This window comes from Choloepus didactylus, chromosome 2 (assembly GCF_015220235.1).
Source record: "Choloepus didactylus isolate mChoDid1 chromosome 2, mChoDid1.pri, whole genome shotgun sequence".
Taxonomy (NCBI): Eukaryota; Metazoa; Chordata; class Mammalia; order Pilosa; family Megalonychidae; genus Choloepus; species Choloepus didactylus.
This window is the reverse complement of record NC_051308.1, coordinates 11,316,663-11,377,610: the sequence shown is the minus strand read 5'-3', so window position 1 is coordinate 11,377,610 and position 60,948 is coordinate 11,316,663. Positions and strand designations below refer to the sequence as shown.

Below are 60,948 nucleotides of genomic sequence, written 5' to 3'. Positions count from 1 at the left end.
TTAGGTGGAGGTTGGATGGCAGGCTCCTTAGAGCAGACTGGAGGTGGGGGGGCTGCTTCCTCTGGGCAGACCACTACAGGTATATCTAACAGTGACTCAGCAGAATCCAGGATTCCAATGTCCTCACTACCATTATTAACAATGCATATGCTCCCATCCCAAGTTTCAGGATCCCATTCTTTTCCAATCATTGCCTTTACTTTAAGAGCAGATACCCTGCGAGGTTGAGATTTTAGTTTATGTTGTAAAGCTGCTACTCAAGCAATGAAACTCTGGGTCTGGTTTTCAGAAATTTCAAGTCTGCAGCCAAAGGAAATAAGATTTTCTTTCAAGACACACATAGAAACCTTTACATCTGTCATACAGTGACTTAATTTCAAATTTGAAACCTTTAGCTCGTCCCTTTCTAACTTTATCCAGCATATCTAAGAGCAACCAGCCAACATCACTATACTTCTTAACTCCGCAAAACTCTGTGAAGGTGTTGAAAACACTCACCCAGAGCCTTGCTTCATACAAGAGTATGGTTAGGAGAAGCAAATGGTGCTATTTTGCACATCTCCAATGCCAAATCTTGCCATGGACTGTCAGTGCCATTTTGATTACTGGAAATGGAGTCATTAGTGCCTTTGAATCTAATCAGAGTAGAAAACAAATTGTGAAGTTTGATTTTCAGAAACTTAAATCCCCCAGAGTGTTCCTGTGCCACATAAGTACCAAAACCCAGGGGCAATAGCCTCTCCAAGAACAGCAACCAGATGCATCCACCTTCCCCATAATGTCGACACCCCTTCTCCATATGAACAAGTTAGGGTGGTCACTGCCCAGATATCCCTGAAGACTGAGAAAGTGATCAAACGAGAGAGACGGGGTAGCAACTGACAAGGTAGGATTTAACAAAGGATTACAAATAACAAATCTTTATATAAATGCATATATATATTAGTTTCTAGAATACCAGAATAGCTAGAAGGAAATAACTGACATGGTACAACTGTAATACATAACATGCTTTGAAATTTGCCCTATAGCTACTTGTTAGGCCAAACTTTGAAACTTATCACATTTTTGTATACACGTTATATTTCACAATAAAAATGAAAAAAAAAAAACTATTATATTAACCTAAAAAAAAGGACACAAAGTAAAAAGGGAGGAATTATGAGTACCAAATAAAACAAATATTCAAATAAGACAAAGGTACAAGCACTTCCATTAAATTTAGCAATAGGGAGGTCACTGAGACCTTATAATGGTAGCTTCATTGTCCTGGTTGGAGAAGAAACCAGACTGAAACTAAATATTCATTCTCCCCTTCATTCTTATTATTAAGAACCCTGAATTATAGCTGGGAACATGGATAACTAAATAAAGACTGTATCACCCATCTTTCCCTTGTATCCAGCCCTTTCCATTTCTCAATAATAAGGCTTTTCCTAGATAATAATGACTATGTATTAATATAGTTTAGGAGCAAAATATTTTAACATTAAATATAGATTAGTTTATATTAATAAATTATATAATTAATTTTATAATTTATTATATACTATATATAAATTAATTATATATTAATTAATATAGATTAGGAGCAAAGTATTTTAATGTTAAAGTTCCAACCTAGTTTAACACTTAGTGGCTTGATCTCAGATCTCTCAATGTTCCTGTTTGCTTCCCTGTCAACTAATTTATTGCTAAGTAGCACCTGCCTCAGATTAATCAAAGCAACTCAAATTTTAGTTAGTAAACTAGTTACATTATCTCAAATTCTGGTAAATGTGATTACTTCTCCAGATCAGCATTAATAAATTTTTAATTAAAAAAAATGATCCCCAAGTTGTACCTCCAGGCATAATCTTTCAGGACTAATATGTAACAGCTACATTAACATCTCCACTTGGATGCTCTACAGACCTTTCAAACTTAACTGTCCAAAACAGAATTTTTGACTTTTCTTCCCAAACTCATCCTTTTTCTAATCCTACCCATCTCCACCATCCAAAGGGTACCACCTTCTACCTAGTAGCTCAAGGAAAAAACTTCAGTGTTGCCCTTGATTCCTTGTTTTCCCCTCCCTCCATATCCAAATCATGACTCAGCTATCAAAACACATCCCAAATCCATTCACTTTCTCCATTTTCACTGCTATTCTAGTTACAGCCACTGGCATCTCTCATTTGGAGTAACAGCAATAGTATCCTCAATGGCCCTTTTTTGTATCTTAAGAAATCCTTCCCAGATATATTACAGCTCCTATATATTTTTTCTAAGCATCTTACAAATATGTCTTTCACATTTAGATCTTTATTCCCTCTGGAAATTACTGTTGTGAATGTGTGAAGAAGGAATCTAACTTTGTATTTATTCCTCATGGATACCACACATCTCAGCACCATTTACTGACTAGTTTATGTTTTCTCCCAGCCTTATAACACCACTTAGTGACTTACTAAGCTCCCATATGTACGTAGGTGTGTTTCAGGCTCCCTCTTCTGTTCAGTTGGTCTACTTACTATCCAAGAAGCAATGCCATACTATCGTAATTATTATAGCTTTATATTAAGCTTTGATATTTGGTAGGGAGAGACTTTATTTTTCTACTTCAAAATTGACATATTTTTGCTCTTTTGCTTTTCCATAGGAATTTTAGGTTTAAGTTTTAGCCTATCAAGTTCCATGAAAAACAGTGATTTTAACTGGAATTGCATTAAATTTTTAAAATTGGTGAAAACTGACAGTTTTAAGATATTGAGTCTTTCCATCCTCTTCCCATCCAACCTTTAGTTTTATATATTCCTAGATACCTTTAGTTTTGACTGCTGTTATGAATTATATCTTTTTCTGTTATTAAAATCACTAGTTATTGCTGGTGTACAGAGCTACAGAAGTTATTTCTGCATTCAGCAACTTCCCTGAATTGAAGGCCATTTCTGACATCCTCTAGCCAAAGAAGCTCTTCTCATTACTTTGTAACACAGTACCACCTGATACCTTCTTGTTAACTGATTTGTTTGGTGTCTCTCTTCCCCCACTAAAAGTAGTTACTTGTTTACCATTGTATCCACAGCGTCTAGAATATTTAATGCACATGAGGTGCACAAAAATATTTGTTGAATAAACGAATGGAGGTTTTAAATCTAGATGATTCAGAGAAACACAGACTTTTCAAGTGAGAGTGAGAGATGAGAACCAGTTCAATTTGAGAGGCTGAAAATTTAGACTGCTCACAGTATATTAAAAATGCAGGCGTAAGACCAGCTCCTGGAGCTCAATATTGGCTGTTCAATACAATGGAATTGATGAGATGATCAAGGAAGTGAATGTATATAAGAAGAAAAAGCAAATTTTAAAAAGAGCAAGTGATGATATGGAAACCAACGGGAGAAAAAAGATTTGAGGGCTAGAAAGAGAAGAAACGGAAAAGCTAGGTTCCTAAAAGATCCTAAACGATCTTACGAGCTTAACTGGGGGAAGCATAATTTAACCTAAGGCAGAAAGCAAGAACCTCTTACCTCAGCTGGTAAAAAGAAAACCATTAGAGCGCTCAGACACAGATGATAATTCGGGGAAGGAATTAATTTTAGAACCTTCTGGCGTCTTTCACCTTAAAATTACCGTTATCGAGTTCAAGCTATTCCATCACTGGGGTCAGAGAGTGAGGAAGACGCTGTAGTACGGAAGACTCAGATATGAATGATAAAATTGTCTCCTCCTCCTTGTCAACATCTTTTCCTGACTTCTGAGTCCGGGCTTATGATACCGGCAGGTGTTTTTAGTCCGGACCTCGGAAGGGAACCAGAGAAGGGCAGCTAGTGGGAGAGAAGAGCCAGGTTCCCGAGGTCCGGAGAGAGGCGCTCGCGCCCTGCGGCCGATGACTGCCGTCTGTCTGGACCCGCACACTGGGTCTGCTCCCGGCCTCTGCCCTCCGTGCCCGCCCCCACAAGCTCAGGCCCATCCTCCTCCTACCTGCCGGAACGCGGACTCTGCCCGCCCCCAACCGCTCACTCGGGCATCCAGTCCGTGAGGTGAGGAGGGAAGGCGCGGAACCCACCTTCTCCGCGGGTCCCAGCCACCACCCTCCTCCCTGGCCGCGGGTAGCACGTGACTCCGCCTCCGCCCTATGGGCCAGGTCTTCGCGCTGCCTCCCGCCAGAGCGCTCCGCCCACAAGAGCGTGGTGACGTGACACGTTGCTGGCGCAGTCGCACTCGGTCACCGGGGTTCGGCTGAGTCTGTGGGCAGAGGTACGTAACGGGCCTGGGAATTCGAGGGTAGAGTGGAGTCCGTGGGAGACGGAGGGTTCCGAAAAATGAAAGGAGTTGGGGAAAAGACTCAGGAATCTGCTCTCCACGTCCTGGGTTACTGGGCGGGTCCCCACCCTCTCTGAGTCTTTTCTGACAAGTTCGGACCGCCTTCACTGAGGACTGTCTTGTAGTGTTACAGATTTTGGGGGCATGCAGTGCTGTGTGCCCAGGTGAAGAACTTCACGGGTTTAATTGGCATACGCTGGAGGTTTCCTTCAAGTGCAAATCCTTGAGGGACATGAGTTGGTGAAAGGCCTGGCTTGTACCTTTTGTACGTTTTTTTGTTTTTTTTTTTTTCTGGCCTGGAGCTACTGCTTAGTCTTTTCGCTAGCTGTGAAATGAGATGGCTGGACTTATTATTATAAAGTTTTTAAGGCACCTGTCAGAATTACCATTCTGTAATTCCTGCCTTCCAGGATTTTAGCTGTTATACTCCTGGATGGGAAAGGAAATCTTTCAAATAATGGACATGTTTTAAACCTGGGTTGGGCACACTGTTGTGGGGTTATGCCTATTGCTTTCATTAAGATTAATTGACATCGGGTAGAAATTTGTTTGCAAGTAAAATTTATGCATTATTGAACCCAGAGACTCGTTTTAATCTTGTTAAAAGATCAGAATGTCTGTATGTCTTAATGTTAGCCCTATATCTTTCATGGACTTAAGTGTAGACATTAAATATTTGAAATGAGGCAGATCCTCAAAGTATATTCAAATTGATGTTTTGTTTTTTTTTTTAATTTTGTCACCTTATCCCTTTTATTAGCATTCTTAAGGTCATCTGCACCTTCTGAGTGGGAAAAGATGGTCAACGTCTTGAAAGGAGTGCTTATAGAATGGTTAGTAATTTTGATACTTTGTGAGTTTTAAATCTACCTTTTGAATTTTGATTTACATATATACCTCCTCTAAAATCCTGTTTTTTTTCCTGTAATTTCCAAATGAAATCAAATCTTTCCTGACTTCCTCAACTTCTGTTTTCTTACTTATATAACAAGTGGGGCAGATTTTGTTACTACATTCCTGGTACCAGATTCCAATGAGTCTGTTAAATTAATATAATTGGGATTCTTTCCAACAGTTTTTAGTTGCAGGCAGTTTATTTGTTAGATTAATACTGTGTGGAGAAACAGCCCTTGTAAATCCTTCAAATCATTAGGGGTTGACTAGAATTTTAGGGACTGCAATAATTCAGGAACTTGCCTAAATCTATTTCATTACAAACTACCGTCTTTTAAAGAGAGAGTAAGAAAGAAAAACAGAGCCACTTGAAGAAGGTCTCTTGAACTCCTTTACACATATCCCAAAGAAGAAACTAGAAACCATAATGGGCAGGGTTGAATTTCTGCAAACTAATCTAACATATAGGGCTTAGTTTTAACATGGGTTCATCTAGTTGTAATTCCTGAACTGTTAGATCAGTCTCCACTTGCCTATTTGGCCCACCAGGAATTCTGTCTCATCTGGGAACACTGCCTTGTGGACCCTCCCACTGTCTGAAATACTACTTTCTATGTTTTTGGGCCCCAAGATGATATCATCTTATGCTTGGCGAAATTGCCTCTCTGAGGTGAGCAATAACATGGAGCAATTCAAGGAACTCCAGGTAAATAGTTTGGTATCTTTGGAGCTTAGATTTTTGTCAATCTGTTTAGAGGGTCAGAATGATAAAATTGAGGCTGGAAAGATTGGTGGGGCCGATTCATGGGGGTTGTGGGGGGAAGCCTAGTATTCCATGCCTTTAAATTACTGAAGGGTTTAAAACGCAGGAGTTAACCTGATTAAATTTCCTGCCTTGTGGAGAAGATTAGAGAGGTTGTTAGACTAGAGTCAAGGAAACCAGTAAGGACTGCTATTGCAGTCTTTCAGGTAACAAGTGGTAGTGGCCTGAGCTAAGATGGTGCTTGACTAAACCCTAACTAGATCCCCCCTTTTCTTTGGTGATTTATGTGGCTAGCCTACAACTTTTCCCACTTCAAGAAATTGATAAGAGAAAAAAATCTATGGTTATACATCAGCAGCTGTGACGTCGTAGGTTAATAAAACTTAAAAACAATTAAATGGCATGATTTTTCCTGATCCACAGGGCTTTTCAGTATATTTCATGCATTCAACAAATATTTTAGTTCCAACTATTTATGAAGGCCCACTGTAATCCAGTTTGGCCTCATTTCAGCTAATAGCATCTTCACAGATTCCAGTTGGAAATTAGATCACATTCACAAGTCCAGGAGTTAGGACTTGAACATATCTTTTGGGGAGTGACATAATTCAATCCTTTTCAAGGAGTTTCTGCTTTCATGAAAGCTACATTGCAGTGGTGGAGGACAAACAGTACATAAGGCAATGGGAAAATCAGATAGCAAAAAGTATTATGAAAGGAATTAAAATAGAGAAGACTCATCAGGGAAGGTATCTCTGAAGATGTGATGATAAATTAGGATCTGAATGAAAAGAAAAAGAGAACCATGTACAAATTTGGGGAAAAGCATTTGAGACAAAAGCTGCTAACCTAGAGGTCCTGAGACGAGAAGTGATTTGAATGTTTGCCGATGGAAAGGCCAGTAGCGATGGAGCCCAATTGGCAGGGAAAGATATGAGGCAGAAAGGTGGCAGGCACTGTGTAACATAGGACTTCATAAACCAGGGTTGTTGGGATTTTCTGAAAGGAAGCCATTAGAGGGTTTCAATGATTGGAACAATATAATCTTATTTATATTTTTAAATGATCATTTTGGCTCTATAGAGACTAAGTAGTAGGGACAAAGAGTGAAAGCAAAAAGCCTGAAAACTAGGTGAGAGATGAGGATATCTTGGATTAGGGTAGTGGTCATGGGTATGGAGAAGTGAATGTACATGGGCTGTTTTAGAATCAGATACAGTAAATGTGGCAGGAATTAGAGAAACAGAAACCAAAGATTAGCTAAACTTCTAGCTTGAGCCATTGGGTGTATGAAGGTACTGATAACAGTGATGATGACAAGGCTGGAGGAGGAGAAAGACAAAACCCTAGAACACATCTGACATTTAAAGCAGCATAGTCCAAAAGAATTATAATATGATCCACATATGTAGTCTTAAATTTTCTACTAGCCACGTTAAAAAATTAAAATGAAAGAGATGAAAGTAAGAATATATTTTATTTAACCCAATATATCCAAAATATTCTTTCAACATGTACTAATTCTTCAAACTCTTACTAAGACTTCAAAATTGTACTGAGGCTTTTTTCATTTTAAGTTTTCAAAACCCAATATGTATTTGCACTTCACAATCATCTTGGTTCAAACTTGTCACATTTCAAGTGCTCATGTGTCTAGTGGCTACCTTATGGATAGTTCAGATTGAGAGTTTGGGTAGAAATTACACCAATAAAGGAAATTAAGAAGGAAAATAGTCTATGAGGGAGGAGGGAAGCTAAGAGAAGAAGTGTTTCGTGAAGGTGAGTCAATTTGTTACAAGTGGCAGTGAGAGATGGAATAACATGAAGACATACTGGACGTCATTGATTTTTTTTCCTAGAGAATGATCCATTTACACTTGAGAAGAATGTATATTCTGTTTTTAGATGAAGTGTTCTATATTTATATCTGTTAGGTCTAGTAAGTTTATAGTATTGTTCAAGTCCTCAGTTTCCTTATTGGTCTTCCATCTAGTTATCCTATCCATTATTGAAAGTAGATTAATTAATTTATATAGAACTGTTTTTCCCCCTTCAAATCTCAGTGTTTGCTTCATATATTTTGGGGCTCTGTTAAGTGTATGTATGTTTACAAATGCTATAGTGTCTTGATGCCTCAACCCTTTTATTAATATATATAGTGTCCTCCCTTTTAACATTTTTTGACTTAATGGCTACTTTGTCTGATATTAGTATAACCACCCCAGCTCTCTTTGGGCTTCTATTTGCATGGAATATTTTTTCTGTCCTTTCATTTTCAACCTACTTATGTCTGAATTTAAGGCAAGTCTCTTGTAAGCAGCATATAGTTGGGTCAAGTTTTTTTATCCATTCTGCCAATCTCTGCCTTTTGCCTGGAGAGTTTAACCCATTTACATTTAAAGTAACTACTGATAATGCAGGACTTCTCACATTTTGCTCTTTGGTTTTGTAAGTCTTAATACCATTATTGTCCTGCAGTTCTTCCACTGAAAGGTCATTGATTTTTGATAAGAGCTTTGTGTTAGTTTTAAAGGGCTACTGTGTCAGATATTACAAATTGGTTGGCTTAAACAACAGGAATTTGTTGTCTCAAATTTTTCAAAGCTATAAGTCCAACATCAAGGTGTTGCAAAGCCATGCTTTCTCCTGGAGTTTGGTGGTTCCAGTAGTAGCTTGCTGGCAATCTTGGCATTCTTTGGTGTGGAGATGCAGCTCTGCTTCTATCACATGACGGTCTCTCTCTCCTTTGGTTTCTTTTCACTGACTTCATCCAAATTTCCTCTGCTTATAAGGGCTTCAGCCATATTGGATTAAGACCCACACTGATTCAATTTGGCCTTATCCAGATAAGATCTTCAAAGACCTGTGAATGAGTTCATATCCATAGGACCTGGGGTTAGGACTTGAACATGTCTTTGTGGGGAACATGATTCAGTCTGCCACAAACTGATACAATGGAGTAGTGGAGTAGATGCCAGGTTGCAGTACTTGGAAAAGAGGAAGGGAGATGAGGAAGATAAACACAGGGACACAGTCTAGACAACTCTGAAAATTGCTGTGATAATGAGCAAAGGGGTTGAGAAATGGGTTGGTAGCTGAAAAGGGATATGGTAAGGGGCTTAGGTTCTTGTTATTTGTGTTGGTTTAATGTGAGAGACTAGAATATATGTTGATGAGACTAAACCACTACGAGGAGAGAGGTGTTCACTTGAGAATGCAAAGGGGATGAGAGTCAGAGCACAGTAGAAGAATTGATGGGAGGTAAAATGGTTCTTCCATTCTAAACTTGTAAGAGGAGCAAAGATAGATACAGACAAAGAAGATCTGGTGTTGCTGAGGTAAGAGAATTCCTGTCCAAATGCTTCTGTTTCCTAAGTGCAATGATAGGATTTCATCAGCTGAGAGTGAGAAGGATGGAAGTCTCCTTGAGTTCAATAATGCTTTGCCTGATAATATTTATGTTGTGGTTGTGAAACAAGCAGCAAAATACAAACTATAATTTCAGGGAAAAAAATAGAAAAATATCTAAGTAGAAAGCTGTATTCTCTCTTATGTGGTAGGACTATGGGCAAATATTTTCTTTTTGCTTTCTGTATCTTCCAAATTTTCTATAATGACTATGTATTGCTTTTATTAGAAAGGTATTAATAAACTTTTTAAAAAAATTCCTTTCCTGGAATTTAGAAGATTAGAGAACTAAATGCAAGAACTTAACCTGCAAATATTTCTTTTAAGCAGAAACAATTTTTTTTAACAAGAAACATTGAATTTAGAGAAATATTTTAAGATTGAAGTCTTAAGATTATTTAAAAGGAAAAAGCATATTCATTTTAGATTGCTTGCTCTTGATATCAGAGGACTTTCTGAATCACAAGACACATTCAATAAAAATGTATTCATTTCAGAACAAATTTGGTTTCCTGTTAGAACTAATATTCTTTGTCCATAAGTAAGTTTTCTATTTAGGAACATGCAGTCATTTAAGTGCCACCTTCATTATTTTGGCCAGATTTACTGTTTTTTGTTTTGTTGTTTTTGTTTTTTTCCATATCCATGAACTGTCTATACTGTGATTTTCTTAATATTTTACTGTAAAAGAATTTTTAATTGACTCATTTTTTTCCTTACATTTATTTTAAAAGGAAACTGAAGTACTACCATAAATAGGAACTCGATATTAATTGCCACAAATAGAAGGTAACCCAAAAATAAATACAGTAAACCAGAAAAGAGTTCCTACCATCTTTCAAATTTCTACCATCTATTGTTCTTCTAAGTCTTAAGATAGCTCTCTCTTGGTCGAAACTATGGTACCATTTTATTCATGTTTATGTATTCCAAATTATCTTCTGATGTTGGAGTATGGATTCTCCCTACGTTTTGGGAAACTCCAGGTTAATGTTATTAATAGATGAGATTCAGAAGCTGCACCCAGTGAGTTTGCACATTTGCCAGGTTGAAACTGTGCAAAAACTGCTGTTTGTTGTAATGGTTGGAAATAGGAAAGTAGCAGCTAAATAAATTTATAATTATAATTCATTTAATTCTTTAATCATGTGATCCACGTTAGACTATTAAAAAATATTATCTGTGCTTTAAGTCCTCAAGAATTTTTTTGTTCCTGTCAAAAATGTCCCTTTCTCCTGAAACTTATTTTTTTTTTTTGCCCACTAACTGAATGAGTCTGTATCCAACCAAGAAGGTGAGGTCACAGGAATGAAATGGCTGATCTGGAGAGGCAGGTCCTTCTAATTCCAATCTTCTGCGATCCCAGAAATTCTAAACACACAGTTCTGTTGTCTTTTGAAAAGGATTTTCTAGGTTTGAGGTATTAATTTGAGTGTTTTTCTTATTAATTTGTCATAATTAATATAAATATTTCCTGGCTGTTTTTTTAATGTTATTTTTTAAATTTAAAAGACAGATGTATACACATACACAGAGAAGAGAAATTGAGTGCGTGAGTCAGCCAGCTATTACTTTCTCTCTTTTGTTTTGTCCAATTCTCCTAAATTTAATCTTCATACCTGGATTTAATAAATATTCTCTTCTTTCTTCTTTTTGTTTTGTTTTGTTTTTTGTTTTTGTTTTGTTTTTTTGCTAAGAAACTAAACAATTGTCTAACCACACTTATTCCCTCCTTTAATGATATATGATACCTCCTTTATCATATGATTTTACTCCCCTTGTTACTCTCTCCAGCACAGCATCCTAAATCCATTTTTTTCTTTGTCGTTGTTGCCCATTCTAGAATAACCTTGGAATAACTTAGTGTATTTACAAAATAATTTTTGGAATGATGGCTGGAATTGCAGTAAGCCTGTATTTTAATTTGAAGCAAAAATGATGGCTGGGTTGCATCTTAAATTGCAAAACTCGAGGGTATCTCATTAGAATCTCTGCAGTGGGCTTTTGATTTAGCCTTATGGACAAAGAGTACAGATTTGTAAGCAGGTCTTGGGTATAAATTTTCTTTAATGGTTGGGTGAGATTTCTGCCAAGTTTGCTATTCTTTTATCATACCTCTGAATTCTGTCTGGGATCTAATGACCCTCTGTCCTCTATCACCTTGTTATTCAGTGTAGTCCATAGACTAACAGCAATAGCATAATCTGGGAACTTGGTAGAAATGCAGAATCTCAGATCTCCTGCCACATTTGCTAAGTGAGAATTATGTATACAGAAGATCTTGTTAAGATGGAGTTAAAGTTTGAGAAGCACTGTTAATCAGCTCAAGTTTGATGGTCAGTTCCGTTATGGGGAATTGTTTTGCACCAGAACTACTTAAATTTTATTTTGTAGATGGGTATAATCCTTGCAAAATTATTTAATTTTTCCCTTCAAGCTGAATTCTGGATATAGCCTGTACAATTTTTCAAAAGAGTAACTGTCTTCCTAAAAATACAAATATTCCAAAAAGACTCCAGGCCTAAGAAACCACATAGATTCACAAAGGGCATGGCCATACCCAATTGATACTTCATGATTAGGTTCAGTTGATGTTAGGATTGTAACTGGGAAAGTCCTGCAGTTTCCCTCATGTCTGCATGTACTGTCCAAGAAAAGATTGTTACTAATATGGTATCATTATAAGACTGTTTATTACTTCATAATATCCATGGATTGTATGTAGCATTTAGGTGTATTGTAGTACATATTTTCATAGGTCTGGAGTTTATAGGCAGTCCACTCAAGAATCTCCTAAAATTGCTTCCACTGTCCCAGTGTTTCTTCAAATTCCAGTCACTTTGCCATTCAAGGTAATCGGTGGCATCTTACATAGTACTGTTCTGGAGATCCAGTCCAGGCAGCCAGCAAACTACTTTTCAAACATGTATGGCCCAATTGAAGAAAGGAGACTTTTAATGTGACACTTGTCTTAGGCTGGCTTAACTAACTGCCCTGTTTAAACTCCATGTTCCTTTTAACTGATGTTGAGTCTGCAGTAAAGAGATTATAATGGTGGCCACTTAGGCCCAGCTAACAATAAATTGAAAAATCAAGGTACTTAATATAATAAGATTCTTTCCTCCTGAGGTTTATCAAATACCAAAATATAAGTCCAAATCAAAATTTTTAGGTTGATAAATTCATATTTTCATGTCAAAATAAGGCTGGTGAGCTCTCACTTCCTTCACCGTCATGGTGTGTGTGACTCCTAGCCTTGCAGTGTCTTCTCACAAGACTTAGAATCAAGCAGTTCCTGGCCAAGAATCACAAACAGTACCTTCCCGTTCCCTAGTGGATTCAAATGAAAACTGGCAGTAAAATCAGAGGAGACATTGGAGAAGAACCAAGCTGTCTCTAGGGAATGGAACATGCGATGGCACACGTATTTATGCGTACCAAGGTGACTAGCATCTTGCCAAGGTGAAAAAGTCACTCCTTCTGAACTCTCTTTATATGAGACTTTTTGTTTGAAAAATAATATTAAGGTTGGTTGAAACTTCCTCTTTGTTGAGATCTACCACCATCAACTGCCAGGCTCACGCCAATCATTTTCCCAAATCTAGCCAACCACAGCAATTACCAAAGCAAGGAACATACGCCCAACGTGTGTGTGTGTGTGTGTGTGTGTCCACTTCCAGTTGCTAGAGCAGACCCTTTGTGACAGTTACCGCGGTTGGTTTGGCAAGTGCTTCAGCAAGGGAGATTTGTTGCAGAGGTGCAGATTCCAGCTACTTTACAGCACATTGCTGAAATAGGTATAAGTAGGCCAGCCTTATCCTTAAAGAAAAAAAAAAGCTACAGGTTTGGCTTCTAAACATATATTGTATAGGAGAAGCAAGTAAGAAGAACTAAGGTAAAACCAGTTTATTGTTACATTCTTTCAGCACATTTATAAATCTTTTGTCGGTCTTTGCTTCTTAGTAGGCCATGTTCACTGAAGTTTCCCAGCACCCAGAACAGTGACTGACATATATATATAGAAGAAGCTTAGTAAATAGTCACTGACAGAATGAATTGTTAACAGAATTGAGTCTCAGCCTCAATTTTGTGATCTCAGCCTAAATCCCAGGTTTTTAAAGTCCTTTAGAACCTCTCTCATAGCACAATGAGAATCAGGGTAGATGAGAATAAGTTCTTGATAAATTGAATTCCATATTCGGTATACACTAGACCTCCTTTTTGACAAGTTGTATCAAAGTAGCTTTTAAATGAAGTGGCTGTTGTCATCCAATTGTAGCTTTTAAAAAACAGGCACCCACCAAGTTGCCAAAGTGGATTTTACAATCATGATGCAAGTGCAGTCTTAAGAAGCAGCTGATGTAGAAAACAGTTTTGTGATAGGTTTTTATTTTTTAACATCAGAATTCCATTTCTTGAACTTTATCTTAAGGCAATGAACAGAACTGCCGATAAAGATATATGTACCTGCATATTTTAATAAAACCTGTGTTGATTATGGCATATTTTTATCATAAAATAATGTAGTTGTTAAAATATTTGAAGACATTTTAAGTGATACGGGACAATGATATTGTACAATACAATGTTAAATGATAAAAGCTGAATGCCATTAATAGAGAACACTTACTGAGTGTTTACTATGTGACAGATACTGTACCAACTACTTGGTAATATTCATTTGGTTCTCACAGTAACCCTATGAGGTAATTTTATTATTATTATTAAAGAAGCTTTCCTTGAAGGTTTTTAGTTCCAGGCTACCTGTTACTCTTCTGCAGCTCTCCTCTCAAATTGTTAGTGATTTTAGTGTCCTCTGTGGTGTCGTACCTGTCGGGATATCCAGTTTCAGATCCTGTTGCGGAAAGCAATTAAACTTAGTCAAACCAATTTTTATGGTTTCATTAAGTTCTGGACTTTGTGCCATCAGTTTTTCTTCACCAGTAGTTATCTGATCAAGAAAGGTGTTACACTGGTTCTCATTAGCTGCTTTTTGTCCACTTAATTTTTCAGTAGTTTCTGAACCTGAAGCCTCACAACTTTGATTTATAACCTTCAATAAGTTCTGAATTTCCTCTTTTATTTAAGGAAGGTATTCACTGCTCAGAAACAAAGTGTGCTTGTGTTCAGAGCCTCACATTTCTGTTCAGTCTCTTGAGATATTATTTCAGTCTTGTTATTGAGTTTATTATAGTGTTTTATAGACTCTTCAACCAATTTTGTACCTTCTTGGTTAAAATGCCTGAGTTCTTGTGACAAGTCATCAGAATCAGCAAAAAATTTTGTGCTGTGAGAAGTTGTTTTGTTGATTATATCCTTAGATTTCTGCTCTATGTTTTTTTGGACACTACTGAGTCGTTTCTGGATGTTTTCACACTTTTCCTTTAAAGCACAAAATCTTTCTGCCCAAAGACTGATGAACTGGCAAATTTCACGCGAATGGGTTTGCTTCATTGTCTTCAAGTCTTCCATTAAGTTTTCACATCAGCCAGGGAAGAAACTCTATTTTCTTATAGTTGGTGTAGATTGTTACAGTGTCCTGAGAAAGCCATCCATTTCCTTTTTCTGATGTTCTGTCTTACTAGCCACTGTCAGTAAAGTCTTGAAAATATGCTTTATTTGACTGTTGATTTTCAGCATAGATACCACATTAGGGGATAAAATGTCTCCATTGAACTTAAAAGGTCAGTCTTAAGTACATCAATCAATTTCTGAAGTGCAGTTTTACTTTCAGTCGCTAATGATTATTCTTTTAATGTCATATTGGAAATCCCAGAAACATGAGTAGACACATTTTCTGGAATAGATGTGAGAGAGCCAAGTGCTATTGTAGTAATGGTGTCTAAAGCAGAGACATTGGAAGACAGCAGATTACCAAACAAGGTCTTGTGAACTTCTAGCATGGCCTTTTGTTTTGAGCTGCCATTCTTAATTAATTGTTCCACATTATTAAACAGACTATTCAGGTTTTTGCCAAAAATTTCCTGAGCTTCTGCATTATGTTCATCAATTGCCTTCTTACAATCCAGTTTGGAAGGAAGTTCAGGTACATCTTTTGTAGTTTCTTCAGCTGTGTTAAGTAAACTGCTGGCGGCATCATGAAGTTTCTCCTTAGTATTTTCCAAAGCTGACATGATATATTCTTTCACAAGTTGTGATTTAGTTTCTTACAAATTTTTTTGCGTGTTTTCAGGTTCCTGTGCCTTATTTTGCAGGTCACATTTACATTGGTCAAGTTCATTTTTATTATCTATGAACAACTCTGTAACCCTACTTGGCTCCTCCTCAATGGCACCAATTTTTTCAATGAATTCTACAGTTTGTTCTTCTTGAACAGTTAGTTGTCCATCCATGGTTCTAAAAGTTTCTTCAGAAATGTATATGCCATTTTTCTCTCAGGCTACAGCAAGATCTCATTTCAGGTGCTCTATCTCTTCTGTATACTCCTTAATAAGAGCTTTTTTTGGTGAGTTTCTAATTAACTTCAGGCTTATTTAATATGTTCTTTGCTCTATGAGCATGTTCCAAAGTACTCAGTTTCCTTAAGACAGAGAGATGCAAGAGTAATTGTTGCAATTATAGATGTCCTTATATGTCCCCCAAGTGAATCCTGAAGGATTCTAGTTAGTTTAGATTCTCGACAAGGAACATGAAGTGTTCTTTCTACAAGAGCAGTAATAACCCTTCCCAAAGTTAACAGAGATTGATTCATATCCCCAGCTTCCTGAGCTCTCTTGCCACCTGCTCGAGAACGGCCAATGTTTTTCCTTCTGGCAAGATCATCCAAGTTTAACTTTCCAATTTTAACAAGCTCCTCTCCATCAGTAGTAGTTTTTTTCATATGTATTGTAACAGAGAAAACTGAGTGGGAATGACTAGAGTATGCATTCATCAGAGTTGCTGCAGTTGTCCTTTTGCTGCCCCCTTCTCCAGAATTTGATAGACTGCATCCTTCTTGTGGACTGTAATTTCTTCTAAATCTTTATCACTCCCTTCTTGTTGTGGGGATCATCAAACATCTGGAGTCTGTCGGAAACATCAGTAGATGGATTAAGGAGATGAAAAAGTTCTTCGTTATAGACTTCCAACAGAGACATTTTGACTGAAAATTCATTATCATTATCAGTAAGCTTCTCAAAAATTTGATGAAGGGTACGTGGAATTATTACCAGCCAAGGGATCCTCCTCCCAGGTAAACTCTTCATTAGGTGATCTTTCACCTTCCATTGTAAAGGTTTTTCCAGTGCCAGTTTGACCATATGCAAAGATAGTGCAATTATAGCCCATAATAACTTCATCCAGAATTGAGCATACAGCACTTCAGTAAACATGTATTTGTTTAGCGAGTGCACCAAAAACTTGCGTCTCACCACACTTGGACGTTCTTCCCCTTCTCCTCTTTCTTCTTCATGGAAGAATTCTGTTGGGACACCATGACGTTCCATGCCAAAAAATCAAGTACTGATCACAGGCTCCAGCCCGGCAGGGAGCAGAAGGGACAAGGCAGCTAGGGCCTAGGCACAGCTGGAATGCACACCTCCCCTGCTGGTTTCTGGCTCAACCTGGGAGAACCGAGGCATGAAACTAGGCTCCTCCGCTTTCCATTCTGAACTCTTGTCATAAGTTTTAAGACCGAGAAGTATGAGTACTCCAGCTTCACTCTTTTTTTTTCAAAAGGGCCTTAGCTATTCGGGGTCCCTTACCCTTTTATATAAATTTGATAATTGGCTTTTTCCATTTCTGCGAAGAAAGTTGTTGGAATTTTTTTTTTTAATATCTTCATTTTATTGATATATATTCACATTGTTGGAATTTTTATTGGGATCGCATTGACTCTATAAATTGCTTTGGGTAGTAATGACTTCTTAATGATATTTAGTCATCCAATCCATGAACAGGGAATATCCTTATTTAGGTCTTCTTTACTTTCTGTTACAATGTTTTGTGGTTTTCTGTGTACAAGTCCTTTACATCCTTTGGTTAGATTTATTCCTAGATTTTTGGTTCCTGTAGTTGCTATTGTGAATGGAATTCTTTTCTTGATTTCCTCCTCAGAAGCATTATTGATTTTGGGGTGTAGATCTTGTACCCTGCCACTTTGCTGAATTCATTTATTAGCTCTAGGAGTTTTGTTGTGTTGTTTGTTTTCTTTTTCTTTTTCCTTTTTTTTTTTTTCAGAGTTTTCTGTATACAGGATCATATCTGCAAAGAAGTAAAGTTTTACTTCTTCCTTCCAATTTGGATGCCTTTTATTTCTTTTTCTTGCTGAATTGCTCTGGCAAGAACTTCTAGTACAATGTTGAACAACAGTGATGACAGTGACCATCCTTGTCTTCTTCCTGTTCTTAGAGGGAAAGCTTTCAGTCTTTCACCATGAAGTAGGATGTTAACTGTGGGCTTTTCATATATGCTGTTAGTTATGTTGAAGAAGTTTCCTTCTATTCCTAATGTTCTAAGTGTGCTGTATTATGTCAGATGCCTTTTCTGCATCAATTGAGATGATCGTGTTGTTTTTTTCTTTTCCTTCATTCTGTTAATGTGGTGTATTACCTTAATTGATTTTCTTATGTTGAACCACCCTTGCATACCAGAGATCAATCCCATTTGATTGTGGTTTATAATTCTTTTAATATGCTGTTGGATTGATTTGCTAGTATTTTGTTGAGGATTTTTGCATTTATCTTCATAAGAGATATTGGTCTGTAGTTTTCTTTTCTTGGGATATCTTTATCTGGCTTTGGTATGAGGATGATGTTGACCTGGTAGAATGAATTAAGAAGTGTTTCCTCCTCTTCAATTTTTTGGAAGAGTTTGAGCAGAATTGGAGTTAATTCTTGGAATGTTTGGTAGAATTCCACTGTGAAGCCAGTTGGTCCTGGGCTTTTCTTTGTTGGGAGGTTTTTGATTTCTGCTTCAATCTCTTCTAATTGGTTTGTTGAGATCTTCTATTTCTTCTTGAGTCAACTTAGGCAGTTTTTCTGTTTCTAAGTGTTCATCTAGGTTATCTAATTTATCAGTATACAGTTGTTCATATTATCCTCTTATAGTCCTTTTTATTTCAGCAGCATTGGTAGTAATGTCCCCCTGTTCATTTCTGATGCTTGTTATTTGTATCCTCTCTCTTTTTCTTTGTCTCTTTACCTAAAGGTCTGTTGATTTTATTGATCTTCTCAAGGAACCAACTTTTGGTTTTGTTGGTTCTCTCTACTGTTTTCTTGTTTTCTATTTCATTTATCTCTGCTCCAATCTTTGTTATTTCCTTCCTTCTGTATTTTAGGTTTAGTTTGCTTTTCTTTTTCTAGTTCTTCCAGTTTTGATGTTAGGTCCCTGATTTGAAGTCTTTCTTCTTTTTTGATGTAAGCATTTAGATCTATAAATTTCCCTCTCAGCATTGCCTTCACTGCATCCCGTAAGTTTTGATATGTTGTATTTTCATTTTCATTCACCTCAAGATATTTCCTAATTTCACTTCTGATTTCCTCTTTAGGCCATTGGTTGTTTAAGAGTATGTTATTTAATTTCCAATATTTGTGAATTTTTCCATTTCTCCCTCTGTTATTGATTACAGGCTTCATTACATTGTGGTCAGAGAATATACATTATAAGATTCAAATATTTTTGAATTTATTGCATCTTGTTTTGTGATCCAACATTTAGTCAATCCTGGAGAATGATCATGACCACTTGAGAAGAATGCATATTCTGTTTTCATTGGGTGTAATGTTCTATATATGTCTGTTAGATCTAGTTGATTTAGTTTATCATTCAAGTCCTTTACTTCCTTATTGATCTTTTGACTTGAATTTCTGTCCATTATGAAAATTAGTGTATTAAAGTCTCCTGCTATTAATGTAGAACTGTCGGTTTCTCCTTTCAAATCTGTCAGTATTTGCTTCATCTATTTTGGGGCTCTACTATTAGGTGCATATATTTATAATTATTACAGCTTCCTGTTGAATTGTCCCCTTTATCAGTATATAATGACTGTCTTTGTCCCTTGTAACTGTTTTTGACTTAAAGTCTGTTTTATCTGATGTTAGTATAGCCATCCCAGCTCTCTTCTGGTTACTACTTGCATGGTATATATTTTTTTCCATCCTTTCACCCTCAGCTTACTTGTATTTTGGATTTAAAGTGAGTCTCTTGCAGACAGCATATAGTTGCATCATGCTTCTTTATCCATTCTGCCAGTCTCAGTCTTTAGACTAGAGAGCTTAATCCATTTACATTTAAAGTCACTACTGATAATACAGCACTTTCTTCTGCCATTTTGCTAATTAGCATTTGTAAGTCTGATACCTTTTTTGTCCCTCACTTCTGTTAAAACCTACATTTATATTAATTTGTGTTTGTGTGTGTGTGTGGTTGTGAGAAGGCACACATTGAGTGTCTTGTCACTTCCATCTGGATATATTTTTTCATCTATTTTCTTTATGGTTACCATGAGGTTAAAATTTAACATCTTAAATATGTAACAATCTTATTTGCTTTGATACCAACTGAATGTCAATAGCATGCACATGTACTTCTCCATCCCCCCATGTTTTATTTTGTACTTCTTACCACTTATTTATATCTTCGTGCATTGTATTTCCAAAAATATAGATTTATCATTCCTTTTTATGCTTTTGCATTTTGGCACCTGTAGGAAGTAAGAAGTGGAGTTACATACCAAACAATGTAATACAATTATATTGACATTTATAATTACCTAAGTGGTTCTCTTTACACAGTTCTTTATTTCTTTATGCTGCTTTGAACCACTGTCTAGTGTCCTTTCCTTTTAGTCTGAAGAACTCCCTTCGGCATTGCTTCTAGGGCAGGTCTAATGGTGATGTACTCCCTCAGCTTTTGTTTCTCTGAGAATGTCAGGATCTCTCCCTCATTTTTGAAAGAGAGTCTCACCAGATATAAAATCCTTGGCTGGCATTTTCTTTTTTCCCTTCAGCACTATAATTATTTTAAACCTGCCTTCTTACTTCCATGGTTTCTGGTGAGAAATTGGCACTCCATCTAATTGGGACACTCTTTGTACTTAACACGTTGCTTTTCTCTTGCAGCTTTCAGAACTGTTTCCTTGTCCTTTGCATTTTTTTTTTTCATTTTTATTGAGATTGTTCAGATACCGTACAATTATCCAAAGATCCAAAGTGTACAATCACTTGCCCCTGGGTACCCTCATACAGCTGTGCATCCATCACACTTAATTTTTGTTCAATTTTTAGAAACTTTTCATTACTCCAGACAAGAAATAAAGTGAAAGATGAAAAAAGAAAAAAAGAAAAGGAAACTGTAATCCTCCACTATCGCTAACCAACCCCCCTTAATTGTTGACTCGTAGTATTGATATAGTACATTTGTTACTGTTTATGAAAAAATGTTGAAATACTACTAACTGTAGTATATAGTTTGTAATAGGTATATAGTTCTTCCCTATATGCCCCTCTATTATTAACTTCTAATTGTATTGTCATACATTTGTTCTGGTTCATGGAAGTGATTTCTAGTATTTGTACAGTTGATCATGGACATTGCCCACCATAGGATACAGTTTTATACATTCCCATCTTCTGACCTCCAACTTTCCTTCTGGTGACATATATGACTCTGAGCTTCCCCTTTCCACCTCATTCACACACCATTTGGCGCTGTTAGTTATTCTCACATCTTGCTACCAACACCCCTGTTCATTTCCAAACATGTGAGTTCATCCTAATTCAACATTCTCCTCATATTAAGCAACCACTCCCCATTCTTAAGCCTCGTCCTATATCTTGGTACCTTATATTTCATGTCTATGAGTTTACATATTATAATTCGTTCCTGTCAGTGAGACCCTGTAATAATTGTCCTAATGTGTCTGGCTTATTTCACTCAGTATATTGCCCTCGAGGTTTTGTCATCAACCCATTTTTTTTTTAATATGGTTTTGTTCACTCACCATACATTCCATCCCAAGTAAATAATCGATGGTTTTCTGCATGGTCATACATTTATGTGTTCACCACCTTCACCACTATCTATATAAGAGCATCTACATTTCTTCCACAAGGCAGAAGGGAGAGTCAAAGAAGGTAGAGAGGCAAAAGAAAGAGGGAAAAAAAATGGCAGCTAGGAAGCAGCAAAAGGAAAAATAACCTTAAATCAAAGTAGAATAAAGAATCAGACAATACCACCAATGTCAAGTGTCTAACATGCCTCCCCTATCCCCCCCTCTTATCTGCATTCACCTTGGTATATCACCTTTGTTACATTAAAGGAAGCATAATACAATGATTCTATTAGTTAGTCTCTAGTTTATGCTGATTGCATCCCTCCCCCAATGCCTCCCCATTTTTAACACCTTGCAAGGTTGACATTTGCTTGTTCTCCCTCATAAAAGAACATATTTGTACATTTTATCACAATTGTTGAATACTCTAGATTTCACCAAGTTACACAGTCCCAGCCTTTATCTTTCCTCCTTTCTTGTGGTGTCTCACATGCTCCCCACCTTCCTCTCCCAACCGTATTCATAGTTACCTTTGTTCAGTGTACTTACATTGTTGTGCTACCATCTCCCAAAATTGTGTTCCAAACCACGCACTCTTGTCTTCTATCACCCTGTAGTGCTCCCTTTAGTATTTCCTGTAGCACAGGTGTCTTGTTCACAAAGTCTCTCATTGTCTGTTTGTCAGAAAATATTTTGAGCTCTCCCTCCTGTTTGAAGGACAGCTTTGCTGGATACAGGATTCTTGGTCGGCGGTTTTTCTCTTTCAGTATCTTAAATATATCACACCCCTTCCTTCTTGCCTCCGTGGTTTCTGCTGAGAGATCCGCACATAGTCTTATGAAGCTTCCTTTGTATGTAATGGATTGCTTTTCTCTTGCTGCTTTCAGGATTCTCTCTTTGTCTTTGACATTTCATAATCTGATTATTAAGTGTCTTGGCGTAGGCCTGTTTATATCTCTTCTGTTTGGAGTATGCTGCGCTTCTTGGATCTGTAATTTTATGTCTTTCATAAGAGATGGGAAATTTTCATTAATTATTTCCTCTATTATTGCTTCTGCCCCCTTTCCCTTCACTTCTCCTTCTGGGACACCAATGATATGTACATTATTGTACTTTGTTTCATCCTTGAGTTCCCGGAGACGTTGCTCATATTTTGTCATTCTTTTCTCCATCTGCTCCTTTGCGTGTAGGCTTTCAGGTGTTTTGTTCTCCAGTTCCTGGGTGTTTTCTTCTGCCTCTTGAGATCTGCTGTTGTATGTTTCCATTGTGTCTTTCATCTCTTGTGTTGTGCCTTTCATTTCCATAGATTCTTCTAGTTGTTTTTTTGAACTTTTGATTTCTGCCATATACATGTCCAGTGCTTCCTTTACAGCCTCTATCTCTTTTGCAATATCTTCTCTAAACTTTTTGAATTGATTTAGCATTAGTTGTTTAAATTCCTGTATCTCAGTTGAAGTGTATGTTTGTTCCTTTGACTGGGCCATAACTTTGCTTTTCTTAGTGTAGGTTGTAATTTTCTGTTGTCTAGGCATGGTTTCCTTGGTTATCCAAATCAGGTTTTCCCAGACCAGAACAGGCTCAGGTCCCAGAGGGAAGAAATATTCAGTATCTGGTTTCCCTGAGGGTGTGTCTTAGAAAATTGCTCCACCCATTGATGCCTCAGGTCACTGTGCTTTTCTGCCCAGCAGGTGACGCCTGTCAGCCTATAATTCTTGACTGGTGTGAGGAGGTATGGCCGTGTTCCCCCAGGCTCTGGGGTCTGGTTCTGAATGGAAAGGGCCCCACCCCTTTCTTCCTAGAGAAGACAGAGCCCCCAGGTGGAGGTCATTAGCATTTCAATGGTCCCACTCTCTGCTTGTGCTGTCTCCACCCTTCCCCAAGTCACAGCCCTAGAAACTGAAAATGACTGGGGCTTTCTCCACTGAGCCAAAAAAGAAACAGTCCCCTTCAGACCCAGTCCAAGGCGACCCTCCGGCTCCCCCAGGTCAGTCGTCACCCAAAGCCTCTGTCTGTTTTTGGGGATGCATACCTGTAGTGAGCAGTTCACACTCGCTACTTAAAACCCCAGTTGGAGCTCAGCTGAGCTATATTCACTTGCTGGGAGAGAGCTTCTCTCTGGCACCACGAGGCTTTGCAGCTCGGGCAATGGGGGAGGGGGTCTCATGACTTGGATCCTCAGGTTTTACTTACAGATTTTATGCTGTGTTCTCAGGCATTCCTCCCAATTCAGGTTGGTGTATGATGAGTGGATGGTCTCGTTTGTCCCCCCGCAGTTATTCTGGATTATTTACTAGTTGTTTCTGGTTTTTTGTAGTTGTTCCAGGGGGACTACTTAGCTTCCACTCCTCTCTATGCCGCCATCTTGCCCGAGTCTGTCCTTTGCATTTGATAGTGTGATCAGTATATGGCAGAGTGTATTTTTCTTCATGTTTATCCTGTTTGGTGTCCTCTGAGCTTCTTGGATTTGCATATTCACATCTTTTGCTAAGTTGGGAAGTTCTCTGTCATTATTTCTTTGAATATTCTTTCTGTCCCTTTCTTCCTCTTGGACTCCCATAATGAATGTATTGGTGCGCTTGGTAGTATCCCATAGCTGTCATAGGCTATTTTTGCTTTTAATATTTCTCTTTTCTTTTTGCTCCTCATCCTGACTTATTGCAAGTGTCTTGTCTTCAAGTTCACTGATTCTTCTGCCAGCTACATTTGTTCTTGAAACCCTCCTTGGAATTTTTCTTTTCAGTTATTGTGGTCAACTCCATTAGTTCTGTGTTCCAGTTTGCTAATGCTGCCATTTGCAAAATACCAGAACAGATTGGCTTTTATAAAGGGGGTTTATTTGGTTGCAGAGTTATAGCCCTAAGGCCATAAAAGTGTCCAAAACAGAGGCATCAACAGTAGGTTGCCTTCACTGAAGCACACCATTGGCATCCAGAGAACCTCTGTTAGCTGGGAAAGCATGGACCCATGGCTGGCTTCTGCTCCAGGGTTCTGGTTTCAAGATGGCTTTCTCCCAGGACGTTTCTCTCTCAGCGTCTAGGAGTGTTCTCTTACTTTCTTCCAGGCAAATTCTGGACTAGCAAAAGTCTACTTCCAGTGGCCATCTCCAAAATGACTCTCTTGGCTGTAGCACCAACTTCTGTCTATGAACTTTTTTATAGAACTCCAGTGATTCAATTAAGACCACCCTGTATGGGTGGGGTAACACCTCCATGGAAACACTCAACCAAAGAATTCCAACCTAATCAACACTAATAGATGAGCTCCTACACGATTGCATCAAAGAACATGGCATTTTGGGGGACATAATACATCCAAACCAGCACATTTTGTTTGGTTCCTTTTTAAAATTTCTGTCTCTTTATTTAGATTCTCATTTTGTTCATTCATTGTTTTCCTGATATCCTTTTGTTCTTTGTACTTTCTTTCATCTCCTTGAGCATTTTTTAAGATCATTGTTTTAAAAGCTTTATTTGGTATGTCCTTATTCTTGTCTTTGTTGGTGTTTTCTGTATTTTTATCCTCTCCCTTTGGATAGGCTATCATTTCCTGTTTCTTTGTCTTGTATTCTTTTGTTACACTCTTTACATTTGAATATTTTAAAATGTAAACTCTGGAATTTACTCCCTGGGATATCTGTTTCTTGGTTTCATAACCAGCTTGTATTCAAATAGAGATTTTTTTATGCTTCAGCCCTCCTATCAGGAAGGTCTGCCCAAGGCAAATGCAACATGCAGGGTTTTCCCTGTCTTTCTGGGCTTCTGTCTTGCCCTCAGCTTTTGCTTGTTGTTTTGGGGTTTCCCTGTTTGCAGGAATTTGGCTGTCCCCTCTATTACCCAGGAGACAGACCTCTCACTCTCAGGTATTTGATACTGGCAAGCCTTTATCCCAGACTATCCAACTCTATAGCTTTTTACACACCTTTTGTTGTCTCACCTGCTGCTTTTGCCTAGATGGCAAATTCTGGGAGGGGCGTCATCCCAGAGAGGACTTTTCCAAGTCAGACTTCCCCAGCCAAAGCAGGGCCAGGGACCCACAAAGAGGGTGCTGCCCATCTCCAAAGTGACCTTGGGAAGGGATTAGGAAGGGCTCTACAATATTTTCCAATGGCTCCCCAAAGCTGAGCTTTCCTGGCCTGCCCAGGAGCTACAGCCCTTCAGCTAACTGTCCCCTGCAGCCCTGAGGAGACTCTGTGTCTTTAAATCTCCACCGCCTCCACCCCTGTTTGGAGAACAGTGGAAACCATAGCAACCCTCAGAGCTGAAAACCGCAATCCAAATTCGTAATCAAAAGCTGTGATTAGCAATTGACCATGCCTACCTCCATTTTGGGGATGAGGATTTTTGCGTCCCTTTCTGTCACCAGTAGCTAGGGACTGGATCCCATGGTGACCTTCCAAGAGAGTGGGGTATGGGTGCCAGTAGCCTCCCCACAGAGAGAGTAATTTACTGTTCTTTACCATACTATCAGCGTCTTCCTCCTGTTCTTCTCTGTATGTTGGGCAGTATTCTGGCCTCTGGAGTTTCAAAATAGTTGTTTCAGACAGTTACACCTGTTTCATAGTTGCTTTGGTGGGAGGGCTGAGTCCTGGAGCTTCCTCTTCTGCCATCTTCTCCAGAAGTCTTCACAATTGCTCTCCTAAATACATTTTTAACTCTCTTGCCCTTCTGTCAGTCACATCAGCCGAATGTCATTAAATCCATCTCTCCACCTGCTCTGTATCTTTACCTCCACAACCCTAAATGGCTGGAGGAAAACATGCAAGCATACTGACTGATCTTATTGAAATTCATGGCTGTTAAATTCATGTGGACCCTTAATGCAAGCCGGCAGACCTGCTGTGTTTCCCTATCCATTCATTCTCCCACTTTCCTAGAAAAGTTGTCATATTTCATTAAATCTCATTAAGATAAAAATCTATCAATATTTTATATACCTCTAAGAAAAATCACTCCCAGTTATACTATAGCGTGCCATTAATTGTAAGACTCATCCCAATTTCAGAGATGTTAAAATGTAGGGGGAAAAATGTGCTTCTTTGAATAGATAAAATATGATAGTTCATACCTTCATCTTCTCTTACCCCAGACAACTTCCTTGTTCTCACCTTCAGCTTAAGGCTGCCTGTTTCACTGAGAAAATAGAAGCAATCAGAAGACAGCATCCACAAGTCTGTGAACATGTGCTCATATACTCCACTTTCCCGTAGTCACTATGGACTCCTATCTAAAGCTCACCTCTCCACTTGCAGTCTAGACCCCTTCCCCTCTTGCTGATTTAAAGAAACTTCTTCAGCAGTTTTCCTCTTTTTCCCCTTCTTTATCAACTTCTCGTTTCCCTCTTGGTCTTCTCACTCAACATATTAGCATGCTATAATTTCCCCCTTCTGGGGGAAGAAACTCTTTGATTCCCACATCTCCTTCCAGCTTCCACTTTATTTTTCTGCTCTTCTTTATAGCAGACTTCTCAAAAGACTCTCTGTATTCAGTTTCTCTAATTTCTTTCCTCCCTTTCTCTCTTTTTTAAAAAAATGCAATTTTATTGAGATCTACTTAAGCACCATATAATCCATCCGAAGTATAAATCTGTAATAGCACACAGTACCTTTCTCTCTTAAACACACTCAATTCAGGCTTCCTCAACCCTGTGACTTTACCAAAACTGTTCAAGGTCCAGTAGCTTTCTGAATGCAGTGGTCAATTTTTAGTCCTTATCTTACTGTACCTATTAGCAGCATTTGGCACAGTTGATCATTCCTTCTTCCTGAATATTGTTTGTTCACTTATATTCTAGGCCTCTACAGGTTTTCTTCCCCATTCAGTAGTCACTTCAGAATCTTCTTTGCTGAATTCTTTTCTTTCCTTCTCTCCCTGAGTTTTTAATGTTGGAGCGTCCAAAGCTCCGTCCCTGTACTCTTCTCCACACATCTATTCATTCCCTTGTTAATTTAATATAATGTTATGGCTTTAAATACTGTCTACTCATTGATTAGTGACTGAAGTTTAGTTTTCGCCCTGGACCTCAGTGCTAAACTCCAGAATTTTTCTACTCATCCATCCATAAACTAGACAAAAGTGGAGTGTGGTCCTTATGGCCCACATAAGCATATATGAAAAACCCACAGCCAGCATAGTACTCAATGGTGAGAGACTGAAAGCCTTCCCTCTAAGATCAGGAACAAGACAAGGATGCCCGCTGTCGCCACTGTTGTTCAACATTGTGCTGGAAGTGCTAGCCAGGGCAATCCGGCAAGACAAAGAAATAAAAGGCATCCAAATTGGAAAAGAAGTAAAACTGTCATTGTTTGCAGATGATATGATCTTATATCTGGAAAACCCTGAGAAATCGACAATACAGCTACTAGAGCTAATAAACAAATTTAGCAAAGTAGCGGGATACAAGATTAATGCACATAAGTCAGTAATGTTTCTATATGCTAGAAATGAACAAACTGAAGAGACACTCAAGAAAAAGATACCATTTTCAATAGCAACTAAAAAAATCAAGTACCTAGGAATAAACTTAACCAAAGACGTAAAAGACCTATACAAAGAAAACTACATAACTCAACTAAAAGATAAAGATAAGGGGACCTTAAAAGATGGAAAAATATTCCATGTTCATGGATAGGAAGGCTAAATGTCATTAAGATGTCAATTCTACCCAAACTCATCTACAGATTCAATGCAATCCCAATCAAAATTCCAACAACCCACTTTGCAGACTTGGAAAAGCTAGTTATCAAATTTATTTGGAAAGGGAAGATGCCTCGAATTGCTAAAGACACTCTAAAAAAGAAAAACGAAGTGGGAGGATTTACACTCCCTGACTTTGAAGCTTATTATAAAGCCACGGTTGTCAAAACAGCATGGTACTGGCACAAAGATAGACATATAGATCAATGGAATCGAATTGAGAATTCGGAGACAGACCCTCAGATCTATGGCCGACTAATCTTTGATAAGGCCCCCAAAGTCACTGAACTGAGTCAGAATGGTCTTTTCAACAAATGGGGCTGGGAGAGTTGGATATCCATATCCAAAAGAATGAAAGAGGACCCCTACCTCACACCCTTCACAAAAATTAACTCAAAATGGATGAAAGATCTCAAAAAAAAAGAAAGTACCATAAAACTCCTAGAAGATAATGTAGGAAAACATCTTCAAGACCTTGTATTAGGCGGCCACTTCCTAGACTTTACACCCAAAGCACAAGCAACAAAAGAAAAAATAGATAAATGGGAACTTCTCAAGCTTAGAAGTTTCTGCACCTCAAAGGAATTTCTCAAAAAGGTAAAGAGGCAGCCAACTCAATGGGAAAAAATTTTTGGAAACCATGTATCTGACAAAAGACTGATATCTTGCATATATAAAGAAATCCTACAACTCAATGACAATAGTACAGACAGCCCAATTATAAAATGAGCAAAAGATATGACAAGACAGTTCTCTGAAGAGGAAATACAAATGGCCAAGAAACACATGAAAACATGTTCAGCTTCACTAGCTATTAGAGAGATGCAAATTAAGACCACAGTGAGATACCATCTCACACCGATTAGAATGGCTGCCATTAAACAAACAGGAAACTACAAATGCTGGAGGGGATGTGGAGAAATTGGAACTCTTAATTCATTGTTGGTGGGACTGTATAATGGTTCAGCCACTCTGGAAGTCAGTCTGGCAGTTCCTTAGAAAACTAGATATAGAGTTACCATTCGATCCAGCGATTGCACTTCTCGGTATATACCCGGAAGATCGGAAAGCAGTGACATGAACAGATATCTGCACGCCAATGTTCATAGCAGCATTATTCACAATTGCCAAGAGATGGAAACAACCCAAATGTCCTTCAACAGATGAGTGGATAAATAAAATGTGGTATATACACACGATGGAATACTACACAGCAGTAAGAAGGAACGATCTCGTGAAACATATGACAACATGGATGAACCTTGAAGACATAATGCTGAGCGAAATAAGCCAGGCACAAAAAGAGAAATATTATATGCTACCACTAATGTGAACTTTGAAAAATGTAAAACAAATGGTTTATAATGTAGAATGTAGGGGAACTAGCAATAGAGAGCAATTAAGGAAGGGGGAACAATAATCCAAAAAGAATGGATAAGCTATTTAACGTTCTAGGGATGCCCAGGAATGACTATGGTCTGTTAATTTCTGATGGATATAGTAGGAACAAGTTCACAGAAATGTTGCTATATTAGGTAACTTTCTTGGGGTAAAGTAGGAACAGGTTGGAAGTAAAGCAGTTAGGTTAGTTGTCTTTTTCTTACTCCCTTGTTATGGTCTCTTTGAAATGTTCTTTTATTGTATTTTTTTTTCATACAGTTGATTTAAAGAAAAAAAAAAATCGAGGAAAAAAATATGTAGAGCCTCCTTGAGGAGCCGGTGGAGAATGCAGGGGTATTGGCCTACCCCACCTCCATGGTTGCTAACATGACCACAGACATAGGGGACTGGTGGTTTGATGGGTTGAGCCCTCTACCATAGGTTTTACCCTTTGGAAGACGGTTGCTGCAAAGGAGAGGCTAGGCCTCCCTATATTTGTGCCTAAGAGCCTCCTCCCGAATGCCTCTTTGTTGCTCAGATGTGGCCCTCTCTCTCTAGCTAAGCCAACTTGAAAGGTAAAATCACTGCCCTCCCCCTTACATGGGATCAGACACCCAGGGGAGTGAATCTCCCTGGTAACATGGAATATGACTCCCGGGGAGGAATGTAGACCTGGCATCGTGGGACGGAGAACATCTTCTTGACCAAAAGGGGGATGTGAAAGGAAATGAAATAAGCTTCAGTGGCAGAGAGATTCCAAAAGGAGCTGAGAGGTCACTCTGGTGGGCACTCTTAGGCACAATTTAGACAACCCTTTTTAGGTCCCAAAGAATTGGGGTAGCTGGTGGTGGATACCTGAAACTATCAAACTGCAACCCAGAACCCATGAATCTCGAAGACAATTGTATAAAAATGTAGCTTATGAGGGGTGACAATGGGATTGGGAAAGCCATAAGGACCACACTCCACTTTGTCTAGTTTATGGATGGATGAGTAGAAAAATAGGGGAAGGAAACAAACAGACAAAGGTACCCAGTGTTCTTTTTTACTTCAATTGCTCTTTTTCACTCTAATTATTATTCTTGTTATTTTTGTGTGTGTGCTAATGAAGGTGTCAGGGATTGATTTAGGTGATGAATGTACAACTATGTAATGGTACTGTGAACAATCGAAAGTACGAGTTGTTTTGTATGACTGCGTGGTATGTGAATATATCTCAATAAAATGAAGATTAAAAAATAAATAAATAAATAAACTCCAGAATTGTATATCCTGCCGCCTATTCATCTTCACTTAGTTGCCTAACAGGCATCTCAAATATAACATGCCTAAAACTAAACTTTTTTTTTTTTAAAAAGACAGCTACGTAGAAACAATTTTTTCAATAAAACAAAACAAAACAAAATTCCTCATTGGTCCTTTCTGGCCATATTACAAATCACCAAAAATAACTGGCCTCCAACTTAATGGGCTTGGCAATGCCATTGCATTCATCAGTACTTCAAATATTTAGAAGCCGCTATCTTGTTACCCCATTTATAATTGTTTTTGCACCTAACCTTTTAGTCATTCAGAGACGTGGGTATATTTTCCTCCTGAAATTTGTAAAACTGAACACTTGATTTTACCTGCAAAATTGTTCTTTCCACATTCCGCCTCATTTCAGTGAAAGTCACCTCCATCCTCAGACAAGAAATCTTGATTCCGCCTTTCCAAAGCTCATATCTAGATTGAGCAAATCATTCTGGCTTTACATTGAACGTATATCTAGAGTCAACCACTTATCATCATCTGCACTGTTACCACCTGTTCCAGTTTGTTAGCTCTGCCATTATGCAAAATATCAGAAATGTATTGGCTTTTATGAAGGGGATTTATTAGGTTACAAATTTATAGTTCTTAGGCCATAAAAGTTTCCATACTGAGGCATCAACAAGAGTATTCCTTCACTAAAGAAAGGCTGATGGCATCAGAACAGCTCTGTCAGCTGGGAAGGCACGTGGCTGGTGTCTGCTGGTCCTTTGTCTCCCGGTTTCTGGTTTCAAAACAGCTTTCTCCAAAATGTCTCAGCTTCTGTTTCAGCTTCTCTCAGCTCTCTGCTTGGTTCTCCTGGGGTGTTTCTCTCTAAGCATCTGGGAGTCCTCTCTTAACTTCTCCAGGGCAAACTCTGGGCTTCATCTCTTAGCTTAGCATCTCCAAATGTCTGGGTCTGTGTCACCTCTTAGCTTCTCCTGGGGGCAAACTGGATTATTAATGTGTTTCTCAGCTTCTCTCTGCTCCTTGTTTCCGTGAGCTCTCTTAAAGGACTCCAGTGATCCAATTAAGACCCACCCAGAATGAGCAGGGTCACATCTCCATGGAAATAATTTAATCAGAGGTCTCATCCACAGTTGGCTGAGTCACATCTCCATGGAAACACTCAATCAGATGGTTCCACCCTAATCAAAAGGCTAGTAAGTCAGCCCCCACAAGATTTTATTAAAGATACATATTGGCTTTTGTTGGGGGCATAATTGATTCAAACCAGCACACCACCTATATCCAAATCATCATCATCTCTTGCCTGGATTAGTGAAACAGCCTTCTGATTGGATTCTGTGTTTCCACCCTTACCTCTCCTCTGCCCTCCCTCCCTGCCCATCTTTTCTCAACTCAGCAGCCAGTATGACCTTTATATTTTAAATTTAAGTTATCCATAAGTTACATCATGTCACTCAGAGTAAGACCATAGTACCTAAAATCTTCCAAGGCTCTCCGTGATCTGGATGAGTTCATGACTTTCTGGCTGGTCTCCTACTACTTCCCCCTTTCAGTCTCCCCACTCTACCCACACTGTCCTTCTTGCTCTTTGATCTGCCTGGAATGCTTTCCCCCAAATACTCCACGAGGTTTGCTCACTCTTCTTTGGTCTGTTTGTTCAGATGTTACCTTTTCAGTAAGGCCATCTCTGACCTTCCTATTTAAAACTGCAAAATCTGTCATCTTAGTCATTTCTTATCCTATTTCCCTGGTGGTTTGTTTTTTGTTTGTCGTAGCACTTACCACTAGAATGTAAGCTCCATAACAACAAGGATTCCTATGTATTGTTTGTTCACTGCTGATTCCCCAGGTGTATAATAGGATCACAATAAATATCTATGGAGTCAGTAAATAAAACTTAAAATAGCAAATATACTACTCATGAACAAATCAATTCCCCACGTGAGTATGGTCTTCTAATACTGCTACCGTAAAACTGAACTACATTTTGCTGAACCTAAGTGGATAAATGTAACCTAAGTTACCGAACCTAAGTGTGAGATTTAGAAACTCAATTCAGAATCTGTGACAATTCTGACATGGGCCTGTCTATTTATTTACATCATTATACAACACATTAAATTGTTAATAAAACCATTTTAATGGTAAGTTGTAGAAACTAGTTAAGAAAATCATCTCTTCAGTCAGGCTTGATTTTATTTCATAGTTAACATATCATTAATCATACTCTTTGCTACTGAAATAAATCCTGCTTCATTTATACCCCTGTTTGTACTTAAAACTTATTTTTATTGTTTTCTGTAAATTACACTGGACTTTTTTGCATTAAAGGTTATCTTTATAATTGATGTTGATATTTCTCAGTATACTAAAAAATTGTCTGAGATTCAATTTTCTGTAAGAATTGAATCTGTGTACTACAAGACATTTTTATATTCATCTTTTGCTAAACACATTATTGTATATTAGATCAAAAGAGAGTCCACTGTGATTTGGGGTTTTTATGAAAGAGACATATTTCTGTAAATTTGTACTACCTACCAAGAAATTGTATCCCTCTTTCCTTTGTAAGGAAAAAGTAAAAATCAGAAATAAAGAGAATTGAATTTGGATCTCTTCTTTGACCTCATATTCTTAAAGAGGTAGTGCTAGATTTTCTTCAAAGATTCTGAATGACAGTTTAGACTCATTTTAAGGAAGGAAAAATATTTGAGGATCTACTGCAAACCAGACCCTGTCCTTGGCGTTTATCTTCAACTTCCATAACAGTTCTGTTAATATAGGCTCACTATTATAGTTGAGAACAGAGGCTCTAGTGGATTAAGAACTTGGTGAAGGTCACAAAACTAGGTCATGAAGCTGGGATTGCAGTCAGATTGGTCTCTTGCTATACACTCTATTTTATTAAATTGACTATTTAGCTGGGTTTTGTAAGTTAATTTATCACTGGCAAGATAATGAATAGCTATTGTTTTTGTAAATCATGGGCAAGTAAGGAAATTTCATTTTTTAAATCTATTAAGGAGCCTGTGATTTTAGGCCCTATTAACTTCAAAGCTTTGAGCATTCCTTTATTTTTTCACTTGTCAGTGGCGTATTTTTTTTAAATCTTTTCATTGGCCTCTTTCTCCCAAATTCACGCTGACAGTTCTAAAATGAAGCCCTATCTATAATTTGTTAACACTTGAGGGAGAGAGAGGGTAAGGAATTGAATAGCAGCTCAGAACTTTTTAAATTATCCTAAAAATTCTACATGCTCAAATTTAATTGCTCATGGTATAATTTGACAAGGCATCTTATAATCATATCTTTATCTCCACAGCGATCCTGCCATGAAGCAGTTCCTGCTCTACTTGGATGAGTCCAATGCTCTAGGGAAGAAGTTCATCATTCAAGACATTGACGACACTCACGTCTTCGTAATAGCAGAGTTAGTTAATGTCCTCCAGGAGCGAGTAGGTGAATTAATGGACCAAAACGCCTTTTCTCTTACCCAGAAGTGAAAATATTAGATAGTGACCACTTAGGAATTATGAGGAACAAATGTGAAACAGACTGTCACCATTTGGTATCTTATGTGACTGATCACACCTAGAGAATTGCTTAAGAGCATGCTGCTGGAGAGACTGTAATATCATTTGATCTGAAAAAAGCCCCTGAACCAATTTTGTTGTTTTGTTTTTTAAGTACATGTACCCTAAAGTTAAAAAAAAAAGGGGGGGGTGCTTAAACAGTGGCTTTTATTACCTTTTATTAAAATATAAAGTGTTTTTCATACATTTTTCATACCAATTTAATATAACAAGCATATAATGGAATATGCTTCTAAATTGTCATTCTTTCCTAGGTATTTATTTTGCTTGTTTCTGTTAACAATTCTGGATTTTTGTAGTGGGGGGTGGGGGTGGGGGAGCTATTTTGTTTCAATCAGATTTCATGGAGTTTTGATAAATATTCCAAGAAAGGACCTTTGATAACATTTATAACTCGTGAATAATATTTGCATAGCAGCCAGGTCTATTGCTGAAGAAGATGGGGAAGAGAAGCATGTAACATTAGTATAAACTACAGTTTGCATTTCCCTCAAAATAAAATTTTTAAAAAGGTCAGAGGGTCCGAAACAACTGCACAGGAAAGCTGAATGCTGCCTCACATCTTTAGTTTTCCCCTGTTCAAACTTCCCATCAGGGCAAGCATTCTTTCATTAAGAAATCAGTTTTATGTGTGCCTTATTCTCCATGAGAATCCCTATTTAAACTTATTTTAAAAAGAAAGATAGAACCAGAAAGAAGCAAAATCATTTATATGGGAAATAATATATTAGGTTAAAATATATTGTGTATGATTCCGTGATTGATAGGAGTCAGAAATAAATGACATTATAGGGATTTTACCTTTCTTCTAGAAGATAGTGGCAGTGGGATGGGTTCCTATGATGGAAGTTTTCCCAAAGGAAAGAGAACTTCCATGACATATGTGGAATCATCAAAACTGATTTGCTTACCTCTTTATGGTATGTTTATTCAAAGCACCAGAGTACCATTTTTACTTGCTTATACATGTATTACTGAAGCAAGCAATTATTATAGTTAGGTGTTTTTATCACAATTCCCATGTAACTCAATCCATACAATTTTTAAAAAATTATTGTGTTTTTTTTTTAATTAGAAAAGTTGTAGGTTTAGAGAAAAGTCATGTAAAAAATGTTTCTATATACCCCCCATTATTGAGACTTAGCGTTTGTATAGTACCTTTGTTAACAATTGTTGCAACAATATTACAATGTTACTTTTAACTATAGACTGTAGTTTGCATTAGTTGTATTTTTCCCCATATACCATCCTAATATTAACACCTTATAATAAGGATGTACATTTGTTCTAGTTTATGTAAGAACATTCTTATATTTGTACAGTTAACCACAGTCATCATCCACAACAGGAGTCATTATGTTATACAGTCCCATGTTTTATCCTCTAGCTTTCCTTCTAGTGGCATACACAACCCTAAACTTACCCTTTCAACCATAATCACACCTATAATTCAGTGCTATTAGTTACCCTTACAGTAATGTGCTACCATTACCTCTGTCCATTTGCAAACATTTACAATAAACCTTCTCAAACCTTCAATTCAGTACAAATTAAGCATCAGCTCCCCAGTCTCTACCCTCTTTTTAGTTCCTTTTAACCTATACTCTAGATTTTAGCTCCAAGAGTTCGTATTAGTGAGACCATACAATATATGTCCTTTTGTGTCTGGCTTATTTCACTCAACATAATGTCTTCCAAGTTCATCTGTATTGTTGCATACATCAGGACTTCATTCCTTCTTACTGCTGAATATTCCCTCATGTATATACCACAGTTTGTTTATCCATTCATCAGCTGATGGACACTTGGGTTGTTTCCATCTTTTGGCAATTGTGAATAATGCTGCTATGAACATCGATGTCTGTTCATGTCCTTGCTTTCAGTTCTTCTGAGTATATACCTAGTAGCAGGATTGCTGGATCACATGGCAGTTCTCTTAGCTTCCTGAGAAACCATTTTGCCAAACTGTCTTCCACAGTGGCTGCACATTCTACATACCCACCAGCGGTGAATGAGTGTTCCTATTTGTCCAAATCCTCTCCAACACCTGTAGTTTTGTTTGTGTGTGTGTGTGTGTGTGTGTGTGTGTGTGTGTGTGTGTGTGTTTAATATTGGCCATTCATGTAGGTGTGAAATATCTCATTATGGCTTTGATTTACATTTCCCAAATAGCTAGTGGTTTTGAGCATCTTTTATTTGCTTTTCAGGCGTTCGTATTTCTTCTTTGGAGAAGTGATGATTCTGGTCTTTTGCCCAGTTTTTAATTGGGTTGTTTTTTTATTGTTGAGTTGTAGGATTTCTTTATATATTCTGGATATTAAACTCTTGTCGGATATGTGTTTTCCGAATATTTTCTCTCATTGAGTCAGCTGCCTTTTCACTTAACAAAATCATTTGAAGCACAGAAGTATTCAATTTTGAGGAGGTTTCATTTATGTTTCCTTTTTTGTTGCTTGTGCTTTGGGTGTAAGGTCTAAGAAACCACCTCCTATCACCAGATCTTGTAGATGCTTCCCTATTTCTTCTAGAAGTTTTGTGGTCCTAGCTCTTACATTTGGGTCTTTGATCCATTTTGAGTTAATTTTTGTATAGGGGAAAGAGAGGGTTCCTCTTTCATTCTTTTGGCTTGGCTGTACTGTTGTCCCAGCACCATTTATTGAAGAGACTGTTCCATCCCACTTGACTGGCTTTGGCAGCCTTGTCAAAAATCAAGTGGCCATAAACGTGAGAGTCTGTTTCTGAACTTGCAATTCAATTCCATTGATCAATAGACCTATTTTTATGCCAGTACCTTGATCCGTACAACTTTGATCCCCATAATGCACACAATTTTGATGGGTAACTGGAACACCTGGTATAAAAATCCAGTACTAAAACTTGGTAAATGGGAGATAAGTTTCTTCAGATTGTCCAGCTGTATAGGAAAGCGATAGAATCTTGTATTTCAGACATGTATGCCTCATGCATTTGTCACCTAATTCCTTTTATATTAATATGAAGCCTAAAGAAATTTTTCCTTAGAATCCCAGAGTTTAAAAGGTATGGGGAAAAAAAGTGTATTAGACAGTGACTACAAAGAGTGTTATGTGAAGGAAAATCTTTATTTCCTAGCCTCTTATTTTTAAAAAATTGTGCTGAGGCAAATGTTAATATCTTTCTTTGGAGACTGCATTAGGGAAGATGGACAGTGTGGCTGCAAGTCCACTTACAGCTCTTAGTTGACTTGTCCAGCTATAAGATAACAGAAAATATCTAAGTGATACCAGGAATGACCACAATTAAAATTTTGGTGCCAATCATCAAACCTTTTTCTAAGAACACTGTTCCAGTTTGCTAATGCTGCCGTTTTGCAAAACACCAGAAATGGATTGGCTTTTATAAAGGGGGTTTATTTGGTTACAAAGTTACAGTCTTAGTGCCATAAAATGTCCAAGGTAAGGCATCAACAATAGGGTACCTTCACTGGAGAAAGGCCATTGGCATCTGGAAAACCTCTGTTGTCTGGGAAGGCACATGGCTAGCATCTGCTGATCCTGGGTTGCATTTCAAAATGGCTTTCTCCAAAATGTCAGCTTTAGGTTTCAACGGCTATCTTCAAAATGTCAGCTAAGCTGTAGCTCTGAGTGCCTTCTGTTTGTGAGCTCATTATAAGACTCCAGTGAAGTAATCAAGACCCATGCTGAAATGGGCGGGGCCACACCTCCATGGAATCGTTCAGAGGTCACACCCTAACCAAAGGTGTCACTCACAGTTTGATGGGTCACATTTCAAGGAAACAACCTAATCCCAATATCCCACAAGATTGGATTAAAAAATCATGCCTTTTTCTTGGGGGACATAGTATATCCAAAGTGGCACAAACACAGAAACAGTCCTCTGCTCCCCATTCTAATAAGATCATACTGCTTTAACAGTTTTTTATGATCTTTTATTTATTAAAATCATGAAGCAGGATTTCTATTTCAGAAGAAGGTTTTCCTTCTTATTTCTTGAACATGTTAGAATTACATGAGGAGCTTTTTAAAAATACTGATGTCTGACCTCAGCTCCCAGATATTCAGATATAATTGTTCTAGGATGGAAACCCAAGCATCATCATTTTCAAAAGATACCCCTGGTGATTTTATTGTGCAGTCAGAGCTGAGAACCAGGCCAAGTATGTCCAATAGAGGCTCGGGGTGGGAGGTTTTGTTTTTGGGTTTTTTTTTTGCTTTTTTGTAGTCTAATCTACCAGCACAGCTGTTTCCTTTTACTGCCAAGAAAATGCTGAGCATACCCAGTGAGAAACCAGCATTTGTTAAAATCCACTAATTAGATAACTGACTCCCTAAGAAGCTGTAGAATCTTACTTATTGCTGGTAGTTACCTTTGGTTAGTTTGAAGAAAGTAATGGCAGCACTCTTAATTGTTTAGGGGTTTTTTGCCTTTAACATAAATTCACTGTAGGATTTTTTTAATCATTTGCTTATTTATTATTTACCATGTGGTGGAATTTATTTTTTTTTACTAGGATGTCAATACTTTTCAAACTAGTATTGCTTCTAATTCATTGTTTGTCTGTCTTTATTTTATTACTCACCTAAGCATACACTGGATAAAGGGGGTTTCAGTTACCAGGTTTTTACAATCACATGGTCATAAGATAAAAGCTATATAGAAATATAATCATCAGTGATCAAGGCTACTGGGTTATAGTTCAACAATTTCAATTATTTCCTTCTGGCTATTCTAATACACTAGAAACTAAAAAGATATATCTATATAATGATTCAGTCAGTCATAATCATTTGTTAAATCCTAACTTCTCCATTTACAATTCCTCCTTCTCATTTGATCATTCTCAGTCATCAGGGATATCTGGGCAGTGACCATTCTAACTTCTTCATGCTGAAAAAGCTTGTTGGCATTATGGGGTAGAGGAATGCAACCTGTTGTGATGTTGGAGAGATTGGTACCTCTGGGTTTCAGGGCTAGTCTAGCATAGGAATAATCTGGAGGCTTTATTTTTCTGAAAAAATAAACTTACTAAGAAAAACTTTTATAGAGTCTTAGATAGAGCCCAGGGTACTCTTTCGTGTTTTCCGGAATATTGTTGGTTGAGGCTTGACTGTGGCAATTTGCAATATCTGTCTGAAGCTTGCATAAGAATAACCTCCAGAATGACCTCTCGACTCTATTTGAAATCTCTTAGCCACTGAAACTTTGTCTTGTTTTGTTTCTTTTCCCCCTTTTGGTCAAGAAGGCATTCTCAATCCCACGATGCCAGGGTCAGGCTCATCCATGGGAGTCGAGCCCCACGTTGTCAGAGAGACTTACACCCCTGAAAGTCATGTCCCATGGAGTAGGGAGGGTAGTGAGTTTATTTGCAGAGTTTGGGTTAGAGAGAGTGAGGAAGGTGGTGGAATTTTTTCACGTGATAAACTATTAAGCCATGTCAATATATACTTTCTCAGGCAGGATATTTCTGAGGGGGATGCCTAATATTCAATATTGTCTTGTTTACATAGCTGTGATAGGTACTCTGTCTCCTCAAAAGTCTCAATAACAGCTGCACTTACACAAGGCCTTTGGACATATATGCTTTATATTTTGTTAAATCAAGAAGAGAAGTTGAGTTTAACACCCCCCAAAAAACATGGCAGAGCAGAGGCAGGACTGTGAAAGATGCATAAACAAAATTAATTTGTGATATGAGGAATTCAAAGAAATCTTTATGAAGGTTTTGAAATTCCCATAGGACATGAAATGGGGGAGCTATGTTTTATGCTAATCTTATAAAACACATTAAATCACTTGGTGTTTGCAAATACAATTTATAATTAATGCATCTTAGAAATTTTAGTAGAAGCTACCTATCGAAGTAAACATTCAATGCATATTTAAGGCTTTACTATAGCTATACTTTGGTGATTGGTCTGAAAGCTTCTCTGAAAATTTTCCAATTAAAATTATTATGGATGTAATCTAGGCAGATATGCTATTGAGGTCTCCTTCCTCTATGTCGATGCTTCCCGATCTTTAAAGTGCTTGTGAATCCTCCTGAAATCTTGTTAAAGGGCAGATTCTGTCTGAGTAGGTCTGAGCTGGGGCCCAGGATTCTACGTTTCTAACAAGCTCCAGGTGGCATCGATGCTGCTGTTTGGCAGGTCACACCTTGAGTAGCAAAACTCTGTCACACAATTGAGGACCCATGATGGGGGGATTTCTCTTAGTTCCTAGCATGAGCAAAGCTGTATTCCTCCTAAACAATTTTATTTTCTTGATTTGTTTTTTAATCTTGTGGACACTGCTAGAGAACTGATTAGTCAACTGCCCCCAGCAACTACACAGACCCTATGATACATGTCAGTATGTTAATTTAGCCTTGGCTTCTAATTTCATATCCTTATTTTTCCTTCACTCCAAATTCCTCATTATTTTGATTCTTAGTATAAAAGCATTCAGGTAAATATAAATATACTGAATCATATAACATCTATGTCAATCAGATTGAACAATGTTATTCATATTTGATTCTGATTTAAAAAAAAAAAAAATACGTAATTGAAATCCTTTTGTCCTCTTCCCCAATCCTGGTCCCCTTCTTACTCTCCTGCCTTTGGAGACATTGATGACGTGACATTGATATGTGATCATCCATGATGTTTACTTGTATTACATAATATGCTGACCCTGGGGGCAACCAAACCATTTTAGGCTACTCACTTTGGCCTGAAGAGTTGCTGCCACTGCCACCACCGCAGCCATGGCTTGTCAGTCTCAGGGCATCCAGCAGCTGCTGCAGGCCGAGAAGTGCACTATTGAAAAGGTCTCTGAGGCTTGCAAACAAAAAGGACCAAGGCTGAAGCAGGCCAAAGAAGCAGCTCAGGCTGAAACTGAACAGTACCTCCTGCAAAGGAATAAAGAGTTCAAGGCCAAGGAAGCTGTGACTCGAGGATTCCATGGCAGTTGCAGCACTGAAGTGGAGAAGGAGAGCCAGGAGAAGATGACCATCTTCCAGATCTACTTCCAGTGGAACAGGGAGGAAGTCCTGGATAACCTCTTGGCCTTTGTCTACGACATCCAGCCAGAAATCCATGAAAACTACCTCATAAATGGATAGGGGAGGAGCACCTGTTCGTGGATTGGCATTTTAGATGCCCTCACATGGAGTGTGAAGCTTTAGCAGAGCTACAATTATGTTCTTGTGGAAGGGTATTAAATTATTTCTGTATGTTGTATAGTAGGTCCTTTCACTTTTTTTGAGAGTAGCACACCTAGCTGCTTTGTACGGATTTACAGCTTATCCAAAGATTCCATCTTTTAATCTCATATTTCTGATAAATTTGATGGGTATATGTTATCTTACTCTATGTCACTTAGCTCAAGCTACATGTATGGCAATATTGATTTTTCTTTCTTAGATCTAGTACCAAAAAACACTTATTTGAAGAAAGAAAGGGGTTAAATATTTTATTTCCCTAAGGCTTTCTTAAAGGTCAGGGGCTTTACCTATGAAAAAGTAGTAAATAGTCATTTGTAACCTATGTGAAGCAGCAGCCAGCCTTCAAGTAGTCCTTTCTGGCAAAGACTTAGAGCAATAAGTACTAGAATAATTTGTTTGGGCAGCTTTTAGTTTCTCTTAAGAAGAATTAACTAGACAGAATTCAAGAACTTGTTACATTGCTTGTTATTGCTTAATTTACTGATAATCACTTAAAAGTCAAGACTTTGCCAAAAAAAAGTATCCGTAAAATATAGATACTGTTGTTTTGTGTTTTTTACACATAAAAGATACATAGATGGCATTATGCTGTAAACTATCATTATACAGTTATTCCCATACTATTTTTTTTAGATCTGACCCTATTGATCCATGTATTTTCAGTTCATTCATATAGCTTTTAATTTACTGTTAAATCATATGAACACCTCAAATTTTAATTATCTGTTCTTTTTTAATGGACATTTAGGTTGTTTCCAAATTTTACTGTTACAAGCAATGCTACAGTGGGTATCTTTGTTTCCTGCTGCACATGTGCAAGTGTTTTCTTTAAATTACTTCCCAGAAATGGAATTACTGGGTCATAGGTTAGGCACATTTTCAACTTCAAGAAATCTTGCCAGATTTCTCTCCAAAGTGGTTGAATCAATAAACACTGCACCAGCAATTGGTCAAAGTTTCTATTTCTCCACATCCTTGCCCATACTTTTATTTTTTACTAATCTGGTGGGTTTGAAGTAAAATTAATCTCAACTATTTTTTTAATCTTTTTTTAATTTATTTTTGGAAGCTGTTTCAGTTTTGTGTGTGTGTGAGTTTGTGATAATTATACATACTATTTTTAAAGGGAAGTATATAGTATTTCTGCTTCCTTGTTATTTTTATAGGTTGATCTTTAGCCTAATCATCATTCTAATCTAATCCCCTGGAAAAATATTGTTTGTAACAACCAAATTGCAAATGAGTTGTTATACAAAGACAGTGTATATTCATAAAAAGGAGACTTCCTGCAATAAGCTAGATTTTCCTCCTCTAGTCTAAATTCTACTAAAAATAATAAACCATTTTGAGCTGTTTTGTACATAAGCATAGGTTAAGAGGTTTATGTGCTGCCAAAGTTGATCAATAAGATGCTAAAGATAGATTTCTTACTGGCTGAATTTTTAAAATAAATGTTTTATTGAAGTATAACACACTGAGAAAAATACGCAAGTCATAAATGTACAGATTTCTGAATTACCATAAACTGAACACACCTGTATAACCAGCACTCAGATCAAGAAATAAAATCACCACCATCCCAGAAGCCCTTTCATGCCTCTTCCCATCACTACCCACCCAAGGGTAACTATTCTGACTTCAAACAGCATAGATTATTTATGCCTGTTTTTGAACTTTCTATAAATGGAATCATGCAGTATGTACTCTTGTGTCTGGCTTCTAGTGCTCAGCATATTTGTGAGGTTCATCCATGCATTGCATGAAGTTAGTTTGTTCATTCTCATTGCTGCATGGCATTCCGCTACATGCCTGTACCACATGACGTATTTTGGTTGATAAATTAATCCTAATAATAAATAAATACCCATTCATTAAACCTCAATCTGAAACTGAAAAATACACAATAAATTACTGTTCTAATAAAAAAAACTACCACTATGATGTAGTCATACTAATGCATTATTTCTCCAGTGACAGAAGTTATACAACCATTGTATTTCTTTGAGAGAATACATGGAAGTATATGATCTATTTGCAAAATATACTGGCATTACATCACTATTCTATGATTTTTATAGTAGTTTTTTCAATTCATTTAGTCCTTCACTTATTCATTCAGAAAATAATTCAGTGCCTACCATGCCCTAAATGTGGAGGATAGATATAACTGTAAAAATGGTGGGTGAGGCACCTGTGCCCGTTAGGAATGCTTTTGACTTCAAATAACAGAACCCCAACTAAGTCACTTAAACGGTAAAGAAGTTTGATTGTCCCACCTAACAAGAAATCTGTAGGCTGAGAGTTCCAGCAAAGCCAACCCTCATCTACTCTGCTATCCTAATCATTGGCTTTTAATCCTTGGCCTTATGACCTTATGGTCACAAGATGGTGACTGCTGCTCCAAGGATTACATGCTCACAACAGCAGCCCAAACAAGAAAAGGAATGTCTGCAGAGAAAATAAGGAAAAACTTCCTCCTGGTGTAGCTGTCTCTTTTTTTCAGAGAGAAAAATCTTTCCCAGATTCTCTCTACAAGACCATCCATAGGTCACTCGTGATCCGATAATAGGATGAGAAGGGTACTTCACCTCTGCGGTCTTCTTCCCGAAAGCTCGTAACCCCAGTCTCATCATGAGAAGACATCAGACAAACCCAAATCAAGGGAACTTCTACAAAACAACTGACCAGTACTCTTCAAACCTGCCAAGATCGTGAAAAACAAGGCAAGGCCTAGAAACAGTCACAGATCAGAAGAGACTAAGGAGACAAGACAACTAAATGTGAAGTGTACCTAGATGGAATCTGGGAATAAGAAAAGGATGTTAGGTAAAAATTAAGAAAATCTGCATAATGTCTGGAGTTCAGTGATAATTATTTACTAATCCCGGTTTTTCAATTATGATAAACATACCCTGGTAATATAACAATGTGGGGGTGGATGAACCAAGATTGACAAAATGTTGATGAATGTCGAAACTGGGTGATAGGTAAATGGAGTTCATTACACTGTCCTGTCTACTTTTGTACATCCTGAAGATTTCCATTAAAAGTTCGTAAAGGTGAATATTTTGCTCTAGTACATATGTTTAGTACATAATATGTCAATATAATATGTATTAGATAGTACATAATGTTTCAATAAATAATATAGAGCATAACTGTGAATTTTGTTATCAAGAATACTGTGTTCGAATACCAGTTTTGCCATTTGATAGTTTGTGATTTGGGGCAAATTATTAAACTTTTCTACTTCTTGGTTTCTTTAGCTGTAAAATGCAGATAATAATTATAATAATACCTACTTTTATAAGGTGTTTTTTTTTCATTCTTTTTCATAGATGAATTTTCCATTGTATGTATACACCACATTATTTAATTTTTTTTCATTTTTCTTTTTTTTTTTTTTTTTTACTTTTTATTTTGAAGTCATTTCAAACTTATAGGTCATGGCAAAATTGATACAAAACGCATCAGAGAACTCCAACCTACCTCTGCCCCCAGAATACCTAGATCCACCAGTTTTAAGATTTTGCCACATTTGCCATGTCATTGTTATATCCATCTGAACATCTGAGAGGAGGTTGTATACATCATGCTTCTTGAACATATAATACTGCCATGTACATTTCCTAGGAAAACGGATATTTATTCACTTATGTAACCATCTTAAATACACCTATCAAGTTCAAGAAATTTCCAGTAATCTCCTTTTGAGCCTTTTCTCCATTATTACATCTTGTCCAGTATCATGTCTTGCATTTAATAATTATCTCTTTAGTTCTTTTTGTTGTTAAATTGTGAAAACACATATACAATATGCACTTTCCCATCTCAGCCACTCCCAAGCATATCATTCAGTGGGGGTTTATCACATTCACAATGTTGCAGCACGCTCACCACCATCCATTACCAGAACTTTCTATCACCCCAAAAAAGAAACCCTGCATCTATTATGCATTAACTCCATACTCCCCCTGGTACCCATCCCTGATAATCTGTACTCCATTTTCTGACTCTATGAGTTTGCAAATCCTAGCTATTTCATATAAGGGGAATCATACATTTGTCTCTTTGCATCTGACTTATTGCACTCAACATTGTCTTTGAAATTCATCCATGTACCAGAACTTCATTCCCTTTCAATGCTGAATAATATTCCATTGTGTGTATATACATTCCATTGTATGTATAAATATACCATGTTTTGTTTATTCATCTGCTTATGGACATTTGGGTTGCTTCCACCTTTTGGCTATTGTGAATAATGTTGCTATGAATATTGGTGTGCAAATAACTGTTGGAGTCCCTGCTTTCAGTTCTTATAGGTGTATTTCTATGAGTGGAACTGCTGCGTCATATGGTAGTTCTACATTTAACTTTTTGAGGAACTGCCAGACTTATCCACAGAGCTGCACAATTTTACATTCCTACAAACAATTCAGGATGGTTCCTATTTCTCTGCACTCTCACTGGCACATGTGGTTTTCCATTTAATAATAGTCATTCTAGTGGGTGTGAGGTGACATCTCATCATAGTTTTGATTTGCTTATCCCTAATGGCTAATGATGTTGAGCTTTTTCATGTGCTTATTGGCCATTTGTATCCCTTCTTTGGAGGAATATGTATTCAAGACCTTTTTCTAATTTTCACTTTTTATTTTATTTCATTTTTTAATGCAATTTTATTGAGATATATTCACACACCATACAGACCATCCAAAGTATTCAGTCACTGGCTCACAGTGTCATCACATAGTTGTGCATACATCTCCAGGATCAATTTTAGAACATACTCACTACTTACAAGGTTGTTTTAAGGATTAAATAAGATAAAGCCCATAACAGATTGTTACAGTAAGCATTGATTGTTGATAGTAAGCACTGAAAAATTTTAAAGTTGCCTTACCAACATATTAATTTCATCTCCTTTAATTCTAATCAACAGAAGAACACTTGAGTTAGATTAAGTAACAAAAGAGGAATTTATTATCAATGTGTGTCTCATGAAACCCAAGGACAAGGATGCAGCTAAATCTGACATACAAGTTGAAACCAGAAACCTTCAGGCCCCTCTCCAGCTCTTGACCTGCTTACTCTGGACACTAATCTACTTCCTCCTTCTTTTCCATGGAGGATAAACTTTCTCTGCTTCCCACTCTTCAAGAGGAAACATGGTGTTCTAAAGTTTATGTCTTTCTCTTCAATATTTCTGCTAGACTGATCCTGACATCTTAGTCCCAATTCCTCATTTCCTGGGGAGGGTCTATTGACTTATCCAGCTGTGGCCAGAAAGTTTTATTGTATAAGCATAACTAGAGTAACCATGTGGAGGAGTGGGCAGCCAATATATGAGCTAGCCACTAAAACCACTTAATTTCCCATCAAGTACTGTGAAAATTAGCATATCTTAACCAAATTCTCTCTATAAAAATATCAGAATGCATTACAATGGTCAAATTAGTAATGTTCATGATTTTTTGTTCATTTAATTGTTAATTCATTCAGCAAATATTTATTGCACAGATACCTTATAAAGTCCATTATAAAGAAAACATGTTCTCACAACTTATTTTAAAACTTTGTATTTAATATAGTAATGTTCTCACATTTTACAAGTGGTAAAATCTGATGAGGGGTTCTCACTCTTCCTCTCTTAAATTGTTATTTTGGTTTATATCATCAGAATTTGAACTTCTAAAATGAAAATAAAAGATTGGCAGAAGTTGAAGAGGAGCAGTTTTCAGTGATAATCAGGCAGAATTGGTACAGCCCAAAATATTAAGTACAGCAAAATAGACAGGCATAGGATTGCAATTCCAATGAAGCGAACTGGTCCCATTTTCTATGTTGTATTCTTAGGAGGGATTAATGCGGAGGGAGAAATGTAAGGAAGGAGTAATGTGGAAAACCTGACTTCTTTGCAGATCTGAATATTTCCATTTTCTTGATCAAAACCCAATTTGGGTTCAGTTAGGTACTTAATAAAGCTCATGAGGAAAAACAAAGTTATTCTGTTTGCTGATTCTTTTTCCCCACACCACCAAATACTACAGTGTGTTATTTACTCACATACTACTACTATTTGGGAAGAATAAAGCAGCTTAACACACTAATTCCTCAAACAGAAAGTATGCTTTATTTCTTTTAATATTCTGACGGCTGATCTTACATCACCAAGTGGCAAAGCCCTATAGAAGGGCTTCCAAACATCCAAGAAATTACCCAGTTAATGTTATTTCAAACCAAATAAGCCTCAGGGACAAGGAGTGCCTGGGCTTCCTCTCTCTTGCAGTCTCCAGGGGAGCAGCCATTCCTATGAAACCTCAGCGCTCTCAAACCCCCAAACTTCATGACCTCAATCTGATGAACAGAGTGCTTTCCTTTTCTCTTCCCCTCCACCCCTTCCTCTTTTGTGAAGCCAGGACCTTCAGAATCACCACAGCAGAGACCTCTTCTTTCTTAGAAAGTCTGATTTTAGTAGCTGCTAGATCAGAGTCTTCTACGATGCTACCACATGAGCCCACAATCCACTGTGAGAAGCAAGGGGGCCCCACTAAAGGAAGTATCCTCATCTAGTAAACGGGTTCCTTTGGGGAGCCCCCAAATCCTCCTCTACTGCTGCCATAGGGGTCTGGAAGGCTCTAGAACCCAGCAGCTTGGGCATCACTTGGGGGTCCATGCCAAACTTAGTGAATCAGAATCTGCATTAGAATGTATTCCCCAGATGATTCATATTAGGCACATTAAAGTTGGAGAGCAACTGCCAGTAAAGGAGACACTTTGGGATCTTGAAAGCTGATTTGAGGAGTCATGGGAATGGTAGATCAATGGGTCAGTCAGGGTCTCCCCAGCACTCATTACAGGGCTTTTATTCAACTTACTGCTTTGCAAACATGTGACCTGAAACTCTCCCTTCTGCCTTACTCCAATTCTGGGACGAACTCTGGGGATTAAAGAGAAGTGATAAGGATGTTTTGCTATTTGGGGAAGCTTTATTATGTCACCCAGTCTAGGGAGGGGCAAAATAAAGCCAGGTTCATTGCTGCACAAGAAATAGGGTCAAAGTTATGTTAAAAGAAATGCAAATTCCAACATGGTCCGCTTCACAGTTGGGAAGCGCAGAGCTACCACTATACGCCGCCTCTGTGCAACTTAGAAAAAGGTACTAGGTACCTAACTTTGCTACTTACTGGTCAGTGCCTTCCGGGGAAGAAAAGGGTGCTGTTTCTTCCACGGGGTTCCGGCCTCCAGCCACCCTGATAGCAGGATGCCCTTGTGTGCCAACCACATGGTGGCCTGGAAACCTGTAGCACAGAAAAGAACAGTGGCGACCTCTTGTGACCAGATGACAGGTGTGATGACTTTGGCCTGCCAGTTTCCCTCAGGCTGTCAGTTAAGCACACTGCTGTGCTCATCTCACACCACATTGTGACTAAACTTAACCTGTGTTAGCACCTAGTCATTAGATGTCCACTTTTTACTTAAAAATTTTAATTTCTCCTTTTAAAAGCAATGTAATCATAATACAGACAAAAATACAAAAAAAAATTAAAATAAAAGCACAATCTCACCACCACCTTTTGGTGTATTTCCCTTCAAGTCTTCTCTGATGTGCTCTGTAGCTCTGTAGACAACCCTGGTCCAGTGAAATATTCCAGTCCGCGCCTCCAGGAAAGATGCACCACGTTCTAGAAACTGGTGTCAAAACTGGACTTCAACACCTCGGTACCTTGATAGGGGCTCTGCCACCTCGATTCCACCCTTTCTCCATGCCTTTGTCTTCCCATTGTTGCTGCTCTTTAAATTTACTGATAAGCTTAGTCAACAATTTAGACTCCTCTCCTGATTTGTGACATCCTCCCACACTTCCTCCCTGCCTCTTGCTGGTTGCCAGCCTGCCTTCTCCCAACCAAGCCCAGTGCCTCTTTGAGCAACTGACCTGGGGAGAGCTCCCACTGGGCTCAATCCAGAACCTGGTTCACCGTGAACTCTTCTTTCACCAGCTGGTCAAGTCCAGAAATCTAGACTCCATTTTCTTCCTGCCTCAAGCCCAGAGGATGGAATTTGTGTCCTTTTCCCCTATAGATATATCATCTCCCTTGATTTCTGTCTGCCTTGACCCTATGCCTTAAGTCATTTCAGTGGCAAAGACCTCAGATGACCGGCAAGGACCTCAGATGAGCAACAGTGTTCACAGTAAGTGCCCAAGCCTTCCTTTCTGTTTTTGCCCATTCTGCCTTCACTGGAGCCACTGATCTTCTTAAGATTTTACTGTGCCTTTTTGAACTTAGCAATTGTACCTGGTTTCTCTGGCTTCTGACTTTCAGCTCCCCTTGCAGGATTTTGACTTGGACCCAAGTAACTGAAGTTAATTTGCCTGCCACAGATAATCCCAGAGGCAGACCTACTCTTAGCTAGGTCCTGCAGCAACCCTAAGGGAACCATTATAATCAGAGTATGCATGCGATTGTGTAGTATATGGTGTTAAAAGCAATTTTCCATGTTGCCAAAAATTTCCTTAAAAAGCACAAATTGTAATGTGGCAATGTATCTTCATATCATGCCATGATTTACTTTGACCATTTCCCTATTCCTAGAATTAGGTTGTTTTCCATATTTTGAGTACCCAAGTAATATAATGATGAGCATCTTTTACAAAAATTTTTGGATTATTTCCTTAGGAAAGATTCCTACAAGTAGAATTACTAGATTAAAGAATATTGATATCTTTATGATTCTTGGTATATGTTTCTAAAGTTGCTTTCCAAAATGATAGTATCAACTGAAAATGCCACCAGCAATGTCTAGGCTTACTGGTTTCACAGCACACTGACAAGAATGTCTTCATTTCATCATTCAACGAACAGATGCTGTACAAGGGTCTGTAGAGATGAAAACAAAATTCTTGCTGCCAAGGGAACTCAAATTCCAGTGAGTGAAAGGGATGGCAACATAATAAATGTCATAATATAAATATTTTAAAGGTGCTATATGAGGAAGACGGGAATTTCTAATTCTGCCTGAAGTTTCACAGAGGAGGTGACATGCCACTGATGCTTGAAAGATGAGTAGAAGTTCATCAGGTGACAGGATAGGGGAGGGATTTCAAGCAGAAACAACGACATGGACAAAACCAATGGAGGTGTGCAAGTGTGTCATGTTCAAAGTACTGCAAGCAGTTAGTAAATCTAGAGGACAGGTGTGTTGGGGAGAGTGGCAGGAGGGAGGATCCTGTAGAACCTTGTATTTTTATGACAAAATGTCTGAATTTAATCCTGTAGTCAATTGGGAGCCACAAAATAATTTCAGCAAGATAACTTTATGATTTGCCTTCATTATTTTTGGTATAGATTCTGATATAGAATATATACAGATTTGCTTCAGATATGTATTTAGAATGGTGAAAAAAGCCATTAGCAAGCATAGGAAGAATGGACCAGAGTGGGAGTAGACTGGAGATAGAAGAGCTGGTTAAGAAGTTGTCTTAACAGAGCAGGTGAAAAATAAGGGGATCTCAACTATTGAGTTGCAGTGGAAATGGGAAAGAGGCTGAGTTGACAGAAGTTGATAAGTGATTATATTTTGGAGATGAGAGATTATATTTGGTTAATCCATTCATCAAGCAAGCAAGAGAAGAAAGGTTAGGGAGTGTGCTGGTTTGAATATATTATGTCCCCCAGAAAAAGCAATATTCTTTGATGCAGTCTTGTGGGGCAGACATATTAGTGAGGATTAACTGGGAACATTTGGATTAGGTTGTTTGCATGGTAATGTGCCCCACCCAACTGTAGGTGATAACTCTGATGAGATATTTCCATGGAGGCGTGGCCCCACACATTCAGGATGGGCCTTGATCAGTGGAGCCATATAAATGAGCTGAGGGGCAGAGGGAACTCAGTGCAGTTGTGAGTGATGTTTTGAAGAGGAGCAAGCTTGCTAGAGAGGAACATCCTGGGAGAAAGCCATTTTGAAACCAGAACTTTGGAGCAGACACCAGCCACGTGCCTTCCCAGCTAACAGAGGTTTTCCGGACACCATTGGCCATCCTCCAGTGAAGGTAACTGATTGTTGATGACTTACATTGGACATTTTGTGGCCTTAAGACTGTAACTTTGTAACCAAATAAACTCCCTTTTATAAAAGCCAATCCGTTTCTGGTGTTTTGCATTCCGGCAGCATTAGCAAACTAGAACAGGGAGGAAGATGAGTTTCATTCTGGAATATAAAAGTTAAATTCATGCAGGTGGAGAAATCCAGTGGCATTAAGAAAAAAGTGGGGGAGTAATACAAATTTGGAAGTTAGCAATATGTGTTTGGAAAGTAGCTATAGTTTTGACTCTTCCTTCTTATAAATGATCTGGGCATGTCCTTTGCCTATGTATCTTTTGGGGTTGTTATGGTTCTGCCAAAATGCAATATACCAGAAATGGATTGGCTTTTTCAATGGGGATTTATTAGGTTGCAAATTTTAAATTCGAAGGCCATGAAAATGTCCAAATTAAGGCATCCAGAGTAAGATACCTTCTCTGAGGAAAGGCCACTGGCATCTGGGGCTCCTCTGTCACATGGGAAGGCACATGGCAAAGTCTGCTCATCCTCTCCCAGGTTTAGCTTCTGGTTTTCGTGAATTTCTCCAAAATGTCTCTGGACTTCTGTCTCTAAGCATCTCTAGGCTTCTGTCTTAGCTTCTCTCTTAGCTTCTCCTGGGGGCAAACTCTGGATTACTTAGCTTCTCTCACTTCTGTGGGTCCTCCTTAGTTCTCTTGGGGGCAAACTCTGGATTGCATATCTTAGCTTCTCTCCAAAATGTCTCCCTCAGCTTCTCTGAGCACTATCTCTCCATGTGAGCTCTCTTAAAGGACTCCAATAAAGGATTAAGACCGACCTTGAATGGACAGGGCCACATCTCCACGGAAACAACCTAATCAAAAGATCCCACCCAAAATAGGACTGCCCCCACAAGATTGGATTAAAAGAACATAGTCTTTTCTGGGGTACATGATAGATTCAAACCAGCACAAGGGTCTTAAAATTTTTCTTATAAATTTGGGTGTGCTTGTTGTATATTATTGTCTCTTGTATAGATCAAAAATTAAACCTTTAATTTCTATTTTAATCCCTTCATCTTAAGGGAAAATAAAGAATTAATGTTGTCTCTGGGGACAATAAACTATGTGAGCTACAAATATGAAGACAAGAATAGGAAATAAGTATGAAATTTTGTAAGCAAAGAAAGTAGGAGAGATGAAGATTTATTGTACACATTTTACGTATAGCCACAAAAGAGAACAGAGCCCACTTAGAGTGGCATCAGTACACAGCATGGAACCACTGGTGATCTCAGCAAGTTGGATCTTGAATCATGTGTTCTGTATCAAGGGGCAGCATATGATGAAGACAGAAGTTTAGAGAGAAGTCAAAGTCCTAGGCAATAACAAAGAAAATACAACTTGCTCCTCTGACCTCATTCCTGCTCTCATGGTATCCTCAAGTCCACATAGCAGTGTTGCAAGGAACTTTGCTTCACCTTTCTTTTTCGGCTTGGATGCATACTCTTACTCTTCTAAGAGGCTCTAATGATATGGAAGGATTGGACTCTAAAGAAGTAGGACCAAGGACCTATCATGTAAGATTCCTTTACGGGCAAAGATTGAGTCTATCTTTATGCCAAATTTAGTGTTCATATGTATATATATATATTCAAAATTCAATTTTCTTATTTTGAAATAATTTCAAATTTACAAAGGGAACTCCATTATATCCCCCACCTAGACATCCAGGTCTACCAGCTTTTGGCATTTTGCCACATTTGCCATATCATTCTATCAATCAATCTATCTATCTAATCATCTATATATATATCTATTTTTCTACCTATTTTCTAAACCTTTGAAAGTAGGCTGTATACATTTTGCTCCCTGAATACTTAATACTTCCATGTTTATCAAAGTAAAAATTTAACAATGTATATCTCATAAACTTTTCAAACAAAATTTCAAGATTAAAAAATATTTTGAACTTCCACTTCCAGTTAGTAAAACCTACAAGAAAACTTTACTCTCATGACAAGAATAAGCTATAATAAGCTACAAAATCAGTGTTTTTTAAACTCATCAGAGAGCTGAGGTCACGAAGAAACCTATATGAAATAAATTCCAGAGCGTGATGAGTCCCTTCTAGGACAGAACAGATCCACGGCGACTTTCATTCTTGGCATAGTGGCAAGAGGAGGAGGAATCTGTCACAGATGGACATATAAAGAAATCAGTCTAGCTTTTAATAAACTTTTAATGGCCATATGTGAGCTGGCATGATGGATTGAACCCTGCCATCTCTTTTCCATAGACCTTCCCTACTAAAGTGTGCAAGGGTTGTAGGCTGGAAGCTGGGGGCAGGCAGGAAACCTGAGAATAATTACCTTGAAGCCTTCTTGGCTTTCACCTAGAGCATTTTGGTAACCCTCCAATGACTTGGGGAGGATCAGGAAAGCACAAAGAAATCCTCGTGATAGACTCCTGGCCTTTACTAAGTACACTTCTAAAAATTGGGGATAGTATGGCAGGGCGGAAAGAGATCTCCTAAACAGAAAGCCAAGAACAGGACTGGAGAAAAAAGAGGACTGACCCTCCAGGAATCCAAAAGCTGGCCATCAGGTTATTGTTTCATTATAAAGTCCAGAGAAATCTTCCGCAGATCACAGAACTGGCAGCTGTGTTGCAAAGCATCAAGAGATCCCCCAAAATCTCACCGCTGCTCATATTCTACCCTGAATCAAAAGGAAGGTCTTGATTCTGGTCTTGAAATATTGAAGATAGTGGAAAAATCTAACTAAAGTTGCAACCTTGTATTAGTGTCATTCATTTGTTAAAATTCATGCAAGAACATTCTTATACTTGTACCATTAATCCCAGTCCAGCACCCACGACTGGGTTCACTGTTATATAGCCCCGTGTTTTATCTTCTAACTTTCATTCTAGTAACATACACAACCCAAAACTTGCCCATTCAACCATAGTTACATACATAATTCAGTAATGATAATTACATTCTCAATAATGTGCTACCATCACCATCATCCATTTCCAAACCTTTACATTCAACCTAAATAGAAACTCTGTACAAATTAAGCATGAGCTCCCGTTTTCTACCCCAATCTATCCCCTGGTAACCTATATTCTGGATTCTAATTCTATGAGTTTGTTTATTCTAATTAGTTCATATCAGTGATATCATACAATATTTTTCCCTTTCCCTTTGGGTCTGGGTCATTTCACTCAACATAATGTCCTCAAAGTTCATCTATGTTGTCACATGCATCAGGACTTCATTCCATTTTATAGCTGAATAATAGCTCATCATGTGTATATACTACATTTTGTTTATCTTTTCATTGGTTGATGAGCACTTGGGTTGCTTCCATCTTTTGGCAATTGTGAATAATGTCACTATGAACATCGGTATGCAAATATCTGTTTGAATCATGGCTTTCAGTTCTTCTGGGCATATACATAGTAGCGGGATTGCCGGGTCATCTGGTAATTGTATATTTAGCTTCCTAGGGAATCGCCAAACTGTCTTCCACAGCAGCTGCACCATTTTACATTCCTACCAGCAATGAATGTGTGTTTCTCTTTCTCCACATTCTCTCCAACACTTGTAATTTACTGTTTTTTTCTAATAGTTGCCATTATAGTTGGTGTGAAATGATATATCATTTTGGTTTTGATTTGCATTTCTCTAGTAGCTAGTGATATTGAGCATCTCTTCATGTGCTTTTTAGCCATTTGTATATCCTCTTTGGAGAAACGTGTATTCAAGTCTTTTGCCCATTTTTTAATTGGGTTCTTTTCTTATTGGTGAGTTGTAGCATTGGCTTATATATTCTGTATATTGAACCTTTATTGGATATGTGGTTTCCAAATATTTTCTACCATTGAGAAGGTTGTCTTTTCACTTTTGTGACAATGTCCCTTGATGCACAGAAGTTTTTAATTTTGAGGAGGCCCCATTTATCTATTTTTTATTTTGTTGCTCGTGCTTTGGGTGTAAAGTCTACGAAACCGTTGCCTAACACAAGATCCTGAAGACGCTTCTCTACATTTTCTTCTAAGAGTTTTATAGACCTGGCTTGTATCTTTAGGTCTTTGATACATTTTTAGTTAATTTTTGTATTTGTTGTGAGATAGAGGTCCTCCTTCATTCTTTTACAAGTGGAAATCCAGTTCTCCCAGCACCATTTGTTGAAGGGACTATTCTTTCCCAATCGCATGGAGTTGGCAGCTTTGCCAAAAATCAATTGGCCGTAGGTGTGAGGGTCAATTTCTGAACTCTCAATTCAATTCCTTTGGTCAGTATTTCTATCCTTGTACCAGAAGCATGCTGTTTTGACTTTGTAATATTGTAATATGCTTTAAAATCACTAAGTGTGAGTCCTCTGACTTCATTATTCCTTCTCAAGGTGTTTTTGGCAATTTGGGGCCCCTTGCCCTTCCAAATAAATTTGATAAATGACTTCCATTTCTGCAAAGTAGGCTGTTGGACTTTTGATTGGGATTGTGTTGAATTTGTATACCATTTTTGGTAGAATTGACATCTTAACAATATTTAGTCTTCTCATCCATGGACATGCAAAATCCTTCCATTTATTTAGGTCTTCTTTTATTTCTTTTAGATATGTTTTGCAGTTTTTCTAGGTCTTCTTTTATTTCTTTTAGATATGTTTTGCAGTTTTCTGTGTATAAGTCCTCTACATTCTTGGTTATTTATTTCTAGATATCTGATTCTTTAAGTTGCTATTGTAAATGGCAACATTTTCTTGCTTTCCTCCTGAGATTGCTCATTACTAGTGTATAAAAACACTACTGATTTTTGCATGTTGATCTTGTACCCACCACTTTGCTAAATCTATTTTTTAGCTCTAGTAGCTTTGCTGATTTTGGGGGGACTTTCTACATATAGGATCATGTCATCTGCAAATAGTGAAAATTTTACTTCTTCCTTTCCAGTTTGGATGCCTTTTATTCTTTTTTCTTGCTTAATTGCGCTGGTTAAAACTTCCAGTACAATGTTGAATAACAGTGGTGTAAGGACTTGTTCCAGAGCTTACACGGAACACTTTCCATTCTTTCACCATTCAGTATGATGTTAACTGTGGGTATTTCACATATGCCCTTTATCATGTTGAGGAAGTTTCCTTTTATTCCTATATTTCTAAGTGTTCCTATCAACAAAGGGTGCTGAATTTTGTCAAATGGCTTTTCTGCATCAATTGCAATGATGAGGTGTTTTTTTTTCCTTTTGTTTTGATGATATTCCAGTTTGCTAATGCTGCTGTTATGCAAAATACCAGGAATGGATAGGCTTTTATAAAGGGGGTTTATTTGGTTACAAAGTTACAATCTTAAGGCCATAAAAGTGTCCAAACTAAGGCATCAACAATAGGGTGGCTTCACAGAAGAATAGCCAACGGCGTCTGGAACACCTCTGTTGTCTGAGAAGGCATGTGGCTGGCATCTTCTTGCTTTGCTCCCAGGCTGTGTTTCAAAATGGCTTTCTCCCAGGACATTTCTCTCTAGGCGTCTGGGGGTATTCTCTTAGTCTCTCCCAGGCAAACTCTGGAGTAGCAAAAGTCTACTTTCAATGGCCGTCTTCAAAATGTTTCTCTTGTATGCAGCTGCTCTCCAAAATGTCACACTTAGTTGCTCCGAGGTCCTTCTGTTTGTGAGCTTTTTTTTAAAGGGCTCCAGCAATTAAATCAAGACCTAACATGTATGAGTGGGGTCCATATCTCCATGGAAATAATCCAATCAAATGTTTCATTCACATTTGATTGAGTCACATTCTCCATGGAAACACTCAAAGGATTCCAAACCTAATCAACACTAATACGTCTGCCCCCACAAGATTGCATTAAACAACATGGTGTTTTGGGGGACATAATACATTCAAACTGGCACAATTACATTAATTGATTTTCTTACATTAAACCACCCTTGTATATCTGGATAAAACCTACCTGATCATGGTGTATAATTCTTTTGATGTGCCATTGGATTCGATTAGTAAGAATTTTGTTGAAAATTTTTGCATCTGTATTCATAAGAGAAATTGGTCTGTAATGTTCTTTTCTTATGATATCTTTATCTGGCTTTAGTATTAGGGTGATGTTGGCCTCATAGAATGAGTTAGATAGTGTTGCCTCTTAAACTCTTTTTTGGAAGAGTTTAAGCGGGATTGGTATTAATTCTTGGAATGACTGCTATAATTCCCCTGTGGTGCCATCTGGTTCTATGCTTTTTATTTGTTGGGAGCTTTTTGGTTACTGATTCAATCTTTTTACTTGTAGTTGGTCTGTTAGGGTTTTCTGTATCTTCTTGAGTCAGTGTAGGTTGTTTGTGTGTTTCTAGGAATTTGCTCATTTCATCTAGGTCATCTAGTTTGTTAGCATATAGTTGTTCATAGCATCTTCTTATAATCCTTTTTATTTCTGTGATGTTATTAGTAATGTCCCTCCTCTTGCTACTGATTTTATTTATTTGAGTCTTATCTTTTTTTCTTTGTCAGTCAGGCTAAGGGTTTGCCAATTTTATTCATCTCTTCAAAGATCCCACTTTTGGTTTTGTTCATTCTATTTTTTTTTATTCTCAATTTCATTTATTTCATTATATTTTCATATAATAATCTTTGTTATTTCGTTCGTTCCTTCTGCTTGGTTTGGGATTAGTTTGTTGCTCTTTAACTAGTTCCCCTAAGTGTGCGGTTAGGTCTTGGATTTTTGCTCTTTCTTCTCATTTAATGTAAGCATTTAGGGCTGTAGATTTCCTTCTCAGCACTGCCTTTGCTGCATCCCATAAGTTTTGACATGTTGTGTCCTTGCTTCAATTTGTCTCGAGATGTTAGTGATTTCCTTTGCAATTTCTTCTTTGACCACTGGTTGTTTAAGGGAGCGTTATTTAAGTTCCACATATTTGTGGATTTTCCAGTTCTTTCCCTGTTACTGATTTCCAGCTTCATTTCATTATCATCAGTGAAGATGGTTTCTATAATTTCAATCTTTCTAAGTTTATTGACACTTGTTTTGTGACCCAACATGTTGGTCTATCCAGAAAAATGATCCATGTGCACTTGAGAAGAAAGTATATCTTGCTATTTGGGGGTGCAGTGTTCTATATATGTCTTTTGGTCTAGTTCATTTATCTTATTATTCAAGTTCTCTGTTTCCTTATTGATCTTCTATCTGGATCTTTTCTCTATTGATGAGAGTGGGATATTAAAGTCTCCAACTATTATTGCAGAGTTCTTTATTTCTTCCTTCATTTTTGCCAGTGTATTTTGGAGCACAGTGGTTAGGTGCATAAATACTTACGACTGTTATTTCTTCTTGGTGGATTGATCCTTTTATTACATATAGTGTCCTTCTTTGTTTCTTATAACAGCTTTTGACTTAAAGTCCATTTTGTCCAATATTAGTGTAGCTATCCCAGCTCTTTGTTGGTTACTATTTGCATGGAATATCTTTTTCCATCCTTCAACTTTCAAACTATTTGTGCCTGTGGGTCTATAGTGAGTCTCTTTTAAACAACATACACTGGATCATGCTTTTTTATCCATTTTGCCAACCTGTGTCTTTTGATTGGAGAGTTTAGTCCATTAGCATTCAGTGTTATTACTGTAAATGCAGTATTTACTTCAGCCATTTTTTCCTTTGGTATTTACATGTCATATATATATTGTTGGTCTCTCTTTTCCTTTATTGCAATCTCCTTTTCTCTATAGTCGATGTTTTGATTTATCTGACTGATTCCTTTCTCATTTATGTTTCTGTATATTTTTAAAATACTTTCTTTGTGGTTAACCTGTGGTTTATATTACACAACTTACTTCTATAAACTAATTTGAAAAGATACCAAGTCTGCTTCAATAGCATAGACCTTCTCTGCTCCCATACCCCTCTGTTTCTGTTGTTTTTGTCCCACTATAACACTTTATATTTTGTACATCCATTATCTGGTAATATGCCTTCTCTTGTTCAATTGTATTCTGATTCTTAAATGAATTAAATAGTAGAATTGTATATTGAGGATACAGTACTACTGGGTTTTGCACCCACCCTTTTAGTTATCCTTACTGATGATCGTCCTTTCTTCACATTACTCCAAGCCACTCTCCCCTGTCTTTCCTTTCAACCTGCAGAACTCGTTTAGTAATTCTTTTAGGGCAGATCTTGTTGACAAACTCCCTCAGTTTTGGTTTATCTGTGAATATTTTAAACACTCCCTCATTATTTTTTTACACAATCATCTGTTTTATTTGAAAATGTGTCTGCACTGCATTGGACACCAACACAGTCATGACCAAGAAACCCATAGTCCTAATGCACTGGGTCCATTATATGACTTGGGATGTATTATTATTTTTCACCATAATAGGGAAAAAGGAAAGAATAGGAAAGAAGAAATGGATATTATTTCTAACTCCTGTTTGGGAATTTGAGTGATGAAAGTGAAGAAGATTTAAGCCCTTTTCTCAATGAGCTGATTTTTGAATATGGAACTTGGGCTGGTAGACCAGCAGGATTTGGGTAACACAAGGGCATACATTTTAAAGTAACATCCACACATTACTGCAAAAACAATTGGGAGAAACAGGCTGTACTTCAACTGATAGTTTACTTTTCCTGTTTTATGAACTCTTACACGTTTAGTGGACATCAGAATTGTAAAACCACAATAACAGCATCTCTGCTCAGCATGAAAACTTTTTGTTTAGGAAAAAGAATTTGATTGCTTTTCAGGAAGAGATGGGCCAATTTGGACGGTGCCAAATTGGAGCTGTGGGCTCCCTTATTTAGAACTTTTCAATATGACTCTGCAGAAATATGTGCGCTGTCATAAAGACTGGGAATATCTTTTTTTTTAAATCAAGTCTTTAAATGTAGCTACTTGCTTAAAATCAATATTGTAAAAACTCGTTTTCCTTTCCCCTATTTTTCCTCTGAGGCAGAAAGTATATGTTATAAAATGGGAAGCTTTTGTTAACATCTGAGCCTCTGGCACAATTGGGCATCCGGCAGCCTCCTCAGCATCAAAGGCTGAGATCGCTACATTCCAGAAAAATGAAACAATCTGAAGGCTTTTGGTCATAGAGAGGTGTTCCTGTTTGCTAATGCTGCTGTTTTGCAAAACACTAGAAATGGATTGGCTTTTATAAAGGCAGTTTATTTGGTTACAAAGTTACAGTCTTTAGGCCATAAAGTGTCCAAGATAATGCATCAACAATCAGGTACCTTCACTGGAGAAAGGCCATTGGCATCCGGAAAACCTCTGTTAGCTGGGAAGGCATGTGGCTGGCGTCCGCTCTGGAGTTCTGGTTTCAAAATGGCTTTCTTCAAAATGTTGGTGTCAGCTTCCAACGGCCATCTTCAAAATGTCTGTCTCAGCTGCCTCTCTCTCAGC

The 60,948-nt window shown here is 37.8% G+C and overlaps 2 protein-coding genes and 1 pseudogene across 2 annotated transcripts; 2 read left to right on the top strand and 1 right to left on the bottom strand.

Moving 5' to 3' along the window:
• Positions 1–4,185: 4,185 nt before the first annotated feature.
• Positions 4,186–34,515, top strand: GTF2H5 (general transcription factor IIH subunit 5). The gene is made up of 3 exons (XM_037820578.1): positions 4,186–4,242; positions 5,069–5,141; positions 34,020–34,515. The coding sequence occupies exons 2-3, from the start codon at positions 5,107–5,109 to the stop codon at positions 34,198–34,200; spliced, it is 216 nt and encodes a 71-aa protein (XP_037676506.1). The 5' UTR covers positions 4,186–4,242; positions 5,069–5,106; the 3' UTR covers positions 34,201–34,515.
• Positions 13,924–17,110, bottom strand: LOC119521871 (annotated as a pseudogene).
• Positions 34,516–39,543: 5,028 nt separating the features above from the next.
• Positions 39,544–44,853, top strand: LOC119521897 (V-type proton ATPase subunit G 1-like). Its single transcript, XM_037820565.1, has one exon. The coding sequence runs from the start codon at positions 41,036–41,038 to the stop codon at positions 41,390–41,392; it is 357 nt and encodes a 118-aa protein (XP_037676493.1). The 5' UTR covers positions 39,544–41,035; the 3' UTR covers positions 41,393–44,853.
• Positions 44,854–60,948: the final 16,095 nt, after the last annotated feature.

Excerpts from the sequence above, each read along its gene's own strand:
- GTF2H5 (XM_037820578.1), top strand. The coding sequence starts at position 5,107 with ATGGTCAACGTCTTGAAAGGAGTGCTTATAGAATG. Across the intron at positions 5,142-34,019 it reads AAAGGAGTGCTTATAGAATG|CGATCCTGCCATGAAGCAGT; the intron begins GTTAGTAATTTT and ends TTATCTCCACAG.
- LOC119521897 (XM_037820565.1), top strand. The coding sequence starts at position 41,036 with ATGGCTTGTCAGTCTCAGGGCATCCAGCAGCTGCTGCAGGCCGAGAAG.